This window comes from Nicotiana tabacum, chromosome 3 (genome assembly GCF_000715075.1).
Source record: "Nicotiana tabacum cultivar K326 chromosome 3, ASM71507v2, whole genome shotgun sequence".
NCBI classification, from domain to species: domain Eukaryota; kingdom Viridiplantae; phylum Streptophyta; class Magnoliopsida; order Solanales; family Solanaceae; genus Nicotiana; species Nicotiana tabacum.
Genome location: NC_134082.1, coordinates 4,123,289 through 4,195,377, shown reverse-complemented (window position 1 = coordinate 4,195,377; position 72,089 = coordinate 4,123,289). Strand labels below are relative to the sequence as shown.

Below are 72,089 nucleotides of genomic sequence, written 5' to 3'. Positions count from 1 at the left end.
GTGACATTGAAGACAATGCCAGTTTACTCCAAACATTCAAATCCCTTTCCTGCTCATCCGAGCTCGTGGCATCCTTGTCAACACCGAACCGCAACCTTGATCCTCACTTTCAAATTCCATACCACTCACTGCACCCAACATGCCAATATGCGATAGCACAAGATTTTCATCATAACTCCGAAGCCACTAATAGATTAATACTTCATCATATAGAAACTTTTCACTTAACTCATTTCAGGAGAACCATAGCAACACACAAGTGAATGCTCATAACTGTAGAATATGCAAATCTCCAATTAGTGGTCTAGGCCACCATAGCCCTTCTGGGATCCGCTTACACATAATAGGGCCATAACACTAGAATACTTCCGAATAAAATAAATTACGGCGGTCTTCAAGCCTCGCACGTATCGTCACAAATCACCTGCATAACTCAATCACGCTGAAAGAACTGACAACTGCCACCAATATGCCAATTCAACCATGGCTAACCAATCTAACTTCCTCTAATTTATCCTTAATCGCCTCATAAACAATAATAACTCCATTCAACACATAACAAACTCAATCTGCACTCCTCCCGAGTGGCCTTGTATCACGAGACTATGCTGTCTCAAATCCCACAAACTGTCTCATGCCCTCCTTGTGTGCATATTCGCATCTTCATCTGATATACCCATTCTGAAAATCCCTTTGCGAATCCGAAGTCATTCCTTTTCATTCCTCCAAAAGCTATACTACAAGCAGAAGATATCATAGAACCTTCCGAGCCTCTTTTCATAATCCGCTACAAAGCTCAATTTTTAACCATACCTATGGACTTGAAATCCTTAGGCGTCATGCCTTAACCTTTGAATCTACTAGGACCGTTATTAAGAGTCACTCACTTTGACTTGGTCCTAGATAAAATCAACTTCAAGACTCTTCTAGCATATGAACACCCTCTCAATGAAGCACCCGCATCTACACGAAGCGTAAATCCTGAACTTTCCCCAAGTCTGAACATAATTGATAAGGCCATTTATGGCACATATCTCTCGAACCATTTGCTCAACTTACCACTTATATTCTTTTCCCTTAGCTGAAATAACTCGCCTTTATGCCGATAGCCAAAAATCTCACAAGTAGTTAACCATGCAACCCAATCGTAGGCGGTGGAACTCTCCCACTTAGCTTGGAGCTACTATTACACAACTCTGGAACCCGCCAAGATTCTTTATCTCTCATTGACATAACCTTGTGCAATCAACCGCAAAATTTCTCAAAATCCTTCCGTTAGCATTTCGTGAACACTCTGAATCTCTAGCAATACTTACATATTTAACTTCTTACTGCATAGCTAGTAGGATTCTTCGTAGAAATTTTGCCAACCAGGCGACCACTGATATTCTCACAGGAGATAACCCACCTGTGGAAATTACATGCCGACATCTTCTAAAGTTGTTGCACGGGGTACAATCACTACAACATCAATAACCCACTGTTGCGACCAAAACACTCACGCAAGTACACGCGATCGACAAGTAATATAGTAGTAAGTAGAGTATCATTCCCACGAGGAATTATGATCAACTTATCGACTGATGTAGACTCAAACAACTATCAATTCAAGCTAAATTATCACAACATATATAAAGAACCAATTTACAATTTACTTAGTAATTAAACAATAATTTAATACAAAATTACTACACCAAATTCACAATATTTTGATAACAATTTGGGTAAATATATTCACGGGTCATGGACTTGCTAGAGATCATGCTACTATTTTAGCTTAAGATTGATTTATTGAATTATCCGGGTTATTGATTATAGGGTTAATAATATTCATAAGAATCTTTCGAGTTCTTATGCATCTATTCAAGTTAAACTAATACTTATATGTCTATGGTATTAATATTAGCAAGAATGCATTTACAACTCCTATTTTTCAACCAAACAAGGCAATTAAGTATATGTCTATCTTAATTGCGAATTCTTCACCCGATGCCCGAGATTCAAAACTTGTTCTATTTGATTCTATATGCAACCAAGAATTTCCTTTTTCAAGTTTAATTCAAGATTCGTAAATAATATTTCACTGTTAGCTACGCAGTAAAATAATTAGAAGCAGAATCAAATAAACAACCCATAACGATAGATTCAAGATCTTCAATCTAAGCTTCAAACAACATAATTATCTAACATCCATGACCCAAGAATACTAGAGTTTTTAGCTACTCATAATCATACAAAAATCAACAATAAAAGTTTTAAACATAATATTAACAAGCAACAAGAAGAAAGTTTGAAAGAACTCTTTAAATCCTTCTCCAAGATGTTGTTCTTCTTCTCCTTTCTTAGCTCCAAGATGAAGCTCCTTCTTCACTTTCTCTCTCAAGGATGAATAGTATTTTTGCACTTACTCCCCTCAAAATCAGATCTTCTTTCAATAATGGAACTTTTGCTTTATGTATATTGAGTGGGATTAAGAAGGAATTCCAATTTTACCCCTAAATAACGTTTTTCCGGGTAGGTAGTGCACGAACTATTGCGCGAACTACAGAGTTCGCGCACTACTTCGCGCAGTATTCTGCCTCTGTTCCTTAAACGCACGAACTTTGTAGTTCGCGCGTTTCTCACCCTGTTACATTTCGAATTTGGAAAAACATAAAACATGAAAGTTGTAGCACTTTGAGTTAGCTTTCCAACCATATATTGTAAAGCCCAAATGGATTCCTGAGAAAAACGTTATGTGTATTTTACTAGACAGTGCGCAGTGTGCCTGCTCGATTCTTCGTTTGCTCTAACTATCATCTGTTGACCTCCAAACGCGATCCTGGCTTAATTCCTTGAGCTTTTACACAGATTTCAAAGCTCCAAATCACTTGAATTCATTCCATAACATCTATACAGCTCGGAATCACTCCTACAAGGCATAAAACACACAGTTAGTGCAAGACACTAGCGATTAAAGCGCAAACTCAACTAAAGTGTAGTAAATTAGAGTGTAATAATCGACTAACATACGCAATTATAGCCTATCATCAACACCCCACACTTAAACCATTGCTCGTCCTCGAGCAATCAAAAATTTACTCTATCTGTGAGAATCCTTAACTCAACCATTTCCCTTAACGCATTACACCTAGAACAATGTACATATATTACGCCTAGCAGTGAACAATCCTAGCCTCAAAGTCAACTCTCAAGTGCCATGCAATATTTACACTTCCTCATAGTACTCTACACAGAAATCAAGACTTGCTTCTCTGTCACGATTCATATGCCCTCACAATTACATCAACAAAGACTGAGTTCAATCCCCCACATTTAATTCATATATTCACATATATCAAGGAAATCACTCACTCTCACAAAAGAGGTCACATGCATGCAATTGGTACCATAAGTTTGCCCTTAATGTAAATCTCTACTAATGTAGGCTAGCTCAATCCAAAATCAATTAGGACTTTTTCATGGTTGTAATGTGGGCTAAGGGACGGGTAGGATGTATTTAGGAATAGTGACTCAACCCCTAAGCACTTTAACACATCACACGAGCAATTTTCAGCATAAATTCTTCAACCCACTTCTCATTTATACACAATATCATCCCAAAAATACGCCCTTCTTCTTTAAGCACTCTATTAATTCATTCCCACTAACTAGAGCAAAACACAATGTAATGTTTCTTGTCACTCAATTTCTGCTAGTGGTGTATTCGTTTACAACATAAGTGCCCCTTTCATCCTTTTATTGGTTTCACTCAAAAGCCACCCCACACTTATTTCCTTCTTACTTCTTTTAGCTCTCCTCTCATAATTAACGTGCTTTAAGAGGTAAAAGGATCAAGACAATGCCAATTAAGAACAAAAGGGTATAGACTTGTAATGCGGGTGCCAAACAAAAGTCTAAAGGCTCAAAAGGGTTAACTAGGGACAAATTTTATTTGTGATAAGCAATTAAGCTCAAAAAAGGTCAAAGAAAGCCTAACATTATTTTTCAAACCAAGCATCACCTCAAATTTCGCTTCAACTCACATACCGGGCAAGTTCTAGACACAAGTACAATACATGGACTACACAAATACTCACCACACATGGCATATGACTCATTCCAGATCAGCTCATCAAGACACTCCATTACGAGCATTCAATTCAGTACAAACATACAAATTAAGGCACTTTCAGTGAGATTCAACAATTAAGACTAAGCGCGTTACACTCTAGGGTCTATTGTGTTCAGGTGTGTCAACGCTATGGGTTCACTTTTCTATAGCTTATAACTCCTTATTTTAGTCTACCTATCAAAAAAAAATGAAAACAGAAATTAAAAACTACATATGCCCGGTTCAAGATAAACCCTTGGAAAAGAACCGCGGCTTAAAGAAAAACCAAGGGGGAATTGCTACACTACCTAAAAAAAATAAAAAAAAATAAAAATCTTTTTGTCGTTTTCTTTAGACTCACTTCCCTCAAGAAAATTCGTCTAAAAGATCCGTCGTAGGGAAAAGTCTAATTTTTCTACCATTTTTTTTTCACATAAAAAAAATTAATCTTTTAAAATACTACACAACTACGAAGAAAAGAAATAAGAAGCTAAAATACTAAATAGCTAATTATCAAAAGGAATTCTCCCACCCCACACTTAAAAGAGTGCAATGTCCCCAATGCACAAATAAAGCAAAAATAACAAGGGTGGACAAGAAACTCCCTGAAAGGCCAAAGACCGAAGCATTGGCAGCTCACGGGGTACTCAGACTTCTCCCAAGGATGGTCCTTTGTGCGGTTACCTCACACTAGTTCCAACCAGCTGCCTCGCATTTGCACACTTTCAGTGGCTTTTCTTCTATGATCATAATCCTACAACAAAGGCTACAAAGGTAGAAAACTAAAATAAACAAAAATAAATAAAAATAAAAGAAAGCAGTAAAGTTGGGTTGCCTCCCAACAAGCGCCTTATTTTACGTCGCGGCACGACGTGAACCACTTTTTGCCTCCACCTTGAACTTATAAATTGAGCCCCCAACAAGGCATCAAGTCTGTTGCTATGCTTCTTTGGTGGGGCTACAAAGATAACCAGGCCAAGTAATAAATTTTTCACTCGACACTTCTCGGCCTTTGGATGAGGAATGTAATTTTTGCTTTTTGGCACAATAAATTCAAGAATATAGACATTTTCATCCTCACTCTTTGACTTCCCCATAGGGTCAGATGGCTCGATTACTATCTTACTATCTAAACACAATGTGGAAAAATGATTGGAATGAGGTCTAATGCGCCATAACTCATGAATTTTACTACTATTTACATCCCCATTTATACAAACACTCAATTTTTCTAAAGTAGTGTTATCTACTCCCTCACATGACTCTAGAGCACTCTTTTTAACATGGATATCCTCAAGAAAAATATGATCTAATGATTGGTATTCTTGTTTTAGCTCCTCTATTTGGTCTAGAAGATTTTTTTCAGCTTCATACAACTCATCATTAAATTGTTGGGCGTTACACGCATCAACCTTTGCACTCAAATCTGAATCCAAGTTATGCACAACTAAGACAAAATTATCACTTTTTTGTGCAAGCTCATCTCTCTCCTTAGACCAATCTTTCATCACCGTTGTTAGTAAACAACGTCGTTTCGCAAAATCCACTAATCGAGAATATCCGTCCCAATACCAACCCTTACTCCCATATTCAAATTCAGATATCCAAGAGGTGAGGTCATGACTAGCCCAAAAATACGGGCCATAAACCTTACCTCTGTATATTTCATCTTCAGATGTCATCCTGAGAGAACTAGAAACATACTAAGAGAAAAATCAAATAGTTATAAAAATAACATATTTACAAAAAGAAAAGAAAATAAACTTGTAAAGATAGTCATAAATGTCTAACCCAGAAGAATAGTTAATGTCTAATTCCCAGGCAACGGCGCCAAAAACTTGTTGCGACCAAAACACTCACGCAAGTGCACGCGATCGACAAGTAATATAGTAGTAAGTAGAGTATCGTTCCCACGAGGAATTATGATCAACTTATCGACTGATGTAGACTCAAACAACTATCAATTCAAGCTAAATTATCACAAAATATATAAAGAGCCAATTTACAATTTACTTAGTAATTAAACAATAATTTAATACAAAATTACTACACCAAATTCACAATATTTTGATAACAATTTGGGTAAATATATTCCCGGGTCATGGACTTGCTAGAGATCATGCTACTATTTTAGCTTAAGATTGATTTATTGAATTATCCGGATTATTGATTATAGGGTTAATAATATTCATAAGAATCTTTCGAGTTCTTATGCATCTATTCAAGTTAAACTAATACCTATATGTCTATGGTATTAATATTAGCAAGAATGCATTTACAACTCCTATTTTTCAACCAAACAAGGCAATTAAGTATATGTCTATCTTAATTGTGAATTCTTCACCCGATGCCCGAGATTCAAAACTTGTTCTATTTGATTCTATATGCAACCAAGAATTTCCTTTTTCAAGTTTAATTCAAGATTCGTAAATAATATTTCACTGTTAGCTACGCAGTAAAATAATTAGAAGCAGAATCAAATAAACAACCCATAACGATAGATTCAAGATCTTCAATCTAAGCTTCAAACAACATAATTATCTAACATCCATGACCCAAGAATACTAGAGTTTTTAGCTACTCATAATCATATAAAAATCAACAATAAAAGTTTTAAACATAATATTAACAAGCAACAAGAAGAAAGTTTGAAAGAACTCTTTAAATCCTTCTCCAAGATGTTGTTCTTCTTCTCCTTTCTTAGCTCCAAGATGAAGCTCCTTCTTCACTTTCTCTCTCAAGGATGAATAGTATTTTTGCACTTACTCCCCTCAAAATCTGATCTTCTTTCAATAATGGAGCTTTTGCTTTATGTATATTGAGTGGGATTAAGAAGGAATTCCAATTTTACCCCTAAATAACGTTTTTCCGGGTCGGTAGTGCGCGAATTACAGAGTTCGCGCACTACTTCGCGCAGTATTCTGCCTCTGTTCTGTATACGCGCGAACTACTGCGCGAACTTTGTAGTTCGCGCGTTTTTCACCCTGTTCCGTTTCGAATTTGGAAAAACATAAAACATGAAAGTTGTAGCCCTTTGAGTTAGCTTTCCAACCATACATTGTAAAGCCCAAATTCCTGAGCAAAACGTTATGTGTATTTTACTAGACAGTGCGCAGTGTGCCTGCTCGATTCTTCGTTTGCTCTAACTATCATCCGTTGACCCCCAAACGCGATCCTGGCTTAATTCCTTGAGCTTTTACACAGATTTCAAAGCTCCAAATCACTTGAATTCATTCCATAACATCTATACAGCTCGGAATCACTCCTACAAGGCATAAAACACACAGTTAGTGCAAGACACTAGCGATTAAAGCGCAAACTCAACTAAAGTGTAGTAAATTAGAGTGTAATAATCGACTAACATACGCAATTATAGCCTATCATCAACACCCCACACTTAAACCATTGCTCGTCCTCGAGCAATCAAAAATTTACTCTATCTATGAGAATCCTTCACTCAACCATTTCCCTTAACGCATTACACCTAGAACAATGTACATATATTACGCCTAGCAGTGAACAATCCTAGCCTCAAAGTCAACTCTCAAGTGCCATGCAATATTTACACTTCCTCATAGTACTCTACACAGAAATCAAGACTTGTTTCTCTGTCACGATTCATATGCCCTCACAATTACATCAACAAAGACTGAGTTTAATCCCCCACATTCAATTCATATATTCACATATATCAAGGAAATCACTCACTCTTACAAAAGAGGTCACATGCATGCAATTGGTACCATAAGTTTGCCCTTAATGTAAATCTCTACTAATGTAGGCTAGCTCAATCCAAAATCAATTAGGACTTTTTCATGGTTGTAATGTGGGCTAAGGGACGGGTAGGATGTATTTAGGAATAGTGACTCAACCCCTAAGCACTTTAACACATCACACGAGCAATTTTCAGCATAAATTCTTCAACCCACTTCTCATTTATACACAATATCATCCCAAAAATACGCCCTTCTTCTTTAAGCATTCTATTAATTCATTCCCACTAGCTAGAGCAAAACACAATGTAATGTTTCTTGTCACTCAATTTCTGCTAGTGGTGTATTCATTTACAACATAAGTGCCCCTTTCATCCTTTTATTGGTTTCACTCAAAAGCCACCCCACACTTATTTCCTTCTTACTTCTTTTAGATCTCCTCTTATAATTAACGTGCTTTAAGAGGTAAAAGGATCAAGACAATGTCAATTAAGAACAAAAGGGTATAGACTTGTAATGCGGGTGCCAAACAAAAGTCTAAAGGCTCAAAAGGGTTAACTAGGGACAAATTTTATTTGTGATAAGCAATTAAGCTCAAAAAAGGTCAAAGAAAGCCTAACATTATTTTTCAAACCAAGCATCACCTCAAATTTCGCTTCAACTCACATACCGGGCAAGTTCTAGACACAAGTACAATACATGGACTACACAAATACTCACCACACATGGCATATGACTCATTCCAGATCAGCTCATCAAGACACTCCATTACGAGCATTCAATTCAGTACAAACATACAAATTAAGGCACTTTCAGTGAGATTCAACAATTAAGACTAAGCGCGTTACACTCTAGGGTCTATTGTGTTCAGGTGTGTCAACGCTATGGGTTCACTTTTCTATAGCTTATAACTCCTTATTTTAGTCTACCTATCAAAAAAAAATGAAAACAGAAATTAAAAACTACATATGCCCGGTTCAAGATAAACCCTTGGAAAAGAACCGCGGCTTAAAGAAAAACCAAGGGGGAATTGCTACACTACCTAAAAAAAATAAAAAAAAATAAAAATCTTTTTGTCGTTTTCTTTAGACTCACTTCCCTCAAGAAAATTCGTCTAAAAGATCCGTCGTAGGGAAAAGTCTAATTTTTCTACCATTTTTTTTTACATAAAAAAAAATTAATCTTTTAAAATACTACACAACTACGAAGAAAAGAAATAAGAAGCTAAAATACTAAATAGCTAATTATCAAAAGGAATTCTCCCACCCCACACTTAAAAGAGTGCAATGTCCCCAATGCACAAATAAAGCAAAAATAACAAGGGTGGACAAGAAACTCCCTGAAAGGCCAAAGACCGAAGCATTGGCAGCTCACGGGGTACTCAGACTTCTCCCAAGGATGGTCCTTTGTGCGGTTACCTCACACTAGTTCCAACCAGCTGCCTCGCATTTGCACACTTTCAGTGGCTTTTCTTCTATGATCATAATCCTACAACAAAGGCTACAAAGGTAGAAAACTAAAATAAACAAAAATAAATAAAAATAAAAGAAAGCAGTAAAGTTGGGTTGCCTCCCAACAAGCGTCTTATTTTACGTCGCGGCACGACGTGAACCACTTTTTGCCTCCACCTTGAACTTATAAATTGAGCCCCCAACAAGGCATCAAGTCTGTTGCTATGCTTCTTTGGTGGGGCTACAAAGATAACCAGGCCAAGTAATAAATTTTTCACTCGACACTTCTCGGCCTTTGGATGAGGAATGTAATTTTTGCTTTTTGGCACAATAAATTCAAGAATATAGACATTTTCATCCTCACTCTTTGACTTCCCCATAGGGTCATATGGCTCGATTACTATCTTACTATCTAAACACAATGTGGAAAAATGATTGGAATGAGGTCTAATGCGCCATAACTCATGAATTTTACTATTATTTACATCCTCATTTATACAAACACTCAATTTTTCTAAAGTAGTGTTATATACTCCCTCACATGACTCTAGAGCACTCTTCTTAACATGGATATCCTCAAGAAAAATATGATCTAATGATTGGTATTCTTGTTTTAGCTCCTCTATTTGGTCTAGAAGATTTTTTTCAGCTTCATACAACTCATCATTAAATTGTTGGGCGTTACACGCATCAACATTTGCACTCAAATCTGAATCCATGTTATGCACAACCAAGCCAAAATTATCACTTTTTTGTGCAAGCTCATCTCTCTCCTTAGACCATTCTTTCATCACCGTTGTTAGTAAACAACGTCGTTTCGCAGAATCCACTAATCGAGAATATCCGTCCCAATACCAACCCTTACTCCCATATTCAAATTCAGATGTCCAAGAGGTGAGGTCATGACTAGCCCAAAAATACGGGCCATAAACCTTACCTCTGTATATTTCATCTTCAGATGTCATCCTGAGAGAACTAGAAACATACTAAGAGAAAAATCAAATAGTTATAAAAATAACATATTTACAAAAAGAAAAGAAAATAAACTTGTAAAGATAGTCATAAATGTCTAACCCAGAAGAATAGTTAATGTCTAATTCCCAGGCAACGGCGCCAAAAACTTGTTGCGACCAAAACACTCACGCAAGTGCACGCGATCGACAAGTAATATAGTAGTAAGTAGAGTATCGTTCCCACGAGGAATTATGATCAACTTATCGACTGATGTAGACTCAAACAACTATCAATTCAAGCTAAATTATCACAAAATATATAAAGAACCAATTTACAATTTACTTAGTAATTAAACAATAATTTAATACAAAATTACTACACCAAATTCACAATATTTTGATAACAATTTGGGTAAATATATTCCCGGGTCATGGACTTGCTAGAGATCATGCTACTATTTTAGCTTAAGATTGATTTATTGAATTATCCGGGTTATTGATTATAGGGTTAATAATATTCATAAGAATCTTTCGAGTTCTTATGCATCTATTCAAGTTAAACTAATACCTATATGTCTATGGTATTAATATTAGCAAGAATGCATTTACAACTCCTATTTTTCAACCAAACAAGGCAATTAAGTATATGTCTATCTTAATTGCGAATTCTTCACCCGATGCCCGAGATTCAAAACTTGTTCTATTTGATTCTATATGCAACCAAGAATTTCCTTTTTCAAGTTTAATTCAAGATTCGTAAATAATATTTCACTGTTAGCTACGCAGTAAAATAATTAGAAGCAGAATCAAATAAACAACCCATAACGATAGATTCAAGATCTTCAATCTAAGCTTCAAACAACATAATTATCTAACATCCATGACCCAAGAATACTAGAGTTTTTAGCTACTCATAATCATACAAAAATCAACAATAAAAGTTTTAAACATAATATTAACAAGCAACAAGAAGAAAGTTTGAAAGAACTCTTTAAATCCTTCTCCAAGATGTTGTTCTTCTTCTCCTTTCTTAGCTCCAAGATGAAGCTCCTTCTTCACTTTCTCTCTCAAGGATAAATAGTATTTTTGCACTTACTCCCCTCAAAATCTGATCTTCTTTCAATAATGGAGCTTTTGCTTTATGTATATTGAGTGGGATTAAGAAGGAATTCCAATTTTACCCCTAAATAACGTTTTTCCGGGTCGGTAGTGCGCGAACTACAGAGTTCGCGCAGTATTCTGCCTCTGTTCCGTATACGCGCGAACTACTGCGCGAACTTTGTAGTTCGCGCGTTTTTCACCCTGTTCCGTTTCGAATTTGGAAAAACATAAAACATGAAAGTTGTAGCCCTTTGAGTTAGCTTTCCAACCATACATTGTAAAGCCCAAATTCCTGAGCAAAACGTTATGTGTATTTTACTAGACAGTGCGCAGTGTGCCTGCTCGATTCTTCGTTTGCTCTAACTATCATCCGTTGACCCCCAAACGCGATTCTGGCTTAATTCCTTGAGCTTTTACACATATTTCAAAGCTCCAAATCACTTGAATTCATTCCATAACATCTATACAGCTCGGAATCACTCCTACAAGGCCTAAAACACACAATTAGTGCAAGACACTAGCGATTAAAGCGCAAACTCAACTAAAGTGCAGTAAATTAGAGTGTAATAATCGACTAAAATACGCAATTATAGCCTATCATCACCCACCCTGAGCCCGTGCTCATTCACCAACTATACTTGTCCGTTCACTTCTTATGGACATCAACCAAATGTGCAACAATATCATCCAATTCAAAGTTATATTGTATCCTTCTTCGTATCAAGCAACCCCCTTTCTGTTGCATCTATTCTCCCGCCGTACAATAGCCTTCAAATTAAACCCGTGGACCTAATCACCGTCCATTAAAATTCCCAAATCACTCTAACTTTTCCTCAAGGTGTGTAGTTACCCTGCCACTGAACCCATATGGTATTCTGTCACTCTCCCACTTTGGTCAAACTCACTCCTTTAAGCAACTACTTGACTCATGTTTCCCACACTTGGCCTTCTAGGAGTTTAATCACCACAAGACACTTCCCACATGCCCTTCCTCATCCTTCGCTGCCCAATCAACCTCGCAGGAGGAAATATCACGCACCACATCTATACTACCATTAAAATTCCTCAAATCTCGATTTATAATAAGCATTTCGCGTCGCATAGATTGAGTAGGAAAGAAGTAGTAAAGGCATAAGCCTCAAAGGAATCAAACCGCACGATGAGGAATCAAGAAGGGAAGTGCTCCTAACAGCCTTGTAGCCTCTCGAAGATAAGTACAGATGTCTCCGTTCTGATCTGCAAGACTCTACTAGACTCGCTCATGACTCATGAGACCTAAGGGAACCTAGTACTCTGATACCATGTTGTCACGACCCAAAATCCACTAAGGATCATAATGGCACCGGATACCACTATCAGTCAAGCCAATACCAAATAACTAGAAATTTCTCATTTTACTATTTTGAAATCATTCCTTTTTAAAACATTAAACAATTAATAAAGAATTCCACTAAATAAATAATGATGTCTTTAACAAACTTAAAGTCTAAATAATCCCTTAGTCATCCCAGAACCCGGTGTCACAAGTACATGAGCAATTTCTAGGGATTAATGTAATACACTAACCGTAAGGAATACAAATTGGACAGTAAAGGAAATACAATACACTACTCTGAAGGAGACTCTGCTGGCTGCGGGCCATCTCGAGAAATGCAGCTCACCCCACTCTCTGTATCAACCATGCCGCTGCACCAAGCTAAGCAATAAGACAAACATGTTCCTGTGCAACAAAAATGCACAACAAGTGCAACATGAGTACAAAAATAATGTGTACCCAGTAAGTATCCTGCCTAACCTCGAAGAGGTAGTGACGAGAGGTCGACTTCGACACTTACTAGTTGTCCAATGATATTCAATACAATAAAGAAGTGAATAAATAAGAAGCAGATTAAACATATTAAACAAACATGTATAAAATGCGTGAAACAATTTCCTTCTTTACGACTATACTCAAGCTCTCAACTAGCATGTTCCCTCCGTAACCGGAGCATATACATAAAGGTATAATGGTTTCATAAAATAGTTTTTATAATTTCAAATCAGGGAAGATCCTCAGATACACTGGCTTCTAGCCAAATGTTAAACATGAGTCCCATAAGAATGAAGTGTGTGTGTGTGTGTGTGTATATATATATATATATATAGGAAATGTCGAGGCATACGACCCGATCCAACATAAAAGTAAAATGTGCACTGCCGAGGGTCGAACGATGCAAACTATAGATGCATCTATTTCCCTGCTCGCGAATAATACATGCGACGCAGTTCCTGCTCACGAATCATACGTGCAGCGCGGTCAAATATAAACTTAAGAAAATGCCCTGCTCGCGAATCATACCTGTGACACGGTCACATACAAATTTAATATTTAAAATCAGATCTCTTTATTAATTCTTTTCCAAATATAGAAAATTCAACTTGGAACCCTTTTAGGAATTTACCTCGCTCGCGAAAGGTACATGCGACGCGGTTACACATAGATTTCTTGAGTTATTATAAGATTCCTCAATTCTTTTCTTTTGAAAGTACTAAGTTTAATGGAGACACTTAAATTCTTAAATTCCTCATATTAAAATACCTTTCAACACAAGTATTACGCAACCTCAATCTTATCTCTTCTCAAAGCAACAATAACATCAATCAACAACAATATTAACAAAGCATGATGTAACCTAGGAATTTGCTGTAGATGTAGAATTTGCGACCTGAGCTTCGCATTTGCGAAGCTCGCAAATGTGAGAAAGGTATCGCAAATGCGAACCACTAGCATTTCTGCTGCCTTCGCAAATGCGAAGTGCTAGTCACAAATGCGAACAAGGACTTCTGAAAATGCGGCCAGTTCTTCGCAAATGCGAACTCCCCAGTCCTCTCCCCTGTTTCACAAATGCGATCATTGTTTTGCAAATGCGAGGCTCGTATTAGCGAGTGTCACGACCCCAGTTCTTCCTCCGTGAACTATCATGACAGTACCTAGTCTCTACGACTAGGTAAGCCTAACAAATGCGGAAATAACAAATTGCGGAAGAAATAATTAAAAACCAACATAACAAAAGGTAACAGTATTTTAAGATGTCGCTCGGCATATACAATACAACTCTCGAACTAATAACATTTTTCCCAAAACCCGGAATCTCATGAAATCACAAGCTTTTGGATGTCTACAAGTATCTAACTCCCGAATGTCTAACAAAAGAAAATACATAAGGGCTAATGTTTAAAGAGAGAATAGAAAGGGACTCTTCGGTCTGCGGATGCGGCAGATATACCTCGAAGTCTCTGGAATAGTCGCCTCGCCTCAAGGGTGATAGGACAGAGTCAAAGTACCTGGATCTACACATGAAAAACATGCGCAGAAAGGGCATGAGTACACCACAGCGGTACTTAGTAAGTGCCAAGCCTAACCTCGGTCGGGTCGTGACGAAGAAGGTCAGGGCCCTACTGAGGTTAAATAAAATATAAGGTTCAACAGTGTAGAGCAAAATAGTATAAATAAGTACAACAGTAAAAGTAACACAGGATAGAAAGAACAGCAACAACTACTACAGAGGCCAAATAAACACAGAAATGAAATACAGCTTATCACAAAGATAACAACCGGGGATCTCCCAGGATACCATCCTGTAGTCCCAAATATAAATATCCAGTGGATCTCCCGAGATACCATCCCTTAGTCCAACTCATAATGCGAGGGGGATCTTCCAGAATACCGATCCATAGTCCCAAATGTAAATACTCAGTACAGGGGGAAAATCTACTTGGTGCAGTCCCGTAGTTCCAATGTAAATGTGTAGGGGGATCTCCCGGAATACCGTTTTGTAGTCCCAAAGTAAACATACAGGGGGATCTCTTGGGATACTGTCTCGTAGTCCCAAAGTAAACACATAGCAACAACAAGGAGAGTACACAGTCCAATTCAAGTTTCATACCAAGGTAAAACAGGTATTTCTAACCTAGCATGCTGCACGTAATCCAAATAAGGCAGTTTGAGCAAGTAAGGCAATTAAGTTGATTAGACATACTTCCCTAAGCTAACAACAGGCTTAAATTGCAAGTAGTATAAACAGGAAAAGAAACATACTTGTAATTACCTAATAAAAATCAGATTTTCAACAATTAGCACAAGTACGCACTCGTCACCTCACGTACAAGGCATTTCAATTATCAATAATACAAAATCCTAAGGGGAAGGTCCCCCATACAAGGTTAGGCAAGCCATTTACCTCGTACCATCTCAAAATCAACCCGAAACCGCGTTCTTGCCACGAGTACTCAACTCCAAATGGCCCAAATCTATTCAATTCAATTGCATAATGTAAATATAACTTCAAATAACTGATTCAACAAATAAATTCGAAGCTAATGCTCGAAATTAGGTAAAATGACCAAAAACGCCCTCCGGGCCCGCGTCTCGAAATAGGGTAATATTTAAATGTTCAGAATCCTCATACTCTCACGAATTCATGCATACCAAAATTATCCAAATACAATATCAAATTCCCAATCAAAATTTGAATTATAGGTCTAAGAACTTTCTTCCACCCAATTTTCATCTTCAATCTAAAATTAAATGACAAAACTAGCAATAGATTAATGGAATACAACTAGGAAGGGTTAAGGAATTGTTACCCACTGATTTCCTCTTCAAATTCCTCCCAAATTCGCCCTCTCCCGAGCTCCAAATCAATTTCTAATTTTTTTCTTGAAACTAAACCCTCGAATTTGGATTTTTCTTCCCAGCAAAGTCGCATCTGCGATAGCGTTTCTGTGGTCAAGGGAACCGCTTCTGCGGTTCTCACTTAAAATTCCTTCATCGTACTTGCTACCCATACGCCGCATCTGCGGTCACATAGGTGCGGTAACACATCCGCTTTTGCGGTTCCTACTCACTCTTCTTGGCCGCTTCTTCGGCTTGACTCTGCCTCTGCAAGAGTCGCATCTGTGGCCTATCAACCGTAGATGCGGTTATGACAGCAGCCCAAAGACTTCAGCTGCAAACTCTAACTTTCCAACTTCCCGTTAATCACCCGAAATCATTCCGAGGCCTCCGAGACCTCAACCAAAAACACAGACAAGTCATATACCACTGTCCAAACTTATACAAATCTCCACAACACCTCAAACAACATCGGATCAACCAATTAGCATCGGATTCAAGCCTAAGAACTTCAAAAACTCTCAAAATATGCTTTCGATCAAAAAGTGTATCAAACCTCATCCGAATGACCTGAAATTTTGCACACACGTCACATTCAACACTACGGAGCTACTCCAACTTCCGGAATTCCATTTCGACCCTCGGATCAAAATCTCACTATCGAACCGGAAACTTCAAAATGTCAACTTTTGGCATTTCAAGCCTAAATTATCTACGGACCTCCAAGACATAATCCGAACACGCTCCCAAACCCAAAATCACCCAACGGAGCTAACGAAACCATTGGAACTCTATTCTGAGGCATCTTCACACTGTTCCGACTACGGTCAAATTTCTAAAACTTAAGCTCTCATGTAGGGACTAAGTGTCCCAAAACTCCCCGAAACTCCAAATAATTCCTCCCGACAACTCACAATAGTAGAGACAAACATGGGGAAAGCAGTTAATAGGAGATCGATCATAAATTTGTAAAAAGACCGGTCGGGTCGTCACATCCTCCCACACTTAAACATTCATTCGTCCTCGAACGAGCATATATACATACCTGGAGTAGTGAAAAAATGAGGGTAACGGCTGCGCATATCCTGCTCGGTCTCCCAGGTCGCCTCCTCGATAGGGTGACCCCGCTACTGAACCTTCACTGATGCAATATTCTTTGACCTCAGCTTTCTAACCTGCCTATCCAATATTGCCACTGGCTCCTCAACATAAGATAGATCCTCATCAAACATGACTAAACTAAAATCCAACACGTGCGATGGATCGTCGTGATACCTCCGGAGCAATGAAACATGAAATGCTGGATGAACTCCTGCCAAGCTGGGAAGTAAGGCAAGCTCATAAGCTACCTCCCCAACATGCCGCAATATCTCAAAAGGACCAATAAACATCGGACTCAACTTCCCTTTCTTCCCGGATCTCATAACGCCCTTCATAGGCGATACCCGAAGCAGAACCCACTCCCCAACCATATAGGAAACATCATGAACCTTCTGGTCCGCGTAACTTTTCTGCCTGGACTGGGCTGTACAGAGTCTATCCTAAATCACCTTAACGTTCTCCAAAGAATCCTGAACCAAGTCTGTGCCCAATAATATAGCCTCACCCGGCTCAAACCAACCCACCGAGGATCTACACCACCTACCATATAAAGCCTTATATGGTGCCATCTGAATGCAGGACTGATAACTGTTGTTTTATGCAAACTCCACCAATGGCAAGAACTGATCCCAAGACCCTTCAAACTCAATCACACACGCACTGAGCATATCCTCAAGAATCTAAATAGTGCGCTCGGACTGTCCGTCCTTCTAAGGGTGAAATGATGTACTCAACTCCACCCAAATACACAACTCATGCTGAACGGCCCTCCAAAACCGTAATGTGAACTGAGTACCTCTATCTGAAATGATGGAAACTGGAATGCCATGTAGACGAACAATATCCCGGATATAAATCTCCTGCAACCGCTCCGAAGAATAGGTAGCACACACCTGAATGAAGTGTGCGGACTTGGTCAGCCGATCCACAATCACCCAAATAGCATTGAACTTCCTCAAAGTCCTTGGGAGCCTAACCACAAAGTCCATGGTGATCCACTCCCACTTCCACTCCGGAATCTCTATCTACTGAAGCAACCCACCCGGTCTTTGGTGCTCATACTTCACCTACTGACAATTGAGGCACCGAGATACAAACCTAACTATATCCTTCTTCATCCGCCTCCACTAATAGTATTGTCTCAAATCCTGGTACATCTTCGCGGATGAATGGAATACCACGAACTATGGGCCTCCTCTAGAATCAACTCCCGAAGCCCGTCAACATTGGGTACACAAATCCAACCCTGCATCATCAATACCCCATCATCACCAATAGTCACATCTCTGGCATCACCGTGTTGAACCTTGTCCTTGAGGACAAGCAAATGAGGGTCATCAAACTGGCACTCCCTGATACGAGCAAATAGAAACCACGCAAGCTAGAACCTGACTGGGCTCCGAAAGATCCAATCTCACAAACTAGCTGGCTAAGGCCTGAATATCCATCGCCATGGACCTATCCGCTACTGGTAAATAAGCCAAACTCTCCGTTCGGCGACTCAAAGCATCGGCCACCATATTGGCCTTGCCTGGGTGATACAAAATAGTGATATCATAGTCCTTTAGTAGCTCTAGCCATCTCTTCTAGCGCAAATTAAGATCCTTATGCTTGAACAGATGCTGCAAACTCCGGTGATCAGTATAAATCTCACAAGGTACACCGTACAAATAATGACGCTAGATCTTCAAGGCATGAACAATACCAACTAACTCAAGGTCATGAACAAGATAATTCTTTTCGTGTACTTTCAACTGTCTGGATGCATAGGCAATCATCCTATCATCCTGCATCAATACCGCTCTAAGGTCAATCCTTGAGGCATCACAATAGACAGTATAAGACCCCAAACCTATAGGCAATATCAAAATTGGGGCTGCAGTCAAAGCTGTCTTGAGCTTCTGAAAGCTCGCCGCACACTCTTCTGTCCACTGGAAAGGAGCACCCTTCTGGGTCAGTCTGGTCATAGGTGTTGCAATAGATGAAAACCCTTCAACAAATCGACGGTAATAACCCGCCAAGCCAAGAAACTGTGAATCTCTATTGCTGAAAATGGTCTGGGCCAACTCTGCACTGCTTCCACTTTCTTCGGATCCACCTTTATCCCCTCACTAGAAACCACGTGACCCAAAAATGCCACGGAATCCAACGAAAACTCACATTTCGAGAACTTAGCATATAACTTCTTCTCTCTTAGAGTCTAAAGCACAGTCCTCAGGTGATGCTCATGATCTTCCCGACTTCGGAAATACACCAGAATATCATCAATAAAGACAATGACGAATAAGTCAAGATATGGCCAGAACACACCGTGCATCAAATGCATAAAAACTGTTGGGGCATTGGTCAGCCCAAATGACATAACAAGGAACTCGTAATGACCGTACCGAGTCCTGAAAGCAGTCTTCAGGATATCTGGCTCCTGAATCTTCAACTGATGGTACCCTGAATGCAAGTCAATCTTAGAAAACACTCGTGAACCCTGTAGATGGTCAAACAAATCATCAATTCGAGGTAAAGGATAATGGTTCTTCACTGTAACTTTGTTCAGCTGGCGATAATCAATGCACATACGCATAGAACCATCCTTCTTCTTCACAAATAAGACAGGAGCACCCCAATGTGATACACTAGGCCTAATAAAACCTTATCAAGCAATTCCTGTAAATGGTCCTTCAATTCAAGGGGAGCCATACGATACGGAGGAATAGAAATGGGCAGAGTGCCCGGCAACAGATCAACGCCAAAATCAATATCTCTATCGGGCGGAAGGTCAGTTGGAAACACATCAGAAAAGTTCCGTACTACTGGGACTGAATCAACGGAAGGGGTATCAATACTGACATCTCTTACATAAGCTAGATACGCGTCACACCCCTTCTCAACCATTCGCTGAGCCTTAAGGAAAGAAATAACTCTACTGGGAGTGTGATCTAAAGCACCCCTCCACTCAACACGTGGTATACCTGGCATAGCCATCGTCACGATTTTGGAGTGACAATCAAGAATAGCATAATGGGGCGACAACAAGTCTATGCCCAAGATAATATCAAAATCAACCATGCTGAGCAACAATAAATCAGCTCTGGTCTCAAAACCACTAAGAGCTACCAAACACGACCGATAAACATGGTCCACAACAAGAGAATCTCCCACAGGAGTAGCAACATAAATAGGGAAACTCAAAGAATCCCGAGATACACCCAAATGCGGAGCAAAATAAGAAGACACATAAGAATAAGTGGAGCCTAGATCGAATAGAACTGATGCATCTCTGTGACAAAACAGGACAATACCTGTGATGACAAAATCGAAGGCAACAACCTCAGTAAGGGCAAGAAGGGCATAGTATCCGGTCTGGCCTCCCCCTCTAGGGCAACCTCTACCTCCCCGATCTCCACCTCTAGCTCGATGAGAAGGTGGGGTAGCAACTGGTGCTGTAATCATAGCTTAAGAACTCTACAGGGCACGCTGTGGCTGAGAAGCCTGTAGAGGTGTACCCTTCCTAAGTCTGTGGCAATCCCTCACCATATGGAGTGTGTTACCACACTCAAAACAAGCTCTGGGAGGACATGGCAGCTGTGACTAGCTCGGGCCAGGTCTGCTGGACTATTCTCTGAAAGCACCCCGCATAGGAGGCGTGCTAGATACTAGGGCATGGGCACCAGAATAATGGCCTGACTCTCGAGATCTCTTGATCTCCCTCTCCTCTCTCTCTCCCTAGCATGCATAACCTCAATCCTACTAGCAATGCTCACCACCTGCTAATACCATCTCCAACTCTCGATCCATGCTAGACTTGATGTTGGGAATAAGCCCCTCAATAAACCGACGAACCCTCTCACGAACAGTGGAAACCAAAGCTGGGGCATGTCTAGCCAAGCTAGTGTAACGGACAGCATACTCTGAGACTATCATAGTACCCTGGCGCAAATGCTCAAACTCTGCACGCCATGCGTCCTTGATGCTCTGAGGAACAAACTCTCTCAGGAACATATCTAAAAACTGAGTCCAAGTCAGTGAAGCTGCCTCATCCGGATTGTCTAACTCATAGGTACGCCACCACTTATAGGCGGCTCCTCAAAGCTAGAAGGCAGTGAAAGAAACCCCACTCGATCCTAATATACCCATAGTGTGGAGGATACGGTGACACACCTCCAGAAATCCCAAGGCATCATCTGATAATAACCCATTGAATACTGAAGGATCATACTTCTTGAATCTCTCAAGTCTTCGCTGCTCTGAAGCCGCTGCCCTATCCTCGGGCTGACCTGGGACTACATGTTGTACAGGGATAATCTTTGGAACCTGATCAACATGCATTCGCTACTCAGGAGTGCGAGCGGTGGAGTCTATGCTCCTCCCCCGGCCTAAGATGTAGCTGCAACAAGGGGAAGTAACCCTGCCTGAGCCAGAGTGGTGTACATGCTCATGAACTGCACAAGAGTCTCTTAAAGTGTTGGAGTAGTAGTAGCAGTAGGCATATCAAGTGTTTGGACTCCGACTGGAATTGCTAGTGGTACCTCGGTAGCAGCTCACGCGGGTGCTCTAGCTGCACTGCGTGCGCGTCCTCAACCTCTATCTCGGCCCCAGCCTCTGACGGTTGCAGTAGGGGGCGCGGGTGCCTGATCATCTCGGGTAGCACGTGTCATTACCATCTGTGGGAGAAAAGAAGACAAAAGTTTAGAATTGTGATATCAAAAATCTCGCACGCCAAGGAAATCAAATGAAGTGAAATTTTCCTAACAATTATATAGCCTCTTGTAGATAAGTACACACATCTTCGTATCGATCCGCGAGACTCTAATAAACAGGCTTGTGATTCATGATTTCTATGAACCTAGAGCAATGATACCAACTTGTCACGACCCCAGTTCTCCCTCTGTGAACTATCGTGATGGCATCCAATCTCTATGACTAGGTAAGCCTAACAAATGCAGAAATAACAAATTGCGGAAGAAATAATTAAAAACCAACATAACAAAAGGTAACAATATTTTAAGATGTCGCTCGACATATAAAATACAACTCTCAAACTAATAACATTTTTCTCAAAACCCGGAATCTCGTGAAATCACAAGCTTTTGGATGTCTACAAGTATCTAACTCCCGAATGTCTAACAAAAGAAATACAGAAGGGCTAATGTTTAAAGAGAGAATAGAAAAGGACTCCTCGATCTGCGGACGCGGCAGATATACCTCGAAGTCTCTGGAACAGTTGCCTCGCCTCAAGGGTGATAGGACTATGCCGAAGTACCTAGATCTACACATGAAAAACATGCGCAGAAAGGGCATAAATGCATCACAGCGGTACTCAGTAAGTGCCAAGCCTAACCTCGATCGGGTAGTGATGAGGAAGGTCAGGGCCTACTGAGGTTAAGTAAAATATAAGGTTCAACAGTGTATAGCAAAACAGTATAAATAAGTACAACAGTAAAAGTAACACATGATAGAAAGAACAGCAACAACTACTATAGAGGCCAAATAAACACAGAAATGAAATACAACTCATCACAAAGATAACAACCGGAGATCTCCCAGGATACCGTCCTGTAGTCCCAAATATAAATATCCAATGGATCTCCAGGATACCATCCCGTAGTCCAACTCATAATGCAAGGGGGATCTCCCAAAATACTGATCTGTAGTCCCAAATGTAAATACTTAGTACAGGGGAAATCTACCGAGTGCAGTCCCATAGTTCCAATGTAAATGTGCAGGGGAATCTCCCGGAATACCGTTTTGTAGTCCCAAAGTAATCATACAGGGGGATCTCCCGGGATACCGTCCCGTAGTCCCAAAGTAAACACATAGCAACGACAAGAAGAGTACACCATCCAATTCAAGTTCCATACCAAGGTAAAACAGGTATTTCTAACCTAGAATATTGCACATAATCCAAATAAGGTAGTTTGATCAAGTAAGGCAATTAAGTCAATTATACATGTTTCCCTAAGCTAACAACAGCTTAAATTGCAAGTAGTATAAACATGAAAAGAAACATACTTGTAATTACTTAATGAAAACTGGATTTTCAATAATTAGCACAAGTACGCACTCGTCACCTCACGTACAAGGCATTTGAATTAGCAATAATACAAAATCCTAAGGGGAAGGTCCCCCACACAAGGTTAGGCAAGCCACTTACCTCGAACCAGCTCAAAATCAACCTGAAACCACGTTACTCGACTCCAAATAGTCCAAATCTATTCAATTCAATTGTATAATGTAAATATAACTTCAAATAACTGATTCCACAAATAAATTCTAAGCCAATGCATGAAATTAGGCAAAATGACCAAAATGCCCTCCGGACCCACGTCACAGAATTGGGTAAAATTTACATGTTCAGAATCCTCATACTCTCACGAGTTCATGCATACCAAAATTATCCAAATCCAAGGTCAAATTCTCAATCAAAATTCGAATTCTAGGTCTAAGAGTTTTCTTCCAATTTTTCCCCAATTTTCACCTCCAATCCGAAATAAAATGACAAAACTAGCAATATATTAATGGAATACAACTAGAAAGGGTTAAGGAATTGTTACCCACTGATTTCCTCTTCAAATTCCTCCCAAAATCGCCCTCTCCCAAGCTCCAAATCAATTTCTAATTTTTTTTGAAACTAAACCCTCGAATTCGGATTTTTCTGCCCAGCAAATTCGCATCTGCGGCTTAACTTTCGCATTTGCGATACCGCTTATGCGGTCAAGGGAACCGCTTCTTTGGTTCTCATTAAAAATTCTCTCTCCGCACCTGCGACCCATATGCCGCATTTGTGGTCACGCAGGTGCGGTAACACATCCGCTTTTGCGGTTCCTGCTCACTCTCCTCTTGGCCGCTTCCCTTTCAAACTTGAAGAAGAAACCAACTGAAAGTTTCAGGGAATATTCCATTAAATGGAGAGAGCAAGCAGCTAGAGTTAAGCCACCCATGGACAACCACGAGCTAATCACTGTCTTCATTCACGCTCAAGAGCCAGATTATTTTCAAAACATGATGTCCGCAGTGGGCAAATCCTTCTCGGAAGCAATCAAAATGGGAGAAATGGTAGAGAATGGTCTTAAGACAGGTAAAATTATAAGTCAAGCAGTTCTTAAAGCCGCAACTCAGGCTGTCCAAGTTGAATCTGATAATTCCAGTGGCACAAATGAGAAGGATGAAGAAATCATGATGACATCAGGGTCGAGAAGAGGTCCCAGAAGAACATCTCGAATGTATGAGCAGCCTCCTCAAGTTTTCCATGACTCCCCTAAGTAGTATTATCCACCTCATAACCATCAATACTCTGTCGCTCCACCTCAGTATGTTGTCCAGCCACCAAAACACCCCAGAAGGCGAGCACAAGCATCACAAAATCTCCAACAGCCTCCATAAAATTTTCAGGTGCCCTATAACCCACATCCAAGCCAAGGGTATAAAAGGGAAGAAAGGTTGAAAGATAATTTTACACCAATAGGAGAGTCCTATGAAAGCTTATTTGAGAAGTTAAAGCATTATGACATGATTGCACCTATTCCTCCAAATCATGTGGACCTACGTGCGAGAAGCTTTGACCCTTCTAAAAGGTGTGAATACCATTCTAATGCCCAGGGGCTCAATGTTGAAAGCTGTCGGGATTTGAAAAGAGAAATAGAAAGGATGCTCCAGGAAAACCTGATTGTGATCCAAGGCAGTGACATCCAGAATATCGTGCAGAATCCTTTACCTGCACATCATGATGCACACTTTATGGGGATGATGTCTGGTGACATGGAGTATGAGAATCCTCTCAGGAACTTGTTAACTGAAGTTAATGATGTTGAAATTGGAGAAGGCTCTGCTGATTCTGATAAGCAAATTTGTGGCCAAATGCCGAGCCTAGCAATTGAAAAGTCATTCCCTCCTCACTAGGAAGGAATCTTGGTAGCTTGTTTTGATGTTTTTTCTATTATCTGGGTTATTTCAGGGTTGTGATCCAGATTTTATTTGTTTTATTGAGTCAAACCCTTTTATCCCTCCATTCTGTTTGTGTGAATCTTGTCTGTCTGTTCTGTTGCTATTTTCATTATTCGGGTTATCTTAGGGTTGTAACTCGTATTTTAGGTTGCTTATTTAGTTGTAAAACCCTTTCATACTTTACTCAATAAAATACAATTTGCCCTTTTGTGTCATTCTGTTCCTAGTTCTTTTCTCGCTAGTTCTAATGACATGACATGCATGAGGGAAATTTTGGCCAGATCTTAGGAACTGATTTAATCTGGAATTCGATAACTAAAAAAATACTTTTGAGGATGAATAAAGAGTTGGAATACTTTGGAACTAAGGTCGAGTAAAATTCACCTTCAAATTATTGTGAAGATCGGGTTTAAGGATGTTTAATCAATTGAAGTTTGTTGGAAAGTTTGTCACTAAAGGATGAAAAAATGTCTTGTGACCACGACACACCAAGAAGACAGATATGTTCGTCAATGCTGTGATCGCGAAAAGATACCATGTTTGACGTTCTTGAGGTTGGGAGGTCCTTTTTTTGCTACCCAAACACTTTATATCCTTTGCTACCCATTTTGAGCCTATGTTATTTTCATTGACTACCCTCTTTTGGAATCAAGTTTAGAGTCAAAAAAAATCCATGTCCCAAGAGTACAAACTGGGGCAATTCTTAGAAAGTTCAAAAAAAATTGTCAAAGGTCCATTCCCTCAAAAATAGAAGCTGGGGCAAACAATAAAAAGAAAAAAAAAGGAAAAAAAAGAGAAAAAAGAAGAAGAGAAACAGAAAGAAAGATGAAAAATAGTTTAGGTCAAATGTTTGAACTACGTTCGACCTTCAGCTGCAAACTTTAACTTTTCAACTTCCCGTTAATCACCTGAAATCATCCCGAGGCCCCCGAGACCTCAACCAAAAACACAGACAATTCATATACCACTGTCCAAACTTATACAAATCTCCACAACACCTCAAACAACATCCGATCAACCAATTAGCATCGGATTCAAGCCTAAGAACTTCAAAAACTCTCAAAATACGCTTTCAATCAAAAAGTCTATCAAACCTCGTTCGAATGACCTGAAATTTTGCGCACACGTCACATTCAACACTACGGAGCTACTCCAACTTCCAGAATTCCATTCCGACCCTCGGATCAAAATCTCACTATCGAACCGGAAACTTCAAAAATTCAACTTTCGGCATTTCAAGCCTAAATTAGCTACGGACCTCCAAGACACAATCCGAACACGCTCCTAAACCCGAAATCACCCAACGGAGCTAACGGAATCTTTGAAATTCCATTCCGAGGCTATTTTCACACTGTTCCGACTACGGTCAAATTTCCAAAATTTAAGCTCTCTTTTAGGGACTAAGTGTCTCAAAACTCTCCGAAACTCCAAATAATTCCTCCCAGCAACTCACAATTGTAGAAACAAATACGGGGAAAGCAGTTAATAGCGGATCGGGGCGTAAATTCTTAAAACGACCTATCGGATCGTCACAGCGAGCCAGACCTCGTAATTGTGAAGTCTGCTGACCTAAAACATACCAGCAATTTTCTTAAGTCTAAATCACTTTGTAGCCTATCCGAAACTCACTCGAGCCCTCGGGGATCCAAACCAAATATGTACAAAAGTCTTAAAACATCATACGAACTTGCTCACACGATCAAATTGCCAAAATAACATCTAGAACTACAAATTTAGCACCAAATTGCATGAAATTTTCAAGAAAGTTTAAAAACTTCTATTTTCTGAACCAAAGGTCCGATTCACGTCAAATCAGTTCCGTTTCTCACCAAATTTCACAAATAAGGTATAAATATCATAACAGACCTGTACCGGGTTCTGAAACCAAAATACGAACTCGATACCAATGAGATCAACTATTAATCAATTTCTCAATACCATTATAATTTCAGTTTAACAATTTTCACAAAAATTTATTTCCCGGGCTAGGGACCTTGGAATTCAATTCCAGGCATACGTACAGGTCCCATATTTTACTACGGACCCTCCGAGGCCGTCAAAACACAGGTCCGGGTCCGTTTACTCAAAATATTGAACGAAGTCAACTAGATTTACCTTTTAAAGGCAAAAATTATTATTTTCTCAAATTTCCACATAAAGGTTTTTCGGAAACATGCCCGGACTGCACATGCAAATGAGAAGAAATAAAGTGAGGTTTTGAAGGCCTCGAAACACCGGATTGGGTTCTAAAACACAAGATGACTTTTTGGGTCATCACATTCTCCACCTCTAAAACAATTGTTCATCCTCGAACGGACATAAAAAAGTACATGAGTTGGGGATTTTATTACTTAGGCTAGTTTATTTCCAGCAGACCCAGTCACATCCCAGGTGGGAGGGGGAGCATAGACTACTATTGCTCAGGCTCTGGGATATGCAACGATAGTGTATCAGACTCTAGGTGCACTACCCACGGATGGGGCCCAACTAGTTGTAGCAGTTGTACCTGAGCCTAGACCAACTGCGAATGGCGATCTGCAAAAGTTATTGGACAGATGAACTAGATTTCACCCTCCTGTCTTCAGAGGCGAGCGTCATGAGTATGCCCAAGAATTCAGTGATAGGTGCAGGGACAGACTCCACAACATGAGGATATTAGAGTCTCATGGGTGGACTTCTACTTTCCAGCTGGAGGGAAGGGCACATAGATGGTGGCAGACTTATCTTCTTGGCAGACCTGCGGGTTCTCCTCCCATGACTTGGGGCCAGTTCACACAGCTTTTCTTGGATAGATATATTCCACCCTCTGAGAGGGAAGAGTTGCGGTATTAGTTTGAGCAGCTTGAGTAGGGTCAAATGTTAGTGACCGATTATAAGGTAAGGTTTTCTAAGTTGTCTCGCCATGCACTTATGATACTTCCTACTAACGCAGAGAGAGTGCAGAGGTTTATTGTGGGGTTGCACTCCGGTAGTAGGGCCAATGTGGCCCGAGAGGTTGAGATGGCGACTTCTTATCAGTTGGTGTGGAGATTGCTCGGAGGATTGAGGGCTACCATCAGAGAGATAGTGAGCAGATGCAGCAGGACAAGAGGACCCATTTCTCTGGAGAGTTTAGAGGTGCCCCGGCTAGGGGCAGAGGTCAGTTTGGAAGGGGTTAGCCCAGCAGGCCCACATATTCAGCACCACCACCTCGGGGTACTCCGGCACGACCCTACTTCAATGCCATACCAAAGAGTTCTTACCGCCCACCAGCCATCCAGGGTTCTTCCAATGGGTATGCAGGCCACCAGGGTTCCTCCAACTCCTATTTTAGTGGCATGCTAGAGAGTTCATACCGCCCACTAGCTATTCTGGCTTCTTCTAGTGGGTCTACAGGCCATAAACGTCAGACATCGGGGCAGCAGATCACCGGACCAAGAGGCTATTTCAAGTGCGAAGATCACAGTCACATGAAGAGATTTTGCATAGGATTTGGGGCAAGGCAGTGCAGCTGGGTCAGTCACCCATGATTACAGAATCGGTTGTCCAGCTGCCTAGAGGTAGAGGGCAGGCTGATAGGGGTCATCCTAGAGGTAGAGGCTAGGTAAGGGGAGGTCATCCAGCTACTGTTGAGTCAGACAGAGGCCAGCTAGCCAGCGCTCCAGCTAGATTTTATGCTTTTCTGGCCAGACCAGATGCATTGGCCTTAGATGTTGTGATCACAGGTATTATTTCTGTCTGTGATAAGGATGCTTCGGTGTTATTTGATCCAGGATTTATCATCTTTGTTTGCTCATTTCCTAGATATTCCTCGGGAGTCCTTGGGTACTCATGTTTATGTATCCCCTCTTGTGAGCGATTCTGTGGTTGTGGAACGGATTTATCGGTCCTATGTGGTCACATTTTGTGGTTACGAAACTAGAGCAGACCTTCTATTACTTGACATGACCAACTTTGAGGTCATCCTAGGCATGGATCGGTTATCCCCATATCACGCTATCCTCGATTGTGATGCCAAGACTGTTACTTTAGTGATGCCAGAGTTTCCGAGATTGGAGTAGAAGGGTTCTTCTATTAGTACAACGAGTCGGTTCATCTCTTTTCTAAAGGATTGACATATGATCGAGAAGGGTTGTTTAGCTTATCTAGCCTATGTTCGGGATACCACCGTAGAGTCTTCGACGATTGATTCAGTGCCAGTAGTTCGGGAATTTGCCGATGTGTTCCCTTCTGACCTTCTAGGCATGCCACCTGATCATAATATTGATTTCTTTATTGATTTGGATCCAGGTACCTAGCCTATATCTATCCTACCATACCGTATGGCTCCGAAAGAGTTGAAGGAGCACATTGAGGAGTTGTTAGCAAAAGGGTTTGTGAGACCAAGTGTGTCACCTTGTGGTGCACCAGTGTTATTTGTGAAGAAGAAAGATGGGACTATGCGGATGTGCATTGATTACCGCCAGTTGAACAACGTTACCATCAAGAATAAGTACTCATTATCGTGCATTAATGATTTGTTTGACCATTTGCATGGTGCTAGGGTGTTCTCTAAGATTGACTTGAGATCAGGGTATCATCAGATGAAGATTCGGGACTCAGATGTCTCGAAGACTGCTTTTCGTACTATATATGGCCATTATGAGTTTCTGGTGATGTCCTTCGGCTTGACTAATGCCCCTACGGTGTTCATGGATTTGATGAACAGAGAGTTTAGGCCTTACATTGATTCCGTTGTTATTGTCTTCATTGATGACATCTTGATTTACTCACGTAGCCTGGGGGAGAATGAGAAGCATTTGAGAGTGGTGCTTCAGACATTGCGAGAATAGAAACTATATACCAAGTTCTCCAAATGTGAGTTTTGGCTAGAGTCTGTGGCATTCTTGGGGCATGTTGTATCAGAAGAAGGTATTAAGGTGGATCCCAAGAAGATTGAGGCAGTTCAGAGTTGTCCACATCCCACTTTGGTGATTGAGATCAGGAGTTTCTTGGGGTTGGTAGGTTATTATCGCCGGTTTATGCAGGGTTTTTCATCCGTTGTAGCACCTCTAACTAGATTGACCCAAAAGGGTGCTCCATTCCGCTTGTCTGATGATTATGACCCGATCTTTCAGAAGCTCAAGACAACTTTAACTACAGCACCAGTTTTAGTGTTGCCTTCCGGTTAGGGGATGTATATAGTGTATTACGACACTTTACGCATTGTCTTGGGTTGTGTATTGACGCAGGAAGGGCGAGTTATTGCATATGTTTCATGTCAGCTGAAGATTCATGAGAAGAATTACCATGTGCATGACCTAGAGTTAGACGTGATTGTTCATTCTCTTAAGATATAGAGGCATTACCTTTAAAGTGTGTCATGTGATGTTTACACTGATCATCGCAGCTTACAACATTTGTTCAAGCAAAGGTATCTCAATTTGAGGCAGGTAGATGGCTTAAGTTACTGAAGGATTATGACATCACCAGTCTTTATCATCTGGGCAAGACAAATGTGGTCGTGGATGCCTTAAGTAGGAAGGCAGAGAGTATGGGTAGCTTGGCATTTATTTCAGCAGAGGAGAGGCCACTAGCTTTGGACATTCAGTCCTTGGCTAATAGACTTGTGAGGCTGGACATTTCAGAGTCCAGTCGAGTTCTTGCATGTGTCATTGCCCAGTCTTCACTATTGGAGCAAATCAAGGCTAGATAGTTTGATGATCCGCACTTGGCAGTCCTCAAAGAGACAATACTATAGGGTGGTGTAAAGGAGGTTTTTATTGGATAGGATGGTGTTCTGTGACTCTAGGGTCATCTATGTGTTCCTAATGTTGATGTCTTAAGGGCGAGGATTCTAGAGGAGGCACATAGTTCTCATTATTCTATTTATCCAGGTGCTACGAAGATGTATTGTGACCTGAGACAGCATTATTAGTGGCGACGGATGAAGAAAGACATAGTGGAGTATTTAGCTAGGTGCCTAAATTTCCAGCAAGTCAAGTATGAGCATCAGAAGCCAGGTGGCCTACTTCAACAAATGATTATACCAGAGTGGAAATAGGAGCGCATCACTATGGACTTCGTAGTTGGGTTGTCGCGGACTTTGCAGAAGCTTGATGTAGTTTGGGTTATTGTCGATAGGTTGACCAAGTCAGCACACTTCATTCTGGTTGTGACTACATATACTTCAGAGAAGTTGACCAGATTTACATTCGGGAGGTAGTTCAGTTGCATGGTATGCTTGTTCCATCATATCAGATAGAGGCCCTCAGTTCACTTCACATTTCTGGAGAGCCGTACAGAGTGAGTTGGGGACCCGGGTAGAGCTTAGCACAACATTTCATCCACAAACCGATGGGCAGTCGGAGCGGACAGTTCATATCTTAGAGGACATGCTTATAGTATGTGTTATTGACTTTGGAGGGTAGTGGGATCAGTTCTTGCCTTTGGCCGAGTTTGCTTACAACAATAGTTATCAGTCCAGCATTGAGATGGCTCTATTTGAGGCTTTATATGGTCGGCGATGTCGTTCTCCCATCGGATGGTTTGAGCTCGGCGAGGCTAAATTATACGGTACTGACTTAGTGAAGGATGCCTCTAAAAAGGTAAAGTTGATCCAGGAGTGACACAGCACAGTCCATACAGAAGAGTTACGCGGAGCAGAAGGTGCGTGATATATCATTTATGGTAAGCGAGAAGGTTCTCTTGAAAGTCTCGCCGATGAAGGGTATTATGAGATTCGGGAAGAAGGGCAAGCTAAGCCCCAAGTTTAGGACCATTTGAGGTGTCGATGTCGCGCCCCCTTTTTTTTCCTTTTTGGCCGGGAGGTCTGGGTTTCGACATTCATGGGGGAACTACTCGTTTCCTTTCGAGAATTGGGTATTTGAAGAGTCACCACCTAACGAATTATGGTGCGTTAGGTCACCTAGAGCGATTAACTCGTGTAACTAGTTTGCATCACCAGAGATTAGGGTAAGGGCTCAAAATAACCTTGAGGGGAAGGTGTTAGGAACCCCTCACAGTCCACAACGGTGGGTCCCAGCCGAACTTAAACTATATGAATTAGTCAATTAACAAGCAAGCGAGTATTTGCAAATAAAGCATCTTTCCCCGTCTAAATGCATACATGATCAAGGAAGTTAAATAATTAAGGTAAGAGAGGTTTGGACAACATGCATATGTAAAGAAAAGGAAGTTTAGAGAATTTAAATACATATGGGAATTTGGGAAAAGGAAGTCCTAAGTTGATTAGCCTACAGGATCATACCCATGCAATGACCGGTAATCACTCCTCAATGAGAGGGGCTACACGTGACATTAACGCGCAGGTCATCATATCCTTTTACTATCCATTACCCTCCCCTTAGTGGTTATATAAGCGAATTTAATTAACGACCACTAAGCGTGCTGCTACCCGTCCCTTCCTTATGGTCCTGGAGGAGTTTGGGACCTCTAAATCTGGACAGTTTTAGACAACCTAAGGTTTATAAAAGGTAAAAATCTAGGCGACAAGCAAATAACACATAGGACAAGCAAATAAGGGCCAGTAGTTAGAAGGCTCATATTTACCTCTGCATGTATATCGGCAAACAAACAGCACGTCTAAAACACAGGTTTCGAAAAAAGTTTAGAAATCCTAAGAACATGGTATCTAGATGAATGTTACAGATTCAGGACATGCATAAGGAAAGTGGAAGAACCCTAACCAGTTTGCCTACTGGTTTTTACAACATGGTAAGCCTTGGATAATTTCACATATAAACAGAATTGGTTTCAATTTTAATGCCCTAAGGCTTGCCTAAGTATGTATATGCAGTCACAATTCTGGGAAAACATTTTGAAGTTCTTTATCCTATAAGCATGCTTTCTAGTGATATTAATTAACATAGTGTTGAAGACTATTAAAGAAACAAGTAGGATAATTAATAAATTGATTCAGAACCTATAGGCGTGAGTTCTAATTAAATTGATTTTTAGATCCTATGGGCATGATCTCTATAATTAAAACTGATTTTAGATCCTATAGGCATGAGTTCTAATTTAAACTGATTTTAGATCTTATAGGCATGATTTATAATTAAAACTGATTTTAGATCCTATAGGCATGATTTCTAAAGAGATAGGTTTGAATATATGTCGTAATGGAAACTGAACCTTAGTTATTTTATTCCCTATAGGCATGGTGTCTCATAAAATAAAGCAAGCAGAACTTATTTGAACCAAAGCAAAATCCTATAGGCATGTTATCTAACAACACATTTGAACCAAAATGAACCCTATAGGCATGTTATCTAACAAAAACACATTTGAACCAAAATGAACCTATAGGCATGTTATCTAACAAACACATTTGAACCAAAATGAACCATATAGGCATGTTATCTACCCGACTTTACCCACAGTATACAACTAACCTCCCTTTTCACTAGTCACCCCAATATCTGTTTATAATTAATTATTACAGACCAATGATTGAATAAAAATTACATAAATAGAATATAGATTAAGTTATAGGGAGCCTGAAGTAGGCCCAAAGCAAATCCTGGTGTACCAGGTCTTCACCAGTCTCAAATGCCCAAGATTTATTGCCACATTTGTGTCCAGGTGTGTCAGAGTTCCCTAAGGACCTCAAGGATCCCGGGCAGTGCTCATACCCAAGCTTTCTCAAATAAAGACTAATTATGTACAATGTGGAAGAGCTAGCCTTGATATGCCAGAGTTCAGAGAGATCTCAGGGACCTCTAAGCAGTACTCATACCAGAGGGTCAGGACTTAATAAGCTAAGAATAAGTGAGAGTGCTTGACATGATTTGAAAGAATTTTTGGTAAACAGTATGAAGAGGGTTCTTAGAAATGAATAGATTTTCTGAAAAACTAGTACTAATTTGGAGGTAAAACAGCTTAAGAAAAGTATGAAAAACACTTTAAGTCAAACAAAAATCACAGAACAACCATTATTCAGAAACACTTGGCAAGCAGGTTTCACACAAGGAGAGAGGGGTTGGGGACACATAGAGTACACCTTAGTGTATAATGGAGAACATAAACAACAGGGTGCATAGAATTCTCAAGGGGTTCTACAGAACTAACAGGTTAGCTATAAGGTAGGTCATTGCAACATAGAGCAAGGATCACAATAAAGCTACATTGAAAACACATGAACACTGGACAGAACCAACTACACAACTTAGAGTTGCCTGAAGGACTAGATGACTTAGCATGAGCATGGACAGGCTAGGCAAATATCAACAAGTAGACATAGTGTAGGCATGCTGAACAAAAAAAGATTTAGACATACTAAATAAACAATAGACAGGCAAGCATAATTTAGACATGCTAATCACATATGGAACTAGGCAGAATTTAGGCATGTTAAATAAACAGTAGACAGACAAATAAGTTGAGACATGTTAATTACATCTTGAACAAGGTGTATTAGGCATGCTAGATAAGCAGTAAACAGAAGCAGGAATAAACTCAGGACTGATGAACTAAGGCAGTAAATAAACACATAGGTTTAGATTCTAAAATTTAATCAGAGGCATACCAGTTAGGGAAAGAGTACACAAGATGTAAGACATGTGTTGTACAATTTTCAGCCTTGGCTTACAGCCGGCTAGACTAATGAAGATCACAAGTAACAGGAAGAATAGAGAACTTTTAGAATGCAAGAGTAATTGATGAACTAATGTTCGTGTTTAAGAAGTTAAAATAAAGAGTTTATATAACAGTTCAAGGGTAGAGCAAATAAGGTAAAGTAATCAATAATCAGCAATTAAGGGATCTCAAAATCAATCACACAAAGGTTCAGCATAGTCTTCTCCTTTAACTAAAGAAAATTAGCCAACGGTAATGACAGGAACTAATTAAGGCAAGAAGACAATCAGACTGAGTAAAGAAGTAAGAATCAGAGGCCTTATTAAGGAAAGGAGTTCAAATCAAACCAAAATAAAGAACTTCAGAATAAAATAATCAAGGGTTTAATTAAATAAAGAATCATGTAAAGAATCAGTAAATATACAACAGTCGAATACGGCAAGAACGACTAATTAAGGTCATAAACACGGAAATAACCAAGAATCATGCACACAAAATGTTTAAACGCAGCAAATCACTCAACAATTCTGGAAAGAACATATCAATCCCATAAATAAAATAGGTTGAGTAAAACTTTTAGGAACACAGAAAATTTAGATGGAAAATAGTTCAAAACCCTAAGTTGGAAACACTCAAAGAAGGAAAACAACCATGTAAAACTTAAACATGTCAATACATAGAGGTTTGAACAAATAGAAATCATAGAAATCAAAACCTGAAGTAGTGTAGTGGTTAAAAAATCGGTTAGTAGTAGAGGAGTAAAAGAACCTAAAAGAATAGCCATGGAAGTTTCAAAATACTTCAGATACCCAGAGGTTCAACCAACAGACAACAAGAAAAACAAACCCTAATATAACAAAATGTTCAAAAATCGATTAATCAGTAGAGAACTAAAAGAGCCTTAAGGAAAAGGCAATGATGAACTCAAATCGATCCAGATCTACAAGGATCTAGACGGATTCAAGTCCAAAATGCTAAGTTTCAAAGAAAAAGAGAGGGTAAAAAGAATTTGGCCCTTGAATCAAAGATTTGAGCCGTGAAACTTTGATAGAAAGCACTCACAGACCATAGACAGGCTCTTTGAAGAGTTTTGAATGAGATCTGGACCAGATCTCTTCGAGGTCCTTCCACGAAACCACACAATCGAACAACCAGGGGAGATAGGAGACAAGTAAAGGCCTCGTACAGCCATGGGAAGCCATAGATCGGGTAGGAATCAAGGGGATTATGGTTGATTTTGGGTGGCAGCAGATAGGGTTAGGTTTGGTTTCAGAGAGAATTAGAGAGGAGAGGGTTTCAGGGCAGCTGATTGGTAAGAATGACTAGGTTTGGGGGGGTCATTTGGTTAAATTTGGTAAGAAGTGATGGTGGTCGTTGATCTCTATGATCAACGGTCAGGATTTAGAGGGTTTGGGGCCATGTAGGATTTGGTTTGGGTCTGATCTTGGCAGACTAGGGATTTGAATTTTTTAATTTAGGCTAAATACGAAAAATAAGAAGGCCATTTATTAAATAACCATTTAATTGATAAAATAATTTTTAAAAATAACTAATAGGTTGTAAAAAATGATTTTCATGCCTGGAAATATTTTAAAATAATTACTTAACATTTTTAAAAATATAAAAGGCTATTTTCTGGTAAAATAATATAATAATACATGCACGGGCTATAATTGCAAAGTAATTACAATTACATCCTACAAATACAAATGTGGCTATTTGTGCAATAATTGAAACTTAATACAAATGCAAATGATAAAATTAACCCACAAAAATTATTATGAACTATTTTGTGATGCAATCAGTGATTGTTTTATAAGCAAAATGCTGGGATAAATTAATTAAAATTTCTTAAAAATGCAGAAATTGTATAAAAAAATACTAGTTGGTGCCAAGGCATAGTTTTGAAAATATTATGGGAAAAATTGGGTATCAACAGTTGAGGCGAGTTGGGGAGGTTGCTTATGAGCTTGTTTTACCTCCAAGCCTATCAGGGGTTCATCCGGTATTTCACGTGTCTATGCTCCGGATGTATCACGCCGACTTGTTACACGTGTTAGACTTTAGCACTATTCAACTAGATGAGAGCCTAGGTTATGAGGAGGAACTAGTTGCCATAGTTGCTAGACAAGATCGCCAGTTGAGATCCAAGAGGATTTCTGTGGTAAAAGTTCAGTGGAGGGACTAACCAGCCGAGGAGGCGACCTAGGAGTTCGAGGAGGACATGCGGAGCATATATCCTTACTTATTCAGCACTTCAGGTATGAATCTAAACTCGTTCAAGGATGAACGTTTGTTTAAGAGGTGGAGAATGTAACGAAATGACCGGTCATTTTGCTTTCTAGAACCTCATTCCCCCAAACAAGATCTCTCGTACTTTCTTTTACTGATTTATGACTTGCAGGAATGGATAGTTAGAAATCTAGAAGAATTTGGGTCAATATTTTGAGTAAACGACCTTACAATCGAGATTTGACGGTTCCAATAGATTCGTATGATGATTTCGGGCTTGGCTGTATGTTCGGATTGAGTTTTGGATGACCTAGGAGCATTTTGGAGCCTAATAGTGGAAGTTGGAAATTTGAGCAAATTCTATAAGTTTGGGTTAAAATGGAGTTTTACATTTTAGGCGTCCGTTTGGGATTCCAAGCCTAGGAATAGCTCTACATGGTGATTCTGGACTTAGGAACGCGTCCGAAAGTGGATTCGGAGGTCGGTAGGTCATTTCGGAGTCATTTGGCGAAAGTTAGAACTTGAAGTTTTTGGAATGTTTGCCGAAGGTGGACTCATTGATATCGGGTTCGGATTTCAGTTCTGAAAGTTGGAGTAGGTCCGTAATGTCATTTATGACTTGCACGCAAAGTTTGGCCTTTGGCGCCATTCCGAGTTGATTTGATGGGAATCGGATGCGCGGAAGTGTTTTAGAAGTTTTTGGAGTTCATGAGTAAATTCATGCATTTTGGTGTCTAATTCATAGTTTTTGATGTTATTTCGGTGTTCCAATTACACGAGCAAGTTCGTATGTTGTTGTTAGACTTGTGTGAGTATTTGGTGTGGAGCCCCAAGGGATCGGGTGAGTTTCAGACGTGTGGGAGGAGTTGAAAACACACCAAATTCTGGTGTTCTTGGCTACTGCTACAGATATCGCAAATACGAGAGATTGTTCGCAAATGCGAAACTCGCATTTGCGATGAGGGCTTCGCAATTGCGAAGAAGCCCAACCCAGGCAGTGTTCGCATTTGTGACACTTATGTCGCATTTGCGATCCCAGCAAAAGTCGCATTTGCGACTCTTTGGTCATATTTGCGACCTTAGTAGCTGAAGCCCAGGCTTCGTATTTGCGAGGTTTTTGTCGTATTTGCGAGGTTTTTGTCGCATTTGCGACCCTCGATTTGCGAACCTGGTGTCACAAATGCAACATCAGAAGGTTGTGTCCAGCTCTTTTAATGCGGGACTTAGGCCATTTATTTCATTTCACTTCATCTCTTAGGCGATTTTTGGAGCTTTTGGAAGAGGGTTTTCACCTAGCACTTTGAGGTAAGTAATTCTACACAACATGAGTTAAATACATAGATTATGGGTAGATTAGCATGTAAAATTAGTGAAAATCAGGGTTTAGATGAAAACCTAGATTTTTGATAAAACTGAGATTTGACAATGAAATTGGTTATGGAACTTAGTAAAAATAATATATTTATGTTCCTAAGGCTATGGGTAACAACTTTCTTCGAAAATTTTCAGAATCCGGGCACGTGGTCTCGGGGGTGAATTTTAGGAACTTGCAATTTGGGGTGAGTAATCACTTTAATAGTGGGGGTATGGACTTTTGAGTATAAATTGATTAGTTTATGTAATGTTTGACTAGTTTCGAGTCGTTTGGCATCGAATTTGGAGGTTTGAGCGCATTCGTGAATTGGGAAATAGGCTTTGAGATTAGGTAAGTCTCTTTTCTAACCTTGTAAAAGGGAATTAACCCCATGGGTGAATTAAGTAAATGTTTGTACCTATTTGTGGGGGCTACGTATGTACGAGGTGACGAGAGTCTGTATGTAGCTACTATTATGCTATTGTCTGGTACTTTAGGACCCGTATCATGCAATCTTTGAAATGTTTGTGGCATTACTTGCTAATATAATCACTTGAGTCATGTTAGAAATTTATAAAAGAATTATAGAAGGTTATATTCACTTACTTGAAGATTTGTATGAGATACTTGTCTGTGAATGAGAAATTTGTATTTTCAAAAAAATAATTGTTATTTGTGGGTCAGGCCGAGCGCCTCGGTAGTAAATAAATTCATCTATAGTTCGCGTCATTCGACCCTCTGGCAGTGCACAGTTTAATATTATGTTGGACCGGACCGAACGACCTTGGCATAGTTTGTGCATGTTAATTATTTGGAACTCTCCGTGATTTATATTGCTTAAATGCCTTATTTGTAAGCTGTTAAATGATATGACTGAAATTGAAATTATATTTGTGAAAGTAGAACTTATCACTTTTTGTTATTGAACTTTCAGTATTATTCATGATGTCCATGTTTAGCATAACACTTTAATTACATTATTGTTAGCCCATAGTAAGTGTCTAAGTCGACCCCTCGTCACTATTTTTTGAGGTTAGACTGGATACTTACTGGGTACATGTTGTTTATGTACTCATACTACACTTCTGTACTTAATTTTACAGGATGAGGCAGGTGCATCTAGTTATCCATCCGGCACACGTAGTTGATCCCCTCTTCGAGACTTCACGGTGAGCTGCCTTCCGAGTCGATCTGCAGCAACTGGAGTCTTCCTTGTGCTTTACTTTTATGTCTATTTTCTCTCAGACAGTAGGCTAGCAGTATTCTTTTGTATATTGTACTAGATTGTCTACACACTTGTGACACCAGGTCCTAACACACTCACTAGTATATTTAGATTTTGGGTTTGCTTATATGATTCTGATTAGTACTTATTGCTTCTGCTTATTTATGTTTCACTTGCGAATTTCTAAATCTTTTTAACAAATAAGAAAATATTGCTACTTAATAGTTTATTTAAACGGAAAATCACTAGTTGATCGGTGTTTGCTTGCCTAACAACGGTGTTGGGCGCCGTCGCGGTCTATAATGGAATTGGGTCGTGATATAAAAAATAACCCAAATTATATTCATGTCCAAACACAACTCTAAATTTCAATACCATTTACACTTGATTTTTTTTATCCCTTTTTGGAATTTTACAATTTTTATGTCCAAATGCCCATTAAAAGCATCTATATAATGTCATTTTTTCAAGGAATCTTTACCTCCTGTAGCAAAGGTTAACATCTTATTTATTTTAAATAAATACCATTTAAAAAAATTATATTCTATAGATACCTTTTAATGTTTATAGCAAAATTTCTAATTTTGGTTACCTCTTACCCCTAAGCCACTAATTACGCTATTTAGTTACAATATTTTCTTTCTTTCTCTACTTTGATATATCCCATTCTCTTCCCCCATTCCATTAAAATTTTCCCTCTCCTCATCCTTCCCCATTCTCGTCTTCTGGCACTGCCAAAAGTATTCCCACCTATTCTCAACTAAATCGGTCTAAAACTCTTTTCAAGCCTTCGTGATTGCAGCTATCGTCCAGCATAACTCGAAGGGCTTAAGTTGTTGCCTCCATGGAAATCACTTAGAAGCTTCAGTCAATAATCTTCTCACCAGTTGAAAAGGCATTCCAAACTACAGTTCCAATCAAGTAAAGCCCAACTGAAATCTTAAAGACATCATCACTTCCTCCAGGTTTGAGCGTGCAAGATCTTTGAAGAAGGAAGGACTATTTGGCCACAAGGCGGAAATTAGGGTTTGTTCTTGAGCAAAGACAACGGAGTTTGGGGCTGAACAACTTGATTTTCTTTTAATATATTTCAATGTATTTCCAACGTATCACGCTGTATTTCATTGTATTCACTGTCTTTTTTTCATTGTAATTCAATGGATCTTGTTGTATTTCGTGTATTTCATTGTATTCACTGTCTTTTTTTCATTGTATTTCAATGTATCCCGTTGCATTCTACGTATTCATATGTTTTTTTAATTAATATAATTTATGTATTTAGATGTATTATATAATTTCTCTGAAGATTGCTATGTCTTTTGATTTTTTTCCAGTTGAGAATCTTTTTTATAACCGAAAATACAATTTTTGTGTGTTATAATTGAGTTTGTTGAGTTATATTAGGAGTCTATTATATTAATTGATACACTTTCTGTTTAAAAATAGTGTAATCCCCTGTTTCATGCCGTGAATACAGTCGAATACAGTAATCTGTCCAGCTGTAATCCCATGTTTTACACCATGAATACAATCAAATACACTCGAATACAACAACTGATTAGCTGGACTTCCCTGATTCACGCCTATTTTTGCTATTGTATTCATGAATACAATAGTTTAAATACATCAAATACATCTTATAACCACATAAAAGGTATCTATAATCCGTAATATAGCAAATGATATCTATAAATGGCTAATTACTACTAAAAGATAGTGTTTTATGAAATTTTCTCTTTTTTCAATAGTTAGTAGAACTGTAAGGCCCAAAAAGATAATCTGCACTCTTTACTTAGGCCCAAAAAGGAAATACTATTGCAATAGAGACAATGCAGTAGCAATGTTTAAGAAGGAAAAGGGAAAAGAAGAAGAAAACTTATAGGTCACTTAGGGGTCGTTTGGTTTGAATAGAAGTTATGCTGAGATTAATTATTTTGGTATTGTTTTTTATCCACTATTTGGTATGTTGTATTAAAAATGACATGCATTGTATAATTTCTAAGAAGAAGTTATTTGTTTACAAAAATACCCTCCATCTTATTCTTGCTCCTTTATCTAATTGACACGTCAATTTTCAATTCTTACATCAACAAGTATTAAATAATTTTTTGGGGCTCTAGTTTTCAGTTCTTTGAAATATATTTGCTGATTTCTCTTTCTAAATCTTCTTGCTGATATCGGACAATAGTTGATGATCCATAAAAAAATCTACTTTTTCCATAATAAAAATAAAAAGAATTAATACACAAAAAATTTCAATTGATAAAGGAGTCTATGAGCAAAAGTTTATATTTTCCAAGCACATATAGAGAAACAAATGAACCCAACAAATATTTGGAAAGAGGACCTTAGGGCTATTTTTGTGAATTTCACTATTTTGTCCTAGGATAATAATCTCAGTACTAATTATCTCATCCCCTACAAGGTATAAGTTATACCGATACTAATTTTAATCCCGGGATAACTTATTCCAAGTTTGGTAACCGAACAAGGTATAAGGTGGTATTAAATTTTTATCCCAGCACTATTTTTACTTATGCCTCGTACCAAACGTCCCCTTACTATATTTGTCAATTAACTATTGTCACTTGTATTTGGATGGTTTCGAACTTAAAACTTCTTATTAAATATAAAATTTGACACAATTTTTAGTGATATTAGTGCATCATAGTTTTAATTTGAACTGAATAAAGGTGATTTAGTGCAAATGTGAATAGATTTTTTTTTTTTTTTTGAAACTTAACTGAAGCATCTTGTTTGTTTAAGTATTACATACAAATAAGCCATTAAGTGCTTTTTTAAGTTGATTTGGCCATCTTTCAAACTAATCCGATCACCCTCAAAATTGTCCAAACGCCATCCTAAGAAATGTAAAAGTAAAGACTACCGAAAGATAGACAATTTAGTAGATTTTTAAAAAAAAAAAATTTAGTTTATCAATTAATCATGGTCAAATAGTACTTCAATTTGTTGCTTTTTAAATTTAATTATTGTTTGATATTAGAAATTTACTAACTTGCCCTAAATAGTACTCCATCTGTTTCAGTTTATGTGAACCTATTTCTTTTTCGATCCGTTCCAAAAAGAATGGCACCTTTCTAAATTTAGTAACAATTTAGCTTAAACTTACAATTCTAGCATTAATCAGAAGATTTTATAACCATACAATTACTTTGACCCCTTTTTGACTTGTTTAGGATCACAAATTTTAAAAGTCTTCATTTTTTTTTAAACTTCGTGTCCAATTAAATAAATTCACATAAATTGAAATAAATGGAACTAAGTTAGGAAGGTGTAAACACATTGTGAATCTTGCCTAATTCTATTCTCACACTGCACAAACTACCAACCAAAATACAATGTAATTTTCTAATTCTCATTAAAACTGTCGAAATCACATACATAAATTTCCCTATGTTATCAAACTTAGTCCAAAAAAAATTTATGCGTGTGATAAAAGCCAAGCAAATTCTTATGTTATCTTCTTTGAACTGTAATCTCAAGGCCGACTGCTATCTTCTTGACCTAGCAGGTAAATGCTATTTTCAGTTCCATTACAATCATATGTGAATCTTGGATTATTTCTATTTCATTGTTGAATTCGTGTAGAATTCTTTTTTTTGTTGTAAAGATTGGTTCTTTACCAAAATCCGAAACACCCCAAGTTTTATTCTTTTCTGTTCTTTTACTTTAATGTTAGATGATTGGAGTTTCAATCAGGGGAATTTTTAGGTACTCCAACACATTGTACTTTTTTTGTTGTGATATTAAGATGGGGTTTTGGGGTTCGCTCAAAGTCTTTAATTACTATAGTGATTGAGTTATGGGAGCTCAAGGAATGTAGGGAAATGGGGAAAAAAACAATAAGGGAAAGATTTGAGTCACAAATAGAGGTGGCAAAATGGTTAAAAGAAAACAGTTATCCACCCATATTATTCGTTAAAAAATGGGTTGGATAATGAACTTTTTAAAAATGGGTTGAATATGGATAAGAACCATATTATCCACTTAGAAAATTGTTAACCAAATGGATAACCAATGGATAACTAATGTGTTTAACTTTTACATTGTAAAGCCTCAAATTGAGGGTTCCTCAAGTTTCGGAGACTAGAATTCTCCATAAGTGATCATATTCAAGAAGCCATGGAGAATATGGATATTCATATTATCCGCCGGATAACCCGTTTTTTATCCGCCTCAAATACGGGTCGGGTCGGGTAATTTATCCGTTTTTTGAATTACCCCTTTTCGACCCGCTCATATCCGCCCCGCCCTGCCCGTTTGCCACCCCTAGTCACAAATGAAGAGAAATTAGGAGAAAAGTTTAGCAAATTCACTTCATTGATGGAGCAATATCTTTAAAACTATAAAGAGAGTAGGAAAGATCAAGAACTAGTGGGGATGGGGATGGTTATAATATGTCTCTAAGCTCTTGTAGGAATGGAAAATGGTTGTAGAAACTCAGGGTATACACACTCGCGTGTCTATTTCCTTGGCATGTATCATATTCTTGCTCTGAGGTTTACTTCTTTGGCATTCATCACACTCCTGCATTTGCACCATCTAATTGTTTAGGCTAATTAAAAACTGGCTTTAGTTTCTATTGAATTGATTTTTTTTTTCGATTTAACCATCCAGTATCCGGAATCCACTGGCCCAGCTAATTCGGATTTCGCCCCGAGTAAGGCCCATTAAAGGGGAAGCATTCCCTACTAGTTTTTTCCATTCTTAGGTGTCGAATTCGAGACCTTTGGTTAAGGGTTAAGGGGTCCATCCATCCTCCACACTCCATTGTGGTCCTATTGAGTTTGAGTGCGCACCAACAGCTGAAGCATGCATGAACTCTCTAAGCTGTTTCCTGTGTTTCCTGCGTTTGCCTGGCATTGCCACCCATGTCTTTCCTTGATATTTGAGCACCTTATCCTGAGGAGTTACATGAGAAATAGGATGTTGATTAATGCTTAGGTTGTAATACCCTTGATTGTGTCATCATCTAGCCATAGTCTTCTATGACTTTCGTATCCATGTTGGTTACGACTTGTTTATAGTGTTGCAAGTAGAGTGTTCTACACCCCTTACTGATTGTGAACTGTATCTTTCTCATCTGTTTTTCCGTATTGGATCTCATAGCTTAGTTCCAATAGTTCGGCCAACCCTTCACGTTGAGATGATGTTTGCGTCCTTAGATACTTTAAGTTGAAATGATCAATCTTGATGATAAAATGAAACAGGTGTACATGTTGTCTGCATTTTATTACAGCTAGTGAGAGGTCTATGAGCTCTTCTCCATAGGTCGGGAGACCTTGATGTTTGATGCTAAGTGCTTGACAAGGAAATGTAAATAGGTTTCCCTTCTTGCATCACCACATTATGTATCCTTTTACTTTTAGTTATGCACTTTTACAATAGAGGTTTTGGTAAAATCCAGTAATGCCAGGAGTTGTGCCTCTATCATGGCCTTTCTGAGGTCTAGGAATACAGTGGCAGCTTCATTGGATCCGTGCAGAAACATCCCTTCTTCAGTAGGAACAGTAAGGGGCCTGCTGACCAGTCCATAGCTTCAATTAAGTCTTCTGTAATAGAATATGAGGTCAAGGAATTCGATCAGCTCCTTGATTGAGAGGGCAATGGCCAATTCTGCTTTCTTTTCTCCACTTCTGCTAACTTCTTTCAAGTAGCTACTTGCTTGGCTTCAAAGCCTTACCGTTGCTTCACTATGGTCAGTTTCACTTCATCCCAAAGTTAATATATGTCCCAATTCCCAAGTGTCCCGTGGACTTCTTTGCCGGCAAGTGATGCCCCTTAGCCACTCTAGCACAATCTCAAGTGCCGAATGATCTGCAAAGGAGAAGCTGCAGGCTACAACATCCAGGAAACATTTCTCTCATACTTTGTGGAGAGATTGTTGTGACTCTGCCATGTAATAACACTTTTAATAAGCTAGAAGTGCTTGATGAGGCGATCGGAGAATCTGCCGCTCTGAGGTTACTGATACGTTGAATTCATTATGGACTGAGGTTTCACTAGAAGAAAAAAGGGCATAGTTTGTATGGTAGGATTATTCAACTTGTTGTTTCAGTCTGCTATGTGGTCAGATGTTTTTAGCTTTGAATTGGAAGTTTCTAAATGTGATTTTTGAGCTTGGCATCAAGATAGGCCAACTGTGAAATTTTGTTTTGCTGTAACGCGTTTAAAAGTCAGTCCACTGATTATATTGCTAATGTATTGGTTAACCTCTTTGACACAATTTTGTACAATGTTTGGCTGAGGAGAGATGTCGGCCTCTTTTATACAGAAGAATGTTATTTAAAATGCTAGCAATTTACATCATGATTCTCTTTATTCTAGAGCTAACGATTCAAATTGCATATTTCAGGTTGACGTCAGCCAACAGTAGTGCACCACAATCATTATTTGCTGATAAAAATAGATGCAAGCTTGGTGGTTATGACTGCACTCATTGAAGGTCTTCCCAATGCTGTTGCCCTTAGGTGCATTGCACGGGTTCCGTTCCACCTTCATCCAAAGTTAGAGCTTGTTTCCCATTCCTGGAGAGCTGCCATTCGAAGTGCCGAACTATTTAAAGCGAGAAAGGAGGTCAACTCGTCTGAAGAGTTTTTATGTGTATTCGCATTTGAACCTGAAAACTTATCGCAGCTTTATGATCCTATGCATGACCGTTGGATTACTCTCCCTATTCTCCCCTCAAACATCAGTCATCTTGCTCGCTTCAGTGTCGTTTCTACTGCTGGAAAGCTGTTTGTTTTAGGCGGTGGCAGTGATGCTGTGGATCCATTAACAGGTGACCAAGATGGGATTTTCGCGACTGATGAGGTCTGGTCATATGACCCTGTAACCCGTGTGTGGAGTCGGCGTGCGTCTATGATTTTCCCTCGTGCCATGTTTGCTTGTTGCGTGTTGGAGGGGAAGATAATTGTTGCAGGGGGTTTTACTAACTACAGGAAATCAATATGTAACGCGGAAATCTATGATCCAGAAAAGGATGTCTGGGTTCAATTACCCGATCTCCATCACACGCACAATTCCGCATGCTCAGGAGTGGTTGTTGGCGGTAAAGTTCATGTCTTGCATAAAGGTTTATCGACTATTCAGGTTTTGGAAAATGTCAAGCAAGGTTGGACCGTTCACGAGTATTCTTGGCTCCAGGGTCCAATGACTGTCGTTAGGGAAAAGCTTTATGTAATGAGCAGTTGGTTCATTTACAAGCAGGAAAAAGAAGTAAGAGAGATGGTAGTTTCAGCATCTGAGTTTCGTAGAAGAATTGGGTTTGCTATGATAGGGCTTGGAGATGATATTTATATAGTTGGAGGGGTTAATGGACCGGAGCATTGGAATTGTAACATCAAAGTGTTGTCTGATGTTGATGTATTGACGCTTGGAAATGAGAGGTTGGTGTGGCGTAAGCTTGCTCCAATGACAAGGTGCAGAGGGACAATTCTTGCCTGCACACAGCTGAGAATTTAGGACATGCATAATGTCGATGAAATTCAATGCAGTGTTTTAGGGTAAATGCTACAATGAACGATTGGCAATAAAACGGCTGCTAGTTGTAGCACGCAGCGTACTGGTGAATAGGAAAAACAAATTAAGATTACTAGTGACGGATGGAAGTTGAGGGTGAACGTGTTAGGTGCCTCGCCTTTCTCTCCTTCGCCGTAGACTGAATATGATGGGGATCTTATCTGAAACGACCTTTGTGAGCTGTCTCGGCTTAGCTATTAGCTGTCCAAAAGCTACGGTAAATAAAATCCAATGCCAGAAACACAGAAGAAACGAGATGTTCAGCTTTCTTGCAGCCTGCTTGTCTTATGTGTAAATCCTCTTGGTTTACATGTATTTGCATTAATGAGCACTATAGTGCTAAATACTTGGTTACTTCAGTCCTGCTTTCGTTGCTTAAGGGGCATTATTTCGTTGATTGAGGCGTAGTTGTTATTATTTTTGTTGTCAATCTTCACTCTATTGGTGTCTATCTCGGTTAGTTTCTCAAAATAGCAGTTAAAGTGCGTATTCTGTTGTGTCCCAAATTCCACTTGGTGCGGTTAAAGATTAACCCATACTCACTAAAAAATGAGTTTAACTTGTCTACATCTGCATTGTTACACAATTAAGTCACTTAAATATACATTATATGACTATATATAAGATTGAAGATGTAGTGGCGGACCTAGGATTTATAGGTTGTGGGTGCTTCAATAATTTTAGTATAAATTCTAAATGGTCAATCATGATCATAGTGGGTGCTCATGGTCAATTATTAAATTTTTTAGGTATTGTCTATGAATATATTGTCAATTAAGAGTCTGTTTGGCCAAGCTTCTAGTACTATCAAAAAGTACTTATTGAAAATTTTAAGAAAAAATACTTTTGAGCAGCAGTAGGAGTTTTTCTGCTTTTGGAGAGAAGTTACAAATTCTAGCTTCTTCCAAAAAGTAGAAGCAATTTATGCAAGATAAAAATAACCTTACAATAAATTAATATTTTCTAAATTATCCCTCATTAATTTGATATTTTTCTTCCCCTTTTCCTTTTTATTTCTATTATACATTTCTTCATTTTTTATTGTAGTCATATTTTTATTCTCTTTCTCATATTCCTAAGAGTAGATTTTAAATTTATATTGAATGATGTAGTTTGATATATTTAAATTATCATGTAAGCAATAAATAATACCAACACTCAATGTTATTACTTTGGAATAACTATATTTTATATTGATTAAAATTTTTAATTTATATTTTTACTTTATGTTCTATGTTTTAATTGAATTCTTTTATAATAAATGTTTAAATTTATTTTTCTTTTCTAAATAATACTAATTGCAAATTCAACATTTAATGTCCTTTTTCGTAATTTAATTCGTAAAAGCGCTTTTTTAAAAGATTGGTCAAACACAATGAGTTTGCAAAAAATACTACTTAGACGATATTTTGCAAAAGTACTTTTGAACAAAGTCACTTTTTAAAATAAACAGTTTTTGACAGCTTGCCCAAATGGGCTCTAAGTCACAAATACAATTGCGCCTCAATTTTAAACAAGTTGAGGTCGGCTGCATGAATCCTGATAGACCATGTTACTCAATTTAAATATTTCATGCCAATATTATGCAAATGCATGTAAAAAATATTAACCATGTTACTCAATTTAAATATTCCATGCCAATATTATGCAAATGCAGGTAAAAAAATATTAGAGTTTTGTATATTTTCTTAACGCATAAATCTTTGAAAAGTTAAACCTCTCTTAGAAAGCATAAGACCTACCATAAAAGTGCTAAGTTTAAAATATTCTCAATTAGTAATTTGTATCACTTATAACGATATTTTTCTTTAATAGTACCATATCATTTGTATGCATTTATCCTCAGGAATTATATAGTTTTTGTTATAAAATAAAAGCAATGCAGTAAAATGTTAATAAGAAGAGATAAAAAGAAGGGAGAAGTGTTTTCTTCTTTCACTTTGGTGTATCTTTCCATTGCAATTACATGGCCTTTTATAGGCATAAAAAGTAAAGATGATGGACATAAAGTAGGAGATTTAATCTTTAAGTTATTCACAACATGGGCATCCAATGTACAAACTATTCATAACACTCTCCTTTGGATGTCCATGTAAGATAATGTGCCTCATTAAGAACTTACAAAAAAAATATTGGGATGTACATAGTTATTTATAATATGCATTGCTTGCTGCCTCATTAAAAACCTTACCGGGAAAACCCAGTGGGACAAAACCTTGGTTAAGGAAAAGAGTGCGGCGTGTAGTTACTCCCCCTGATGAAAAATCACTTAATGTCTCGAAGACGACGCATTCCAATCTTATATATCAGCTTTTCAAATATTGAGGTTGGTAATGCCTTAGTGAACAGATCAGCCAAGTTATCACTTGAACGAACTTGTTGTATATTTATTTCACCATTCTTCTGAAGATCATGAGTGAAAAAGAATTTCGGTGAAATGTGTTTTGTTCTATCTCCTTTGATATATCCTCCTTTCAATTGAGTGCATGCAACATTGTCTTCATACAATATTGTTGGAATATTCTCTTTCGAAGAAAGACCATATGTTTGCTGAATGTGTTGAGTTATAGATCTCAACCAAATGTATTCTCGACTTGCTTCGTGAATGGGTATTATCTCTGCATGATTTGAAGAATTAGCAACCATAGTTTGTTTTGTCGAACGCCACGATATGGTTGTACCTCCACTTGTAAATAAATAGCCTGTCTGAGATCGACCTTTGTGTGGATCAAACAAATATCCTGCATCTGCATAACCAATCAATGATGGCTTGGATTCATTTGAATAAAATAAACCCATATCAATGGTCCCTTAAAGGTATCTGAATATATGTTTAATATCATTCCAGTGTCTTTGTGTTGGCGAAGAACTAAATCTTGCCAATAAGCTTACTGAGAAAGCTATATCTGATCGGGAATTATTGGCAAGATACATTAATGCCCCAATTGCACTAAGATATGGTACTTCAGCACCAAGAAGCTCTTCATCATTTTCGTGAGGTCGGAATGGATCTTTCTTTATATCAAGTGATCTCACAACCATCGGGGTACTCAATGGATGTGTTTTATCCATATAGAATCGCTTTAAAATCTTTTCGGTGTATGTTGATTGATGGACAAATATTCCATCTTTCATATTCTCAATTTGTAGACCAAGACAAAATTTTGTCTTTCCAAGATCTTTCATTTCAAATTCTTTCTTCAAACAGTCTACTGTTTTTGGAAGCTCGCAAGGAGTTCCAATGATATTTAAATCATCAACATACACGGCGATTATAACAAATTCAGATCCAGACCTTTTTATAAAGACACAAGGACAAATTGGATCATTCTTGTACCCTTCTTTCAACAGGTATTCACTCGGGCGATTATACCATATACGACCTGATTGTTTCAATCCATATAAAGATTTTTGAAGCTTTATTGAACAAGTTTCTCGAAAACTTTTATATGCTTCTGACACTTTAAATCCCTCAGGTACTTTCATAAAAATTTCGTTGTCTAATGATCCATACAAATAGGCTGTAACAACATACATTAGATGCATATCATATTTTTCTTACACTGCCATATTTATGAGATACCTGAAAGTGATAGCATCCACTACAGGAGAATATGTCTCCATATAATCAATTTTAGGCTTTTGGGAAAACCCTTGTGCCACAAGTCGCGCTTTATATCTAACGACTTCATTTTTATCATTTCGTTTTCGCACAAAAATTCATTTATACTCTACTGGCTTTATGCCTTCAGGTGTTCGAACTATGGTCCGAAGACTTCACGTTTTCCAAGTGAAGTTAACTCTGACTAGATAACGTCTTTCCATTTTGACCAATCATTTCTCTGTCTACATTCATTGACAGATTTTGGTTTAAGATCCCCATCTTGTTGCATTATTTCAACAACAACATTATAAGCAAAAATATTATCTATAACAATATTATTTCGGTTCCATCTTTTCCCGGTTGAGACGTAACTTATTGATATCTCTTCATTCTCATTATTTTTAGGTACCTAGACCTCCCCTAAGGTCTTATCATTTGTTACATCTTGGGGCTCTTCTTGAGCCACTACCTCTGTGTTATGTTCACTTTGATCACTTGCTCCTTTTCTTCTTCGAGGATTTTTATCTTTAGAACTGATTGGTCTACCATGTTTCAAGCATGGCTTAGACTCATTTGCTTTAATTAATTGTCCTGCCGGGATATCAACTCGAATTGGAGCATTAGTAGCTAGAATATGTGACTTAGTCACCCTTGGTAGGTCAGTGAATGCATCTGGCAATTGATTTGCAATATTTTGTAGATGAATAATCTTTTGAATCTCTTATTCACATTGATTTGTTCGAGGATCTAAATGAGACAGTGATAATGAATTCCAATCTATCTTATTTTTCAGCTGCTTATTTTCTCCCCCTAATGTTGGATATACTGATTCATCAAAATGGCAATCAGAAAATCTTGCCGTAAATAAATCTCCAGTCATCGGCTCTAGATATTTTATAATAGAAGGAGATTCATATCCAACATATATCCTCAACCTTCTTTGAGGACTCATCTTTGTGCGTTGTGGTGGAGCAATTGGAATATATATCGCACAACCAAAGATCCTAAGATGGGAAATATTTGGCTCCTGACTAAAAGCCAATTGCAATGGGGAGACTTTATGATAACTTGTGGGCCTTATCCGCACAAGTGCTGCTGCGTGCAAATAGCATGACCCCATACTAAAATGGGAAGTTTTGTTCCCATAAGCATTGGTCTAACAATTAATTGGAGGTATTTGATCAATGATTCTGGTAGACCATTTTATGTATGAACACGAGCAACAAGATGCTCAATTGTTATCCCAGTTGAAATACAATAATCATTAAAGGCTTGGGATGCAAACTCACCAACATTATCAAGACGAATTATCTTAATTGCATAATCTGGAAATTGTGCTCTTAGCTTTATTATTTGAGCCAACAATCTCGCAAATGTCATATTGCGAGTTGATAGTAAGCACACATGTGACCATCTTGTAGATGCATCTACCAAAACCATATAATATTTGAATGGTCCACATGGAGGGTGAATGGGCCCACATATATCACCCTGTATACGTTCCAAAAATGTAGGGGATTCCATCCTAACTTTAATAGTTGATGGTCTAATAATTAATTTTCCTTGAGAACATGCAGCACAAGAGAATTTCTTAAATTGAAGAATCTTCTGATTCTTCATTGCATGTTCATGTGAATTCTCAATTATTTTACGCATCATATTAGAACCAGGATGGCCCAACCGGTCATGCCAAATAATAAAATTATCTTGATTAGTAAACTTCTCGTTTACTACGGCATGTGTTTCAATCCTGCTAATACTTGTGTAGTATAAGCCAGAGGAAAGAGCAGGTAACATTTCAAGCACATATTTCTTACCGGACATTATTGTAGTAATATAAAGATATTCAATCTTTTCATCATTTGTAGTCTCAATATGATAGTCATTTTGGTGAATATCTTTGAAACTTAATAAGTTTCTTTGAGATTTACTACAATATAGTGCTTCATCAATAGCCAAATTTGTTCCTCCTGGTAGTAATAAATTAGCTCTTCCAGAACCTTCAATTAATCTTGTACTACCGGATATTGTATTAACATTCGCTTCTTCCATTACCAAATAAGAGAAATATCTCTTATCTTTTAAAATAGTGTGTGTTGTAGCACTATCCAGAAGACATATATCATCTTTATTAATCTTGAGTCCAATTAAAGACTGGTGAATTTTCATATTCTTCATAAAAAAAAGACAAATAATACATCATAAGAAATATGAAAGACAAGCAGAAAAAAAACATTAAGAAATACATTAGGAATGTAGAAACTAGCAACACGTGATGCATTAGGAAAATACACTCAAGAAAAATAAACTAGTTGCAAACATAAAAATAACAACTTTTATAGCTTCAATGCCCAGTAAGATGATTAGTTCTTCAGTCAATATCCTCAAAGAAGTCTCCAACTTCTAAATGAGTAATATTTGTTAGGCCTTCAAAATCATCATCTTTATATGCAAGATGTGCCTTAGAATCATATTTGTTTGAGGGACATGCTTCATCATCATTATTTTGAAAGGTCAAGTGTGCCTCCACATTATTTTCTTTTTTCCTGAGGGAGGCTTGATAAAGTTTGACAAAATGTTCTGGCGTACGACAAATGCGTGCCCAATGACCTCTCATACAACATCGGTGACACATACTAGTTTTACCTTTTGAATGATTAATTTGAGAACCCTTATTGTTCTCCAATTTATTTCCACCATAATGACGATAATTGTTTCGCCCCCTGCCACGTCCACATTTACGACCATGTCCACGACCACGATAATTATTTTATTTTCTTTCAAACTTGTCATATGCTGCTACAGCATTCACTTCCGGAAATGGAGCTGACCCAGTGGGACGGGCTTCATGATTTTTCATTAATAGAGTATTATTCTGCTCTGCCACAAGTAGGCATGTGATTAACTCAGAATATTTCTTAAAACCTTTTTCACTGTATTATTATTGTAGCACCACATTTGAAGCGTGAAAAGTAGAAAATATTTTTTCCAATAAGTCCTCATCTGTGATAGTGTCTCCACATAATTTTAATAGAGAACTTACTTTAAAGATAGCAGAATTATACTCACTTACGGTTTTAAAGTCTTGCAACCTTAAATGTATCCACTCATACCGAGCTTTCAGTAATACCGTAAGTTTTAGGTGGTCATACTGATCCTTCAAATTAATCCATAATTCAAGTGGATCTTTTACGGTTAAATATTCAGTTTTTAACCCTTCATGTAGATGATGACGAAGGAAAATCATGGCCTTCGCTTTATCCTGATTTGATGCTTCATTTCCTTGTATAATAGTATTTCCAAGACCTTTAGCGTCAAGGTAAATTTCAGCATCAAGGACCCATGATAAATAGTTCCTCCCGGTGATGTCAAGTGCCACAAATTCAAGTTTTGATAAATTTGACATAGTGAAAACTATCATAAAAAATGAATACGTTAGAGAAATAATTATAATAATAAACAATTAATGAAAACAAAACGATTAAAGTAAAAGAAATGAAAATAGAGCTATATCATGTTAACAATCTACTATTTCATTTTATTCTTGCCATAAAGTAGAAATTACATACTTGTTTCATTTCACTTTATATTATTGATATATATGTGTTAATAGAATTGAACATGACTAACATTATTTATATGTTCCAATAAATATAAAGTAATTAAACTATAAAATTATTGCTTGTCAATTCATTTCTCACAGTTCTTCAAAATGCCTTAAAGATATGTTTTGATCCAGGGAGTCCATGAATATTATAAGTATGACATTAGTGCATAGCTAGTTTGATGACTTTGAGGTCCTCTAAGAGTTGAGCACGGAAGGAAATAGTTATTTTATCACTGCAATGTACTTAAACTATTTAAGATGCCCAAGCGCACAAGTAATCTGCAAACAATGAGCATATGATATGTACTGCCATAAATAAAATGATTATAATGATACATACCTTAATAAAAATATGGCTCAACTTAGCGGGAGTTAAGAATAAAATTAGAGCTTCGTGCTGATAAACTGTTATAAAATAAAAGCAATGCAGTAAAATGTAAATAAGAGAGATAGAAAGAAGGGAGAAGTGTTTTCTTCTTTCACTTTGGTATATCTTTCCATTGCAATTACATGGCCTTTTATAGGCATAAAAAGTAAAGATGATGGACATAAAGTAGGAGATTTAATCTTTAAGTTATTCACAATATGGACATTCAATGTAGTTAAAATAGCACGGTATAGCCAGTTTTCGGACTGGTCATTCAAAAATAGTCACTGTTTACGAAGTCAATGAAAAATAATCACTATTTTGCTGCAACAGAGACCGGTCCCGCATAATATACGGGAGTTCGGTGCATCTGTGTACATACTCCAACATATTATGCTGGACCGGTATGCTTTGTTGACTCCTGTATAATATACGGAGACTGGAGCACCGGTGCTCCAAACTCCAGTATATTATACTGGACATTTATACTTGCTGGAACTCCAGTATATTATGCTGGAGTTCTAGTGTACTTATGCTGGAACTCCCGTATAATATGCTGGAGTTCAAGCATACTTATGCTGGAACTCCAATATAATATACATGCGTATTTTTCGGGTTTTGAACAGTGTTTTCGCTCAGATTTATCTTTACATGAAAAATGGCTAAATTTTGATCACTTTTGAAACTGGGCTATTTTTGAATGACCAGTTGTAAATCTGACTATTTTTAAATTTCTCCCTCTAATGTAGCATCCAATGTACAAACTATTCATAACAGTTTTTAGGCTTTCCCCATTCTCTTTTAACACCGTAATATAAATTTTTTCTTTTTAAATTATTTTTTAAAAAGAAGTCAACATGGGCCGCAAGTTCTAGATACATCACTGCCAAAATGGGCCGTCCAAAATAACGGACTTAACTGACAGAATCGTCTCTGCTAAAATTGTAAAACCTACAGCCTTAAACCCTAGGGAGAAAAACGAAGGTTTTTACTGTTCTCAACAACAATGGAGGAAACCAACATGGATGATTGTGAACAGAACCGTGAATCCGAGGTTGCTCCAGCTTTAATTGCAGTTCACCCAACTCATCAATCAGTTGCTGTCGCCGTTGGTTCAAATCTCCGTGTCTTTAATCTTCAGTAAGCGTCATTTTTACTATAATTTTAATTCAAGTATGTGCGAAGAAAATAATTATTTCTCACTAATTCTTATGACAATTTTCTCAAACGTAGTACTTGTTCGTATTTATGCGCATAATTTCACTGGGTACAAAGTTTAATATAAGGAAAACTATTGGAACTTGTGGTTTTAAAATGAATTAATTAAAAATTTAATTAATCCAAATATAGAAAGCTTCATCTATAATTATTAGTCAGTGTGTGCTGAGAATCGTTACACTTTCTGTTTTCCATGATAATTTGTTCAGACATAATCTAACTCACAATGAGATAGGGGTAAGGTTTGCGTGCACACTATCCTCCCCATACCCCACTTATAGGATCACACTGGTATGTTGTTGTTGTTGTTGTATGGTAGAATATTCTATCTATCTATCTATGTGACCAGATGCACACCTACAAAGGGCAGCCCGGTGCATTAAGCTCCCTCTATGCGCGGGGTCCGGGGAAGGGCCGGACCACAAGGGTGTATCGTATGCAGCCTTACCGTGCATTTTTGCAAGAGGCTGTTTCCACGGCTCGAACCCGTGACCTCCTGGTTACATGGCAACAACTTTACCAGTTATGCCAAGGCTCCCCTTCAGATGCACACCTACAATTTCTCAATATTTTCAATCACTGCATCTCTGACATTTATGACAGTCATCCAGTATATATAGCAAATTACAAACAGCCATTAATAGTCACAACCATTCAAATTACAAAGCTAAAAGTAACAAATCATGAGTTCCCAAATGTAAAGAAATAAATTGTTACTTCCCAAAGCTTAATAAACATATTGTGACTTTTCATTCTTCTGATACCTTTCTACCATATGTTCATAAAAATATTTATTTGATAACACCAAACTACCAACAAAAACGACGTACCACATTTATTTTGAAAACACCAACATTAGCAACAACAACACTTGAACCATATGTGTTAAGACTCTTGGTAAGTATGGAAAAAATGAAACTTATTTTTTTTTAATTCCTCCTTGACATGATTTTTTTTGTTTTACCTCTTATACTTGCTATTTATGTTGTGGTTTAATGATTTGTTGGATAATCTTAACGTTGTTTGTGGCTGACAAAGACACAAGGATTCAAAATCTTTTTTTTTTTTGCATGTCAATAAAATTGTATTGTTTTTTGTTATCGACTAATTTTCATGTGTGACAAATAAACGAATTTTCATTACTTAGTATCCACTGAAGTATGATTATGGTTTTTCTTTCCTGTCATATGTTGGTTCTATTTAGAATTCATATATTACTACCGTAATAAGTTTTTGGTTTAGTTTCTTTCCTTTGGTCTATTTTGGAGATTAAAAAAGAGAGATGAGTTTGATCTTCATATAGTTTTTTTCCATTCATTTGTTCATGTATAAGAAGGAGAGGTCAAAATTATCATTTGGTATAAAATATGTTAGGAATGAAAATATAAAACTAGAAAAAGGTAATAAAAAAGTTACAATTTTTTTAAAAAATATGTCCAACTCTCATGATTTTCAAGAGTGACGACAAAATCAAGCACCTTGATAGTATGTAGTATACCATCAGATTATTTTTATCGTAGCAGAGTTTTAGTAATTATTCCCTTTGTCCCGATTTATGTGATACTTTTTGGTTTCCGAGATTCAAACTTCTTAAATTTGACCATGTATTTCGACATAAATTTTTTTAGTTTTTCGAAATAAAATATACATATATAAAAACTACGCAAAAAATACTATAATCATAATAATTAATAATTAAAAATATCTAAACAAAGAATAATTTGTTTGATTCTCGAAATTTGAACACCTTTCACATAAACTTGGACGGAGGGAGCATAAAGTTCAAGAACGTGTATAGTTGGACCGAAATCTAGGAATGGAGTATGCGATAATCCTTAACTAAGAAAACCACAAAAATAATTAGATATATAATTAAAAAGTAATTTGATTAGCAAGCTATCATATTATTTTCTATAGAGTAAAGAAATAGAAAATTTTACTTTTTGCTCGCCTGAAGGAAAAAAACAACTTCTCTCAGTTACCTGACTCTGTTTGTGTATTTTAGAATAAAAAATGAGTAGATTTCTAAATAAAATAAAAAATCTTTTAAATCATTATACCGTTATGCGTTATTGCTAAAACTAAAAAGTAAACATGAAAAGTTGTAAAATGGTAATAAAAATAAAACTTGAACAAAATTTAAGTTTTGAATATATTGACTGAAATGATTGACTTCTAAGGTAGAATTTTTTCCTTTATTGAGTTGGCTAAGTAGAATCGACAATTATCATTTTTGTACTTACACTTTTGTCTTCACTTTTATTCTATGGACCAAACACAAATTTTAATAGAATATTTATATTATTTAAAGTTTTACTCTTCTAAAGACCGAATACACATGTGCAACGCACGTGCCGAGAGACTAGTAAGTATATATAGATTGAGAGAGAGCGAGAGCAATTGCCGAGGGAGAGAGAGAGAGAGAGAGAGAGAGAACGCAATTGCCAAGGGTCTACCGGAAACAGCTTCTCTACCTTCCCTTCCCAAGGTAGGGGTAAGATCTGTGTACACACAACCCTGCCCAAACCCCACTTGTGGGGATTACACTGGGTTTGTTGTTGTTATTGAGCAATTATCAAAAATATATCTTCGTCCTTGTCTCATTGTTCCCTTAAATATATTGAAATACTTCTAAACTGAGCAAGTTTTTGTCTTTTTTTCATAGAGATTTAAGAAAGAAAAAAGAAGTTTTTTTATGCAGCACGAATGTGTTGTAGGCCCACGTCACGAGTTACGAAAAGTCTACTATAGTTACCACCTTTTGTTTGATCGGTATTTGTCTAAATTTGAACCTTTATTTCAGTTGTTTTGTCTTGGGAAAATTGCCCGAGGCCTATGCATTTTTGAATTCAATCATAGATATTTTGCCACTCATATCTGTGCTCTCTTTTCTCTTAGACTTTGTTTGGAGACTTCGCTGTTGCACAAAGTCTGATTTTTTAGTGAAGAAGGGTGGACAGAGTTTCGAAGCTGAAACAACTTTTTTCTCGGTCATACAAAAATTAAGGGTGTTTTCATGCATTTTTCCAAAAAAGGTTTTTCTAAAGATTTTAATGTAACTTTTCGATAAAGATTAGATTTTTCTACAATAAAAGGTTCTTTATAATGACATGTAAAGCAGAATTGTACTATCATCTATTCCTTAATGGAAGTAATCCTTTATATAGGTTTGACTTATTTCAGACCCATGTCGCTGTAATACTGGTAAATAGTTTATTTCTGTAAGAAAATTAGAGGGAAGTGTAACAACAGTAACAGAGACTTTTTTTGTCCTAATGACACTGAATTGAGATTCTGTTATCCGTTTTTTGTTATAGATTTATGCTACTTTAAAAAAACAAAAATTTGCGGTTTACAACTTGGTTATATATTAAACTCTGTAATTTGATGCAGAGAAGGTTGTTCGGTTTCATTGGTGGATGATTCAGGGGTGCATATGCATAAGGATTCAATAAGAGCAATTCGGTATGGTGCTGAAGGCAAGCTCTTTGTATCTGCTGGAGATGACAAACTTGTTAAGATTTGGTTGACTGATTCTTGGTGCTGTATAAGTTCGGTGTAAGTATCTGATGTTCAAGTTCTGCTTTGCTAAAGTGTACTTTAACACAGTGCAATTTTAAGCTTTTAAGTTAACATTAGGTGCAGTCCGGAAAAAAGTTATCAATTTGCTTACATTAGTTTAAAAGATTTGGCAGAAAATATATCCTTCATAGCTATCCTAATTAAGAGGAAATTAAATAAAAGAAAGGGTAGTCCTTTGCACTAAGCTTCCGCTATGCGCGGGGTCCGGGGAAGGGCCGGTTACAAGGGTCTATTGTACGCTACCCTGTATTTTTTTAAGAGGTTGTTTCTACGGCTTGAACCCGTGACCTCCTGGTCACATGACAACAACTTTACCAGTTACGTCAAGGCTTCCCTTCTAAGAAGAAATGAAATAAAAAGAGAATTAATTCCATGGTTAGTTGGCGACAAAGCATGTTAATTGATCTAATTAGCATTTCAACTTTTTGATTTGATGATTAAGTGTTCTTATCTATACTATTACTAGTCATTATGCATGTGCCATGTACATGTATTTCATGTAATTTTGAAGAGTATATCATTTGAAAAATATCTTATGAAAATTGTTAATACCGATAACTAATATTGAATTCATATAGCTTAAGTGATGACATACGGCAGAGACCTAAGCTAGGACCGGAGAAAACTGGACCAAATAATGTTGGATGCAATCCTAACCCCATGTGCATAGTTCAAAAGCACTCGTAAGGAAGAAGTTATAGTTATTTTACACAATTCAAATAAGGAAAGGATTTATATAAGTAAAATCTTACTCGATTTAAACTCTTAAATATTAGAAGTTCATACATGTATAGTTCAAATAAGGAAAGATTTAATAGCCAAAACTTTAGTTAATCTCAAAGTTTTAAATATTAGAAAATAATTAATGACAACTCTGTCCGATATAAAATTTATTTTTAAAAGGTAAAAAGGTCGACTAATATTTCATGTTGAGTTTCGTGCTTTTATTATACCTGCACAAAAATGTTGATAGACCTTTTTACTTTTCAAAAATAGATTTTACATTGCCCAAAAATTGTTATTTAATTATTTTCCTAATATTTAGGACTTCGAAATTAATTAAGAGGGTGTTTGACTAAGCTTATAAGCTGGTCAAACTGGCTTATAAGCAATTTTTGGCTTATCTACGCGTTTGGTAAAATTAAAAGTGCTTATAAGTTAAGTGCTTATAAGCCAAAAATAAGCCAAAAGCCATAAGTTGGTCTCCCCCAACTTATCAAATTTCAGCTTATAAGCACTTTAGGTTTGACCAAAATATTTACTATTCTATCCCTAAAATACTTTTTTTTAAAACAAAACTCTTCGTATACCCAATTCTTTAGCTGTTTATTATTAATTTTAGCACTTTTATCCAAACACGTAACTGCTTATTTTTTAAATCAGCTTCAGTACTTAAAAATGCTTTTCAGCACCTAATGCTTATCAGCTACTCTAAATCAGCTAAGCCAAACGGGCTCTAAAGTTTTGATTATTAAAATTTTCCTTATTTGAACTATGTAGGAACTCCTAATATTTTAGGAATTTAAAGACGATTAAGATTTTATTTATATAAATTCATTCCGTATTTGAATTGTATAAATTAATTATATCTCCTTCCCTATGAGCTCTTTCAAACTATGGATATGAGATAAGATTCCACCAAGTATTGTTTGGTACACTTTTCTCCGAAAATTGCTATTACTTCTTGAAGGGAGGTTGAAAATCTGTTACAGAATAAGCTGGTGCTAGGTTAAATCTCTGCGCTATCATCACTTAAGCTATAATAATGGATGAAAAAATCATACAAGACATGTTCCAAAAAAAGGGAAGAGAACAAAGCAAAAGGAAGATTTTTTTTTTTTGAGAAAGTTAACACGAGGAAGATTTTTTTTTAAAAAAAAAACTAACATCACAATAATAGTCAACTAAAAACTGTTTTTTTTCCATTCAAATTTATAACTTTAAATAATATCCAATCATTTTGAATTCAATATTAGATTATTGATACAACAACTTTCATAAGATATTTTGCAATGATATGCTCTTCAATACTTGGAATAATGTGCAACACGCATGCATAATGACTAGTGTCATGCTATTGTGAACAAATAATAGTGTTTCTTCTGAATTTTCCACATCAAAAAATCTTTTGTAGAAGTGGATGTCTATTTAATACTCCCTACATTTTATTTTATGTGTCTTAGTTTGATTGGACGCAGAGTTTATAAAAGTAAGAGAGACTTTCGAATCTTGTGGTCTTAAATTAAAGATGTGTATACTTTAAATCTAGTGGTCTTGAAATGCCATGTGAGATGTTGGAAAAGAGTTACTAAATATAGAAAGTGGCATTCTTTTTTAACCAGATCAAAAAGTAAAGTAAAACACATGAATTGAAACTAACGGAGGATGTACATTTTTTATTTTCTTGATAATTATTGGTTGGACTATCTACGACAAATTATTTGATGAAACTATCCCTTGCTGAAATTTTTTCTTTTTCTTTCCCCGTTTCTCTCTTTTTGTTTGTTTTAGATTTTCGTCATTAGGATATGAAGTTTATCTAGGACAACAATTTTACCATAGCTGCTATCCTTGGGCAAAGCAAAATTTGGTATTTTCACGGTGAACGTTGCAATATAAATATCTACATAAATTAGAAACTTCACAAATGCACTCCAAAATATAAAATTACAAAATTCATGTACTCATCAGTGCCAATAGTTCATCCGTATGTCCTATGGATTTTACTTTGAAGAAATATAAATTCTGAACTTCAGATTAATGGATGTAAATGAGTCATTTTAGATTTTGATTCTAATAAATAGTGATTAATATTTCGAGATTTATAATTTTTTTGTTTTTCCTTTTGACTTCTTTCTCTCCTTTGGAACACATCTAGAATGAATGATTTTTCACTCCTTATTATAGCTTAAGTAATCCACACTATCCTTGCTGTTTATCTTAGCCCCGAGCCTTAGATTCTGGTTACTGTTATTGCATGTCATTCATCTTTTTGTTGTTATGCTTCTGTTACTATTACGGTTTCTACCGGAGTTACTAATGAATTGTCTTTTCTTGTCTTTTATTTCCGTCTTTCTGAGCCGAGGGTCTATCGGAAACAGCCTCTCTGCCCTATCGCGGTAGGGGTAAGGTCTGCGTACACATTACCCTCTCCAGACCCCACTTTGTGGGATTTTACTGGGTAGTTGCTGTTGTATTATAGCTTAAGTGATGACATAAGGTAGAGATCTAAGCTAGCACCGGAGAAAATTGAACCAAATAGTATTGGATGCGATCCTAACCCTATATACATAGTCCAAAAGCACAAATAAGGCATGAGTTATAGCTACTTTACACAATTCAAATAAGGAAAATATTTATATAAGCAAAATCTTAGTTGATTTTAAATTCCTAAATATTAGGAGTTCATACATATACAGTTCCAATAAGGAAAAATTTAATAATCAAAATTTTAATTAACCTCAAAGTTCTAAATATTAGAAAAATAAGAAAATGACCTTTTTACACAATTGTGTTTCATGCTTTTATTATACCAACACGAAATGTTCATTGACCTTTTTACTCTGTAAAAATAGATTTCGCTTGCATATTATTTTTCTAATATTTAGGACTTTGAGATTAACTAAAGTTTTGGTTACTAAATATCTTCTTATTTAAATTGAGTAGGAACTCCTAATATTTAAGAATTTAAAATGGAGTGAGATTTTACTTATGTAAATTCGTTCCTTATTTGAATTAGGTAAAAGAACTATAACTTCTTTTTTATGAGGGCTTTCGAACTATGCATATAAGCTTAGGATTCCGCCAAGTATTGTTTGGTATACTTTTATCCGGTGCTAGCTTAAATATTTGCCTTTGTCATCACTTAAAGCTATAATAATCCGTGGAAAATCATCCAAGCTATGTTTCCCAAAAAAAGAAGGGAAGAGAACAAAGCAAAAGGAAGATTTTTCATTAAAAACTATATCGCAATAATAATTAACCAAATATTTTTTTTTCAAATTTATTACTTCAAATAATGTCTGACATTTTGAATTTAGTATTAGATTTTGATACAACTTTCATAAGACAATTTCCAATGATATGCTCTCCAAAATCATCTGAAGTACATGTGCAACACACATGCATAGTGACCAGTATCATTTTACATGTTACTGTGAAACAAATAAATTCTTCTGAATTTTCTACATCAGTAAATCTTCTTATAAGCGGATGTCTGTTTAATACTCTATTCGTTTTGTTTTATGTCTCTTAGTTTGACTGGATACATAGTTTAAGAAATTAAGAGAGACTTTTGAATCTTTTTTTTTGGGGGGGATAAGTTGAGAGACTTTTGAATCTTGTGGTTTTAAACTAAAAATGTGTATAATGTTCCAAAATGTCATTTAAATCTTGTGGTCTTAAATATGCCATGTGGGATGTTGGGAAAGAGTTTTTAAATATAGAAAGTGGCATTCGTTTTTGGAACAAATTAAAAAGGAAAGTAAGACACATGAATTGAAATTAAGGAAGGACATAAATTTTTTTCCCTTGATAATTATTGGTTGAACTATTCACTTCAGATTTTTTTAATGGAACTATCCACTGCAGAAAGTTGTTATTTTTCTTTCCCCCTTTTTCTTTTTTTATTTGTTTTGGATTTTCGTCATTAGCAGTTGAAGTTTATCTAATTGTTCTGGTTTTAATAGGTCATCCGAGAAGAGAGTTAGTGCTGTTGCTGTTAGTAATGATGGTCGTTTTGTATCTTTCGCGGATAAATTTGGTGTAATATATGCAGTTGAAATAGAAGCTTTTCATGAAAATCAAAGCTTGCCCAATAAGAAGGCAGTCCCAATTCTTGCCCACTACTGCAGCATCATTACTAGCCTGGTATTTTTCTTTTCTTTTCCTTTTCACATAAATTGCTTTAGTTTTCTATGCATCTACTTTTTACTCTATATCTTTTCTTTTTGATTGGTAATTTTTTTTTACCCTATATATATGAGGGTTAGTGATTTTCTCAGCTATTGTTTTGATACTCATGAGTGGTCTTATGACGCTGTAAGCAGTTTTCCATGGAAATTGTGTTTTCATACGCACTGTTCTTGCAATTGTATTTATGTCTTTACTTTTTACCCAAATATTTGGGTAAAGACTTATTACCTGTCTCGATGCATATCTTTTGCATTTTTATAAGCTTTCTCCATTCTGGTGGTCAAGTATAATCATTATCCACTCTGATGACTAGACCATGATACTCTTATTGTCTATGATTACCTTATATCAGATTATGTTCAGCTTATTCCTAGTAAACCACATATCATATCGCACTTTACTGTATCAAACTATATTTGATCCCATAGTCAAGGCCTCTAGTTTCAAAAGCTAGTTTGTTTTTCTCAAAGTGAATTTTCATCGTGTAGGAGTTTTCACCTGACGGACGATACATTATTAGTGCAGATCGGGACTTCAAAATCCGAGTAATGTCATGCTTCCTACTAATCATGAATCACAGTAAGATATCTTGATGTTCTCCTGCTAACATCAAAAATTTCTTATGGGTCATAATGACAGGTCTCTGTGTTCCCGGAAAAACCATCAGATGGAGCTCATGAGATTCAGAGCTTTTGTCTTGGCCATGCCGAGTAAGAATTTCTTGAAACTCTGGTGGTCCTAACACCCTCAGTATGATAATCAAGCTGATGTAGAACAGTCTTTCCTGAAAAATGTCGGTTACATTGCTAAAATTCTTAAAATCTACTGGCAGTTTCTCGCCATTATTGAGAAAAACCAATCTTGACATTTGACCAGGATTCTTGACCCCAAAAGAAATGATAGAAAACATTTGGACCAAGATGATTTAGGTTGTCAATTTTCTTGTCCTCCATCATAGTACTTCTGGAATATCTGTACCATGCCTAACAGTGAGTTAATTGAGCATTTTTATGTGTACTTGCCGAATTTCTTCTCCTTTTATACGTTTGGTAGCTGCTGTTGGTAAAGTGTTGCATGCACTATCAATGATTGCATTTAATAAAGCACATCGTTGACATTGATTAAGCTGGTTCAAGTTTTACTAAGTATTCCAGATTTTCTTCAAAGATCAGTGCATAGATCTCTGATCTTAAGAAGAAATTGATGGATTAAGATTTGTAATCTCATGTATTATTGTTTTCAAAAACTACCTCAGCTAAACTTGGCAAAGATATAGGTGTTTTTGGTATGTGTTGCAAATAAGAATTTTTTTTGCCAATTATGTAAGCTAGTTCAAGGCCTTAAAAGGCGAGTATGTAATGCTTGTTGGTGTTATCTGTATCTCTTTTTGTTTCCATTTTACTATATTTTTCGTAGTTGGTTATGATGGCCATGGGCTCATTTGTTATGTCTCAATTGTCAGGTTCGTTTCTTGCCTTGCCTTCATTTGCAGCAAGGATTCCCAGCAGCGGTATTTACTTTCTGGAGGTGGTGATTCAACTGTGAGTAAATTCCTTAAATGAATAATTTTTTCTTACTCTACTTAAATCATGCTTTTGCGCCTTTAAGACCCCATTTTGAAAAGATAACAAATGTCACCCTCAGCATTTGGCTATTGATTTTCTCTGTTCAGCACAAGCCCATGACTTAGCAGCTAGGAGGCAAAACAGATTTAGTGACGTAAACTAAAAATGAAATTAGTTACTAAACAAATACCTTAAAAGAATTATATGAGCATGTAACTTCATATTATTTTTTATCTACCTTGAACCATAATGTATAAGGAGTATCATGCAATCTATGCTCTTTTTTCTTTTTCAGGTACGCCTATGGGACTTCACTTGTGGTTCTCTTCTTGATACCTGTCATATTGGGCCGGAGGTAGCTTCATTTTTTTGGCCTGAGATATTTGATTGATTTATTTTAGTTTCCTCTCTCCATCACATTACACATTTGGCTGGTCGAATCTATTTCATAGAAAGTAGAAATGGTGAACCATGGTTTTTAGAGACATGATTTGAGTAATTTTCAATCCCTCAAAGCAGCGATGACCGTGAAGTAGGATGTCAAGTGACCTGCCTTTTTTCTCCATTTCCTTTCTTCCTCTACCGTTTTGGTGGTGAAATGTGAAACTGTAAGGTTTCATGTTCAGCTTGGTGCTTAATTTCCTCTATGATTGTGAAGACAGGACTCTCACAGTCAAAAGGAGTAGATGACAGCTTGCTGGCTGTCACCGATCTCTGTGCCACTCGTGGTGGATCATTAATTGCCGTGGCCATTCAGAGGCAAGCCTCTTGTTATTTCACCATGACACTTTTTCATCCGTATAGGACTCGGTCAATTTGTTCTTGAATTGTGATACTTCTTTTCTTCGCATTGTAGCTTGGCAGGAGTGATGCTTTTGAGTTGCAACCTTTCAGCTAGATCTCTCCATTTTGCAAGGGTAAGTTCCTTCACTCTCTCAGATTATGGAAATCTGATTAGATTGTGTCCCATTCAAAGTTACAACGACCAGCAAGTGAAAATGCTATATGCTGCTGCATGTCAATGTTATATTAAAAGGAAAAAGGTCCAAATTTGCCCCTATACTATCCGAAATTGTTCAATGAGATTCCCTCAGTTGCATTTTTGGTCCATTCATACCCTTGAGGATAGCAAATTGTCTTGTATTTGCCCGTGCCATTATGTGAGACTCCAACGTGAAATTGGTGCATGTGTCCAAATTCTTCAAGAAAAGAAGTCCAAATTTACCCCTCAACTTTTGATTATGGTTTAAAACCACCCTCATGTTGGAGCTCCATTAGGGGTCAAGGCTAAAATGGTTTTTCCTAACGATGGGGGTAATATTAGACCAAAAGTTTGACAGAGGCAAAGTTGCTCGATTTCGCATAGTACAGGGAAGATTTGATCCTTTTCCCTACTTTATATTTAATGCTGAAGAAAACTGAGATTGAATTCGTATATGAACCATTTGTATGTTTAACCTTTGCCCTTGAATGTAATTTTCAGGTGGTTCCAGTTCCTGGGGAGACTTTTATTCCCACAAGCATAGCAGCTGCCTACTCGTCGAATCAATTATGGATGGTCATGGGTGCTTCGACTCTATGTGCTTCTGATTCAGCACCTTTGGCTCGTGTGAAGGTTGTTGATGGTTTCTGTGAGAGCAACCAGGACTCTGTTGAGCACGAGATGCGTGTCTTAGAAGATAAAGATATACGAGGTGGTGAACAACTCCTTCAAACGTTGCAGGGCAGTTCGTCGATTGAGAAAGATGCATTAGCGACAGCTGCAGAAGCAGTGAAAACTGCAATGTGTAATCTATTAATCAAGAAGCAGTACCCTTCAGAAAATCGAGAGTTTAGAAAGAGAGGGAGGAACGACAAGAAAGTAAATAAGAAAAAATGATCTTGGTAGGCAAAGTTATCCGATATCTGTGCTGGTGGGAGGTTATCGGAGTATTTCTAGATCTCCGAATTACCCGGGAGTTGAATTTGCTACCAACGGTGAGCAAAGTGGCCTTCCAGCTAAAGATCATAGACAGTTCTAATGCTGCAAGAAATTGAATTTTGCCTTCTTGTGATGTAGTTTTTCTACTTTATTCACAATTTGTTATACTGATGTTGTCATCATTGTTTCAATGGTGGCTACTATTATTAACAAATTATTCACCCTCTTTGTAACTTGTTTTTATTGCATGCCTTTGCATTAGTTCTGGTATATTTCATATATTCGAAATAATCAAGTAAAGTTATGTTTCTTTTGTTTGTAAGAGAAAAGTCATACAACTATTTCTATAGAACTCATAAGGTTACTTAACTAGATTTTGTGAAGGGAAAATGTCCAAATTTGCCCATCTACTTTCAAATATTGTCTGCATCTAACCTTCGTTATGCTATTCGGCCAAATTTGCCCCTACTGTTATACTATCTGGCCAAATTTATACGTGTCATCAGTAGACTTTTAAAAATTACCCCTCAGTCCGTCAGGTGACCTAGAATCTCTCAAATCATTTTAATTAAGTCATTTATTCTTCTTCTTGATCCAGTATTTTCGAAATAGTTGGCATTTACCTGCTTTCTTAATCGGAAAAAAAGAGAAATATTAAAATAATTCAATGGTTAGTAAAAAAAGTATAGTAAATTGAAAAATCTAAATTATGTAGCTTGTCTAAATTCCAAAAGTATTTACAACACCCCAACTTTAATGAATTCGTTGCACCAAAGGTTGGACGTTGCAAGTATTAAGGATAGAAGTTGAAGTTCCTTGAAGACTTTACATTGTCGAATTCAACTTTACTTTAATCAAATGTCTACCCATTGTGCACTCTTAAGTTAGTTGATCAAACTCTATACTAATTAGACAACAACAAAATAAATATATATTCGAATATATACATGTACATACATGATGAGCAACTGCATATAATACACAATAAATAGACCCCATAAATTCTACTGTGGGTATATGGTTGAAATATAAATAAAATTTTAAACCAATTCCAAACTCATTATCACAAGAAGAGAAGTGGGTGCAATAGTAACTAAAAGTATAAATGAATAATTTATATAGTCTAATCAATAGTAATTTCTGAAAATAGTGGAGCAAGAAGAACAACAAGTGATTTAAATAAAAGAAAATTGGGAGATTTTGGATTACCTAACAGATCAAGGGGTAAGTTTAAAAAGTTTGTAGATGGTAGGGTAAGTTTGGCCGGATAGTATAACGCTAGAGGTAAATTTGGACGGATAGAATAACAGAAGTTCAATGTAGACAATATCCGAAAGTAGAGGGATGTATTTGGCCATTTCCCCTTTTGTAAATCTTTTGATTGCCAAATATCTATTTTACCATCTAAATTATCAAAATTTATCTTTTTTTGATCCTTTAAATCTTTTATATATTATGACTTTTTTCTTTTTACTGTATCTATATATTATGGACTTGCCTATAGAATAAATAAATTTATTGGTAAAGTAAACAGAGGAAAAAATAGTTTTCAAGTATATATAATGTTTGAACAAAAATAATTGACCAAAGTTTTCAAGTATATATAATGTATGTTATAAATATGTTTTTATTTTAAATAATTATTTTTTTATATTACATGCATAGAATATATCCTTTAAAGTATTTATTTTCTTTCATTCTTATTTAAATAAATTATTGAGTTTTTGTTGTTATTATCAAAATTATTGAAACGAACAAATTATTCTAATTAATTATTTTACTCATATCAATTATTTTATTCATCAATTTCAGGTGCTTAAACTCTTAATTATAATTCAAACATAATTTTAATATAATATTTATGCGATTTGAAAATGCTCATATAAATAAGGTACCCGTGCAATTCGCGTACGTTAAAAACTAATTAGATAATCGTTTAAATAGATGGGTAAAGAGATGGAGTTAGTTTCTCTAATTAGATAATCGTTTAAATAAATGGGTGGAGGGATGGAGTTCATTTTTTTTTAGCATGTGACAGACCGGATCAAATTCGTTATAAAATCAGCATCTGAATTATAATTTACCCGGTGCAAAGTACAAACGATGTTGCATTAATCTCAAAAAATTGTCAAAATAGTCCGGGCTAGCCAGTTTTCGGATTGGTTATTGAAAAATAGTCGACGTTTATCAAGTCATTGAAAAATAGCCACTATTTTGCTGCAACAGCGACCGATCCAGCATAATATACTGGAGTTCAGTACACCTGTGTATGAACTTCCAGTATATTATGCTGACCGGTATACTTTGCTGGCTCGAGTATAATATAATGGAGTTTCAGTATACTTTGCTGGAACTCCAGTATAATTAAGGCTAGCATGTGGGCCGGTTAGGCCCGACCCAGGCTCGCGAGCCTATATGGGTATGTGGGCCTAAACGGGCCTAACCGTTTAAGCCCGGGACCAGGAGAGGTGGGCCTGCTAAGTGGGCCGGTTCTGTTATGAAGCCCGTTTGGGCCCGGGACCTGGTGCTAAGTGGGTCGGTTCAACCAGTCCTAAACAGGCTCAAACGGGCCCAACGACTATTTTTTTTAAATATGGTCGTTGGCCTGCAAAAATAGCAGTTTGGGCTTTGTAAAATAGCCGTTTAACCCCCCCTCCCCTCCCCCTCCCCCCTCCCCCCAACCTTTGTTTTAATCCCAAACTTTTTATAATTACACATTTTCTCTATTTTCAACTATAAATACCCCTCATTCTTTCATTTTTCTCACAAAATCATCAATCTCTCTATAATTTTCTTCTATAATTGGTTACATTATTGTTGCAATTTGTGTGAAAAATTGTGAAGTTGGTGAATTGAAGTGTTCAAGTCTGCAAGTCTTCAATGATAATTAGGTTTTTAACAAGTTGTTCGTCAATTCGATAAACTCGTTCCAACTCTTTAGTTTTAATATTATAGTTTTGTTTGTTTTATTTACTTTGTATAATTATAATTAAGATGTCCTATTCCTTAAAAAAAATATTTAGTAAAAATAAGGGAAAATCCAGGAGTGGTGAATCTAGTGGTCAATCTATTCCTCCTCTAATTCCCCGAGCTCCCTTACCCAAACCTCATAATCGCCCTCCACCTGCTCCTATTCTTGATAGTGATAATATTTTATTACAATTTACTGAGAGTCAATATATGCATAATGTTGGAGGTGGTGAACACTTAAATCATGAATATATGAATTCTCTTTATGGTAATCCAACTATTGATGAAGAAGATGAGCATGAAATAGATTTGGATGAAACGCAACCGGATGATGATACACCCACTAATCCTGTTGCTGAAGTTAACCAAACTAATCCAAATGATGCCCCGTCTGACCCTTCTTACTACCCCTACTTTTTCTAGACAAACTTCTAAACGGGCCAAAACATCTCTTGTTTGGCCATTTTTTATTCAAATAAGAGAAAAAAATAAAGCTAAATGTAAAACTTGTGGCAAAGAGTTAGCTTTTAACTATGTTACTCGCGGGGAGGGGGGAGTTTGAGGAGACACATAATGATACACCCTCAAGATAAAGTTAAATATTATCAAATGAAAGCTGCGGCCGGGGGGACAAGTCTACCTAGTCAGCCTGACCCTAGTATCGGGTCAAATCAATTTCAACCGGGAATTAACATTGTTACTAGTGGTATTTTATATTATGACCCAAGAAAAGATAAGGAAAAAATGGCAAAAATGGTTACTTTTATGTGCTTACCTTATAGTTTTCCTTCTAACCCTCACTTTGTGCATTATATTAGAAGAGTTTTTAATCCTATTTATAAAGGATGGCCTCGCACAACTGTAAAGAGCGATATTTATAAATATAAGCAGAAATATGAACAATATTTGCGCTATTTATTTACTCATATTAATTGTCGTGTTGTTATTACTACTGATATTGGTAGAAGTGGTAATGACTATGATTATCTTACTTTACCAGTCATTGGATTGATGGGGATTGGATAATGCAAAAGCGCATTATTGCTTATAGAATAATTAATTCACGTCACACAAGACAATTTATTTCTAGCGCGATTACGGATATTTGTAGATATTTTTGCGTTAGTGATAAAATAATATTAATTTCTATGGATAATGCTACTAGTAATACTAATGTTGTAGCCTTGCTTACCACTACACTAAATCCTGCATTTAGTAATATTTTTCATGTTAGATGTATTTGTCATATTTACCATTTAATTGTGGGTGACGCTATGAGAATTTTAAATGTTGAAATTAAAAAGGTTAAAATGGCTCTTCACTGGCTTTTTATTCAAACCATAGAAGTAGACTTAAAGAATATTTTAAAAAATGCGATGAATTTGGCCTAAGAGAAAGAAAGGTTCCTAAACCTTGTCCAACTAGA

The 72,089-nt window shown here is 37.1% G+C and overlaps 2 protein-coding genes across 3 annotated transcripts; both read left to right on the top strand.

Moving 5' to 3' along the window:
- The first annotated feature begins 42,675 nt into the window (after nucleotides 1-42,675).
- On the top strand, nucleotides 42,676-47,312 carry LOC142179367 (F-box/kelch-repeat protein SKIP30-like). The gene is made up of 2 exons (XM_075249096.1): nucleotides 42,676-42,905; nucleotides 45,750-47,312. The coding sequence occupies exon 2, from the start codon at nucleotides 45,821-45,823 to the stop codon at nucleotides 46,856-46,858; it is 1,038 nt and encodes a 345-aa protein (XP_075105197.1). The 5' UTR covers nucleotides 42,676-42,905; nucleotides 45,750-45,820; the 3' UTR covers nucleotides 46,859-47,312.
- An 8,092-nt stretch (nucleotides 47,313-55,404) lies between these two features.
- LOC142179366 (uncharacterized) lies at nucleotides 55,405-67,923 on the top strand. 2 transcript variants are annotated; one of them, XM_075249094.1, is made up of 10 exons: nucleotides 55,405-55,633; nucleotides 59,105-59,269; nucleotides 63,982-64,162; nucleotides 64,696-64,752; nucleotides 64,847-64,917; nucleotides 65,670-65,748; nucleotides 66,068-66,127; nucleotides 66,431-66,531; nucleotides 66,629-66,689; nucleotides 67,256-67,923. In XM_075249094.1, the coding sequence occupies exons 1-10, from the start codon at nucleotides 55,500-55,502 to the stop codon at nucleotides 67,649-67,651; spliced, it is 1,305 nt and encodes a 434-aa protein (XP_075105195.1). In that variant the 5' UTR covers nucleotides 55,405-55,499; the 3' UTR covers nucleotides 67,652-67,923. The 2 variants fall into 2 exon arrangements, with proteins under 2 accessions (XP_075105195.1, XP_075105196.1); XM_075249095.1 differs by having other exon boundaries at nucleotides 55,495-55,633; nucleotides 59,110-59,269.
- The last annotated feature ends 4,166 nt before the right edge of the window (nucleotides 67,924-72,089 follow it).

Bases quoted from the DNA above. Each gene is read 5' to 3' on its own strand.
- LOC142179366 (XM_075249094.1), top strand. From the start codon at position 55,500: ATGGAGGAAACCAACATGGATGATTGTGAACAGAACCGTGAATCCGAG. The intron at 64,918-65,669 runs GTAAGAATTTCT...CTCAATTGTCAG, and splicing joins TTTTGTCTTGGCCATGCCGA to GTTCGTTTCTTGCCTTGCCT. The intron at 66,532-66,628 runs GCAAGCCTCTTG...TTCGCATTGTAG, and splicing joins ATTGCCGTGGCCATTCAGAG to CTTGGCAGGAGTGATGCTTT.
- LOC142179367 (XM_075249096.1), top strand. From the start codon at position 45,821: ATGACTGCACTCATTGAAGGTCTTCCCAATGCTGTTGCCCTTAGGTGC.